The 59,573-nt window shown below is 39.3% G+C and overlaps 2 protein-coding genes and 18 non-coding genes across 20 annotated transcripts; 9 read left to right on the plus strand and 11 right to left on the minus strand.

Moving 5' to 3' along the window:
* The first annotated feature begins 9,985 nt into the window (after positions 1-9,985).
* trnat-ugu (transfer RNA threonine (anticodon UGU)) lies at positions 9,986-10,058 on the plus strand. The gene has a single exon. It is a non-coding gene; the product is annotated as a tRNA-Thr (tRNA).
* Positions 10,059-10,602: 544 nt separating this feature from the next.
* trnat-ugu (transfer RNA threonine (anticodon UGU)) lies at positions 10,603-10,675 on the minus strand. Its single transcript has one exon. It is a non-coding gene; the product is annotated as a tRNA-Thr (tRNA).
* A 725-nt stretch (positions 10,676-11,400) lies between these two features.
* Positions 11,401-11,474, minus strand: trnat-agu (transfer RNA threonine (anticodon AGU)). The gene has a single exon. It is a non-coding gene; the product is annotated as a tRNA-Thr (tRNA).
* A 723-nt stretch (positions 11,475-12,197) lies between these two features.
* LOC116674447 (uncharacterized) lies at positions 12,198-13,384 on the plus strand. The gene is made up of 3 exons (XM_032506920.1): positions 12,198-12,553; positions 12,713-13,070; positions 13,305-13,384. Exons 1-3 carry the CDS (start codon positions 12,344-12,346, stop codon positions 13,382-13,384), a joined length of 648 nt encoding a protein of 215 aa, XP_032362811.1. The 5' UTR covers positions 12,198-12,343.
* Positions 13,385-16,848: 3,464 nt separating this feature from the next.
* LOC116674448 (uncharacterized) lies at positions 16,849-20,442 on the minus strand. The gene is made up of 3 exons (XM_032506921.1): positions 20,382-20,442; positions 17,612-17,892; positions 16,849-17,496 (listed from the first exon to the last, which is right to left on the minus strand). Exons 1-3 carry the CDS (start codon positions 20,440-20,442, stop codon positions 16,849-16,851), a joined length of 990 nt encoding a protein of 329 aa, XP_032362812.1.
* trnal-cag (transfer RNA leucine (anticodon CAG)) lies at positions 19,971-20,053 on the plus strand. Its single transcript has one exon. It is a non-coding gene; the product is annotated as a tRNA-Leu (tRNA).
* A 138-nt stretch (positions 20,443-20,580) lies between the features above and the next one.
* On the plus strand, positions 20,581-20,668 carry trnay-gua (transfer RNA tyrosine (anticodon GUA)). Its single transcript is given in 2 exon segments — positions 20,581-20,617; positions 20,633-20,668. It is a non-coding gene; the product is annotated as a tRNA-Tyr (tRNA).
* Positions 20,669-21,409: 741 nt separating this feature from the next.
* On the plus strand, positions 21,410-21,497 carry trnay-gua (transfer RNA tyrosine (anticodon GUA)). Its single transcript is given in 2 exon segments — positions 21,410-21,446; positions 21,462-21,497. It is a non-coding gene; the product is annotated as a tRNA-Tyr (tRNA).
* A 5,392-nt stretch (positions 21,498-26,889) lies between these two features.
* Positions 26,890-26,962, minus strand: trnaa-agc (transfer RNA alanine (anticodon AGC)). Its single transcript has one exon. It is a non-coding gene; the product is annotated as a tRNA-Ala (tRNA).
* Positions 26,963-28,098: 1,136 nt separating this feature from the next.
* On the minus strand, positions 28,099-28,171 carry trnaa-agc (transfer RNA alanine (anticodon AGC)). Its single transcript has one exon. It is a non-coding gene; the product is annotated as a tRNA-Ala (tRNA).
* A 4,482-nt stretch (positions 28,172-32,653) lies between these two features.
* On the plus strand, positions 32,654-32,727 carry trnat-agu (transfer RNA threonine (anticodon AGU)). Its single transcript has one exon. It is a non-coding gene; the product is annotated as a tRNA-Thr (tRNA).
* A 1,030-nt stretch (positions 32,728-33,757) lies between these two features.
* On the minus strand, positions 33,758-33,840 carry trnal-cag (transfer RNA leucine (anticodon CAG)). Its single transcript has one exon. It is a non-coding gene; the product is annotated as a tRNA-Leu (tRNA).
* Positions 33,841-35,863: 2,023 nt separating this feature from the next.
* Positions 35,864-35,937, plus strand: trnan-guu (transfer RNA asparagine (anticodon GUU)). The gene has a single exon. It is a non-coding gene; the product is annotated as a tRNA-Asn (tRNA).
* Positions 35,938-37,079: 1,142 nt separating this feature from the next.
* Positions 37,080-37,151, minus strand: trnag-ucc (transfer RNA glycine (anticodon UCC)). Its single transcript has one exon. It is a non-coding gene; the product is annotated as a tRNA-Gly (tRNA).
* A 166-nt stretch (positions 37,152-37,317) lies between these two features.
* Positions 37,318-37,405, plus strand: trnay-gua (transfer RNA tyrosine (anticodon GUA)). Its single transcript is given in 2 exon segments — positions 37,318-37,354; positions 37,370-37,405. It is a non-coding gene; the product is annotated as a tRNA-Tyr (tRNA).
* Positions 37,406-40,499: 3,094 nt separating this feature from the next.
* trnay-gua (transfer RNA tyrosine (anticodon GUA)) lies at positions 40,500-40,587 on the plus strand. Its single transcript is given in 2 exon segments — positions 40,500-40,536; positions 40,552-40,587. It is a non-coding gene; the product is annotated as a tRNA-Tyr (tRNA).
* Positions 40,588-41,765: 1,178 nt separating this feature from the next.
* On the minus strand, positions 41,766-41,882 carry LOC116674449 (U5 spliceosomal RNA). Its single transcript, XR_004328105.1, has one exon. It is a non-coding gene; the product is annotated as a U5 spliceosomal RNA (small nuclear RNA).
* A 1,421-nt stretch (positions 41,883-43,303) lies between these two features.
* Positions 43,304-43,375, minus strand: trnaa-ugc (transfer RNA alanine (anticodon UGC)). The gene has a single exon. It is a non-coding gene; the product is annotated as a tRNA-Ala (tRNA).
* Positions 43,376-44,181: 806 nt separating this feature from the next.
* On the minus strand, positions 44,182-44,254 carry trnav-cac (transfer RNA valine (anticodon CAC)). Its single transcript has one exon. It is a non-coding gene; the product is annotated as a tRNA-Val (tRNA).
* A 6,197-nt stretch (positions 44,255-50,451) lies between these two features.
* trnay-gua (transfer RNA tyrosine (anticodon GUA)) lies at positions 50,452-50,539 on the minus strand. The gene is given in 2 exon segments: positions 50,452-50,487; positions 50,503-50,539. It is a non-coding gene; the product is annotated as a tRNA-Tyr (tRNA).
* Between the last annotated feature and the right edge of the window lie 9,034 nt (positions 50,540-59,573).

A 59,573-nucleotide genomic window follows, 5' to 3' on the forward strand; every position in this document is an offset into this window, starting at 1 on the left:
CCTTCTTCTTTCTCTTTTTTATCTTGTCCTATGATGAGGACGAGGAGGAATCAGACATATCAGAGGAAGATTCCACTGGGCTGTCACCCAAAAGATCTGAAGACAAGTTATTTCCTGGATGGAACTTTGTCATCCTTTTAGAGAGCTGTTAAAACAGATACAAATACAAACATAAGGCACAATACATGAACCATGGGAAAGAAATGTTCATAGACCTACTAGAAACCAAAACTAGACTTGCATAAGACTGAACTGTACTACATTTCACCACACTGGTTGTTGGGAGACTTACCTGATGCCAACTGGTCTTTGAGATAGTCTCTCTCCTTAGTCAGCTCAGCAATCTTCTCCTTTTGCCACTCTACCCTCAGCTAAACATCTCAAAATCATTGGATTTTGCTTAAGTCCCAGCTGTGCGGTAGGTGCCATGGCAGAACCTGAAATAAAATAATGTTTCATTAATGAATGAATCAAAATTATTTTAATCTTATTTGCTATTCAAAATGTATTAATAACTGTAGTAATGTATATGTCTGCTATGTAGCAAAGGGAGTTCAAAACTCACCTTCACTCCTAATTGGTATATTTTGACAGTAAACCCTACCTACAAACCCACACTACACGTTGTTGGCAAAGAATAGATACAGTAAAGAAATTTTTACTGGCCCGTTTCCATAACACTTTTACTTAAATAAAAGATATCCATGTGCATTAAACAAACAAATACGTTTTTTATTTTCTAGGCAAAAAGAGAGGAGGAATTGTCACATATGAGGATTGACGTTTAATGTTACAGCGGCGGGGCGGGTTGGTTGCAGAGTGAGTGGTGGGGAAGAGGATTATGGTAGTAATTTTTTCAGATACCATTGACAAAATTGCCCTGCACCATTTGCTCTAAAAGCTGCTCCATGTATCATCAGCTTTAGCACCAGGGGCTGAGTCAGCTATACTCGGAGGCTGGGTCGGTCTTATTCGGGCGGCGTTCACTGAGAGGCTATAGAGCGCGGTTTTGTTGCCTGTTTGCCCGGCTCCCGCTCCCATTCCCTGCTGGTCCACCCCGCCCGGTCTGAAAACCTCTAGTGACAGTGCTTGAATAAAAGTGTAACAAAAAAATACTCACCACTAATGAGGTATCTCCTCCAATGTGTTCATGCCCCGCGTTTCTTTTTGCCCCGGGTCCGCATCCCTTTTTTATTTTTTTCGACGTTGTCCATGCTTCGGCTGTCTAACTTTGGCGGTCGTTTCTTGGGTCGCACGTTGATGACGTATGAACCGCGGGCCCACTGAGGGAACTTTGCAGAGCGGCAAATTGCAGAGCAGACTATTGATTGCAAACCACTACCATTTAAAAGCAAACTTTTGCAAAAAATGACTAGGTCACAAGGCTAAAAAAAGCTTTTAATGATGACCCGAAAAAAGAAACACACTGAAGCTTATAAAGTGGCTTCAAAAGAAGAAACTCCTAAAGACTAAAGTGAAATGCAGAATATGTCGTCACGGCATGAAACTTAAGAAAAGGGCAAACAGTGGAGATCAGTATGCTTGGTAAGTAAACCTATATTTACACACTATGTATTAAGTGTGTGATAGTGGGCAGTGGCAGGGATGGGCAAAAATCAAATAGGCTACATCAAAATTTATTTTGATACAAGATACAAAATACTAAATGTTGTAAAAGTAGCTATCCAAATAAAATACAAAATACAGCAACCAAGACAGTATCAAAATAAACTACAGTATCATGTATTTTTTTTTAAATACAATAATACTGAGCATGATACATATAAATGATGTATAAATGATCAGAAATACTGCCCATACCTAGGTGGTGGGCATATCATTTCAGTTTTACTAGCTTTTGTAGGTAGTTTGTAGTAATAATCATTTCATTGTTCCGGACACCTGTCATAAGGAATATGGGTATAAAAATCATGGTAATTACCCTACAACAAAGCTTTCACTTTGCAAAGGTTATCATATCAGAATATGTCCGGCACATGGATGATTACAAAAAATCATACTAGACTTGGACTAGCTCCTAGTCTAGGCCATGGACATCTTTCTAATAAAAACAGTATTTAATATTACTGTTCTTTTTAAATAGGACCTGTCGACATGTTGGAACGGAAAAACATATCTCTGTCAGGCACAAGTCAATCTTCAGTCGTTCAAAGATCTCCTTCAGTAACTGGATGCAATTCATGTACAGGTAGGCAAGTAATAACAATGATAACAAAACATACCACAGTCTCACTACATTGCCAAGTAAAGCACTGAATGTTTTGTTCATGATTTCAGATATACATAAACATTACTTTTTAAATTTGCCTATGGAGATTTTGTCAGGGTCTACGATTACGAGATTGACATGATGGATGACAGCATTGCGGCCAGCCAGTTCAGCAACTCTCAGTAAAATGGCTAAAAAACTAAGGGAGGTCGGTGTCACGGCGGTTGAAAGGATGGAGGGCGTACAGGCCAGAAGATTGGTGGAAGAAGAGAGTTTGTTGTGATTGATGAGAGCCATTTTCGGCACAAAAGAAAGGGTCTTATAATAGTTAATAAATAATTGTGAAATATAGTCAACTGTGTTGTTCTTAATATAATAATGTATGGTTTGTCTGTGTTTGTTGTTTGTATCTTCATCAGTACGGGAGAGGACGAATGGTGGTGGATGGGAGAAAGAGAAGAAGTGGGTTTTTGGGATGTTAGGTGTCAAGCATCATCAAGGACGAACATCAAGAAAGCCTGTTCTACGTCTTGTGGAGAGAAGATCTCGAGGACATCTAGTCCCTTAATCGCCCATCATGTGAGGCGTGGATCATCAATAATCAGTGATGAGTGGCGTGCCTATCGCATACTCCCTGCACTAGGGTACAACCATCACACAGACAACCACAGCAGGTGGTATGTAGATCCCCATACTGGTGCCCATACCCAACATATTGAGAGGGCCTGGAGATCCTACAAGGAGCAGATCTGGAGGCTTAGGGGAAATCGCACAGATAGTTTGCTTTCTGACCATCTTGCAATAATTGAGTGGAATGAATGGCTTGCAAAGAAACACATAATGGTGTATTTGGCAGACTGATCATGACATTTCCAGAAAGTACAAGTAGTCCCATTCAAACTGTATAAGATAAGATGTACAGAACCAATGTTATATTATCCAGCCAGGGTCTCCTGAAAGAGAATCAATGTTTTATTATGAATGAATGGCTGAGAGACAATAAATGGCAATAAATCCTTATATGTTCATCAATGTGTGTGTCTATTTACTTTTTCTGTTGAAAACTGAGAGAACTGATTTTCAATCTCATTAGTCAGTGATTTGTATGGTGTAGATAGTCTTTAAAAATAGTTAACCACTAACAACTGAATTAATCATAAATTAATATCAATAAATGTTTGTAACATTGTCTTAACACTCAAAATGTCTAAACCATTTGTATAAATGCATGCAAAAATGTACATCTAAATAGTTATTAATCATTCCTTCCTCCTTATAAATGATCTTTCGAACCATAAAGAACTACTTATATAGGTATGTCTTTGAAATATTTCCTTTATAAAAAGTGAACCCACAATTTTTAAAGTCATCATTAAGCCCATTATAAAGGAGCTTATTAATATAGAATTCAACATGTATAACTATGCTTATAAATGATTTACTAATGTGTATAAGAAAAAGAACAATGTTTATGAATGACAAATAAAGAATTTACTAATGCTTAAATAAGTTTAATAATGTGAAGTTAAAACATTATAACTGTGCTTATAAATGACTTACTAATGGGTATTAATGTATGAATAATGCTTTATAAATGATGAATTCCTAATTTACTAATGCTTAACTAATGCTTAATAATGTGAAGTTAAAACATTTATAACTGTGCTTGTAAATGATTTACTAATGAGTATTAATGTGTGAATAATGCTTTATAAATGATAAATTCCTAATTTACTAATGCTTAACTAATGCTTTATAGCATGTAGTTATTATAAAGTGTTACCAATTTTTTTACCAAAACACACACTTGATTTTGTCAGTAAAAAGTGATAGTAAAATCGTGATGAATTTGCGGGGGCAATGACACTCTTTTCCATCACACTCAATAAATAAACCAGATTATTCAATCCATGCTTCCACTATGCAAAGTGGTCTCATCCAGGACCTATCGCACCCTAAGGGAGAATCATACCCATAGACCAAGGGTCGGCAACCGCGGCTCAGGAACCGCATGCGGCTCTTTGATGCTCCTCCTCAGCTTTTGAAAATAATGATGAGTATTTAATTAAAATGTATTTTATTTAGTTTGTTCATGTTCAAAATGTAATTCTAGGAAGATTATGGCGATCTTGTAACTTCTAAAATAGTTAAATTTTAAATATTATTATTTTGTTGTTGTTGTTGTCGCTCTTAATACACGTCACAATGTGCGACACCGCCAGTGAGTGTTTTTTTTTTTAAACTTTTTGACCCCAGGTAGGCCAACTATGGAGAATTCAAAGAAAAGAAAAGAATGTGATGAAAACAGGACGTTCAATGCTACGTGGGCAGATTCATTTCCTTTCACTGCTGACGAGACTGGTTTACCAGTGTGCCTAAAATGTAATGACAAACTAGCTAACAACAAAAAGTCAAATGTCACAAGACATTTCCAGAATAAACACGCAGCCTTTGCTCAGAAATATCCGGTTGGAGATGAGAGAAAAAAGCTGTTTTGGAACTGACACAGAGGACTGATCAGAGCAAAAATCACTTCAAGAAGTGGATGAAGTTCAAGTACATATGCTAGTTTTGTTGCCGCTCAGGAACTAGTGAGGCACGGGAAGCCGTTTACAGATGGAGAATATAGAAAAGAATCTTTCATTAAGATTTCAGAATGTACTGTTCAAGGACTTTAAAAACAAGAGTGAAATTGTGCAGAAAATCAGGGATATGTCCCTCTCTGCAAAGACTGTCAAAGACAGAACCATAAAAATGGCAGAAGACATCACCAGACAGCAAATTAAAGACATCAATTCAGCTGTGGCCTACTCAATTTCAATTCAATTTCAATTCAATCAATTGCTTGTGATGAATCTAAAGACGAAGGTGATATAGCGCTGTTCTGCCGGTATGTAAACTTGATACCACTAAAAGGCCAACACGGGGGGGAAGGACGTTTGTGAGGCTGTCTTGAATGTTTAAGATCAAAAGGAATCAATACCACCTACCTGGTGTCAGGGTACAGACGGAGCACAGAGTATGACTGGAGCGCATGACGGCTTTGTGGCTTTCCTGCAGAGGTCGCTGGACAGAAAGTTGCTGACTTTTCATTGCCTCCTGCACCAAGAAGCACTGTGTGCTCAAACATTTCTTCCGGATGCACAGAAGTCATGAATGTTGTCATTCAGATTGTGAGCAAAATAATGGCGAAAGGTGTAAATCCCCGTCAGTTCCGTTCGTTACTGGACGAGCTGGAAAGCACGTATTCTGATCTCCTGCTGCACAACAAAGTCCGGTGGCTGCCCACAGGCGAGGCGCTGAAACGCTTTGTGGCATGTCTGGAGAAGTGAAAACCTTCCTGGGCAGCAAAGGGCTCCATTTCCTGAGCTAGAACAGCCAGTGTGGCTCGAAAAGCTCACTTCTTGGTAGACATGACATCGCACCTGAACACAGCTCTTCAGGGTAAAGGACGCACAGCCCGGCACATGTTGGAGGAGGTTTGGCATTCGAGCGCAAGTTGACGGTGCTTGCCAGAGATATACAGAAAGGCACACTGTCACACTTCCCCAGTTTGAGAGAGTTCAGAGAAGCTCACATGATCAATTAGAATTTTACATTCTGCAGTCATCGCAATGCAAACATCGTTCGGGAAACGATTCAGTGAGTTCAGAGAGGAAAAACCCACATTATCCTTCCCTGTCACTCCCCTAAGCCTCGATCCATCCCTGTTGAATATGACAGCATTCCAGGGGTGAGTCCACCTGATCTTGAGATGGAACTGGCAGACATAGCCGACAAAGAAATGTGGGTGTCTAAGTTCAAGCGCTTGACAGCGGACCTTGAAGATGTTTCACGTCAGAAGGCTGTTCTTGCTCAGAATCACAAATGGCGTGATATTGAAAACCTCCCCAAACCAGACCAACTTGTGTTTGAAACCTGGAATGCAATCCCCGACATTTATGTCAACATGAAAAGTATGCACTTGGAGTCCTGTCGATCTTTGGATCCACATATGTATGCGAGCAGGTGTTCTCCAACATGAACTTTATTAAAAACAAACACCGCCCACGCCTCACAGATGACAGCTTAGAGTCCTGTGTGAAGATGAAGGTGACCGCGTACAGCCCCGATGTGCAGACGCTGTGCGCTGAGGTTCAGGAGGAGAAATCACATTGACCAAGTATGATCAGTATTTTAATTGCCTATATTTTGCAAATATTCACATTTTTTCATTGTTCAGTGAAATAGACATTTTATTATTCAGGTTGACGGCTGACTGCACGGCGCCGGTAAAAGGATGACGGCATGCAGAGAGAGGACGGCATTTTGTTTACTGCCAGTGGATAATTTAAGTTCGGTGTTTTGTTTCATTACTACAAGGACTCAAATAGACATTGAGTGTTTTATTTAACGTTCAACACAACGTCTTTTTTTTGTAGTTAAAAATGTTTTGTTGTATGCAGAAATTTATTTTCCCTGCAGTTGTTCATTGATTTCATAATTGTAACACAGTATAGTTTGTTTATACATAGCACAAAGGCAAAAAAAGTTATATACAGTGTTATTTAATTTAAAATTTCAAAAGGGTTTTGTGGCTCCCAGTGCTTTCTTTTCTGTGTGAAACGTGTCCAAATGGCTCTTTGAGTGGTAAAGGTTGCTGACCCCTGCCCTAGACCAACGAGCCACGTAAAACCACTTTCAGCAATTAGCAATTACAATTTTCCATCAAGTACGTGTGACCAGTCAGTGACTAGAAAGGCAATTGTTAAGTATTGTTTGGCATGTAGTGTTTTTATGGCTCCACTGCCAGATTGAGCTTTCTGATTACATTGGACGAAAGACTACTTTTGAAGCAAAACATTTTACCAACATTGGAACTTGAATTTTGGGAAAAAGGAAATGCAGCTTGGATTTGTCACTGACTTGAAAGACTATGGTCAGGTAGATTGTCATGGGGTCTTTTCACGGCTCCAGTGAATGAGTCAGTTTCCTGATCTCATTTGATACAAAATATTTTTACCAAAACACAGACTTGATTTTGTCAGTAAAAAGTGATAGTAAAATCGTGATGAATTTGCCACGCCGATGACACTCTTTTCCATCACACTCAATAAATAAACCGGATTATTTAATCCATGCAAAGTGGTCTCATCAGCAACCTATAGGACCCAACGCGCGAATCATACCCACAGACCAACGAGCCATGAAACACAGACTGCTAGCAATTTTCCATCAACGAAATCCAGCTACAATCTGTCAGGGTCTTAAGCATTTACTTGTATTACATCAAGGGACCTGCATCAGCAGAGGATGGTTTTGATCCATCAACCTCTGGGTTATGAGCCAAACACGCTTCTGCTGCGCCACTCTGCTCTGCTGTCTATAATCAGGGGAAGGAAAATTCTGGGATTTACATTTTGAGGGACAGTGGCAACCAAGGTTCCACCAGCTTTTGGGTTGCAAAGTTAAACATTTGGTAGACCTTGCAACTATCATTTATGTGAGCTTCCTGCTTACCTCAAAGAATCTTGAAGCAGTCTACTGAAGCAATAATGGGCCAATACCTTGTTAAAATTTTTTATCAACACCCTTCACTCTTTGCAATTTTTCTCTGACATTGTTTATTTTAGAAAATTGTAACCAGCATTAAGTGAGGAGTTTTAGGTCTGTGTGAATGTGGGCCGAGTATTTACCTCGGCTGAACTTGTGAACATCTCTTTGGCATATTCTGGGTCTGATCAAGTCCAGGTGCTGGAAAATCTGTGATTCAGGTTTTGAGGGAATGGGATCTGCATGTGCTTTCTTACCAGAAAGTTTCTGGAGGTCCAAATGGCATCTTTGATGGCGGCCAGGGTGAGCCACTGATTTGCAAAGTTACATGCTAGTATCTGTTTCTTTGGCCTGACGGATGGACAGACGACCCAAAAGCATAATACTTCTTGCCAAGACATAACAAGAAACAAAAAAAGAGGCGGGGGAGACAGAGTTAAGCCCTGACAGAATAGAGAACTACAGACAAAAGTTATGAAATAGTACCAAGTGTGACCAGAAGAGTTGGAAAAAAACTAGAACGTCCACAAGTACAAACCTTTCTTCAAGAACTCTCTATTGTGGTCACATTGGCCCTCATTTATGAAACGTGCATACGACCTAAAACTGGCGTGGGACGGGCGTACGCCGATTCCTACGCAAAGTTTGGCAAAGTATGTGGAGTACATAAGTCTCCACATACATTGTTTTTATTAAAATTGAAGACCAAATTTTACGAAATTTTCCCAACCATCGAGACTGCTTTCGTAGCCTCGTTGGCGCAGCAGGCAGTGCGTCAGTCTCATAATCTGAAGGTTGTTAGTTCAACCCTCACACGGGGTAGAAATTTTAAAAACAAAAAAACACAACTGATACTGGAAATACAGCGACTTTCAGGTGGTTGAATACTGGCACAAGCACATGAATGGAAGTTGTGATTCTGTGGTTATTTCTGAGATTGAGACAAGGAAAGGCATTCTTTAAGACGGTGGGGGGGGGCGTCTGCCTCAACTGGTTGGGGGTGAGAGAAAGAGACAGACAGAGAGAGAAGAGACTAGAGTATTGTAGCAGAGGGTGTCGAGCAGGGACATGGAGGCAGCAGGTGACTCTAACCACCGATCTAAACTCCTTAACAGTAGGAGTAGGGCAGGTCACCACTACATCGTAGTGATTTGTGATTATGCAACACGTTACCCAGAGGCTTTCCCCCTCAGAAACACCAAGGCTAGACAAGTGGCCAATAGTTTACTTCAACATTTTTCCCGGGTAGGGGTCCCCATAGAAATCTTAACCGATCAGAAAACTAACTCAACATTGAAGGAGATATACCCCCTGTTAGGGATCCGGGGCATTAAAACAACACCCTACATAGTTTGTGGCTTCATAAACAATATTGTATTATCTCATAGGTACTGGAAGCAACCCGTCTCCACCAGTGCATTTCTCAATGCCCAGATGTGTTACAAGATTTGCAGTGAGTGTTGTATTGTCCAGCAGAAGGGCAACAGATGTGTTTACTTTCGACTAGATTTACACCATAGCAGTGCAAGCATTTTGCCAAGGCTCACTTTCCAGCCACCGCCATGTTTTGAAACCATATACAACATACTGTACAACATTAACATTATATGTTTTACCCAGTTTCTTCTTTTATTCTGTAGTATTTCAATTCTTTGCGGTAAGTCATCCCAAAAGGATTAATAAGATAAGTCTGAGTCTGTCTCAGAAAAAAGTCAACAAATCTGAAAATCTTCAGGGTATGTAGCTCAGTGGTAGAGCTCCTGCTTTACATGTTACATGTTACCCTAAGTGCAAACAGCAGAGCAGAATAGCACAGCGGAAGCGTGCTGGGCCATAACCCAGAGGCCAATGGATCAAAACTATTCTCTACTAAATCCTATAGCAGAGGATGGTTCCTTGAACTTTCCCTGCAGTATAGCGACCCCTGCCGACCTATTACCTAAAACTACGCATCTCTTCCCCATTGACTCCTCCAAAATGACGCGTCTGCTTCTGAAGCATGAGTTTCTTGAATAAAGTAAAGATTGAGTATCCTGAGATCGAGTATGGTCACGTGACTGCACAACGACGTTTGATTGGTGAAACACAGTCATGTGGTAGAGCCTTCAGCGGAAGACTCTCTCTCTATAGCTCTCTCTGGAGCTGCTTGACAAAGATGGATGGATGGTTGGAACCCTGGTCACTAGCTCATTGTAATCTTGCATGACACATAAACCTGTAGGAGGCGCTGTAGCTTAGTGGTTAAAGCACCTGTCTTGTAAACAGGAGATCCTGGGTCCAAATCCCAGCAGTGCCTCATTATCAGTTAATGTTTATGTTATCTGCACTACAAAGAGTGTATATATTTGTTATTTGTTTTTGCTATAGTGCTTAACAAGCATTATATAATTTGCCCAATTGTGGCGTTGTTGAGGGGCAATAAATATCTAAAGTGAAATGGATTGGACCCATTTTTTAATGCTTTTAAACCTTGTTGTTGGGCTGAACGTGGCCCAGGTGTACACCAGGACCCTGTGACATCACTGTTGGGTGGGGTTTCAGGTGCATGTGATGCTGACTGAGGTCAGAGGTGAAATGAACATGAACTTTACAGGCCAAGGCACTTTGGGCGCTGACTGTGTGATTTTAACATCTTCGATGCTGCTGTAATAAAAATTAATACATTTATTATTTGATATTAGTTGACTATATTGGGATATGCAACTACATGGACACATGTAATGTTAGGGTACAATACAACATCACATGTCACTTTAGTGATCTAAAAAAATCAGGCAATAACTGGGTTGCACACGTTAAGTATCGGCAACCATGTGGTAACACTTCATACCGTGACGACCAGGCACTGCTGGGATTTGGACCCAGGATCTCCTGTTTACAAGACAGGCGCTTTAACCACTAAGCTACAGCGCCTCCTGCAACTAAGCCCGTCTTGCAAGAATACACTGAGCTAGTGAAAAGGGTTCCCTCCATCCATCCATCTTTGTCCAGCAGCTCCAGCAGGGGACCCCAAACTGCCCTTTGCCGAGCCACATAAACCAGCTCCAACTGGGGGATCCCGAGGCGTTCCCAGGCCAGGTTGGAGATGTACTTTCTCCACCTAGTCCTGGGTCTTCCCCGAGGCCTCCTCCCAGCTGGACGTGCCTGGACCAGCTCTCTACGGAGGCCCTCCTTACCAGATGACCCAACCACCTCAGTTGTTTAAACCGAGTACCTCCATAATGGCCATGCATCCGTGTTCATCCCCAGAGGTGCTGTGGCTTAGTTGGTTGAAGTGCCTGTCTAGTCAGCAGAAGTGCCTGGGTTCAAATCCCAGCAGCACCTTGTTGTTGCAGAGATTACCTGTACTTGTTTTTAAGTTGCCTGCTAATCAGATGTTGTTGTGGGCGGGGCATTAAGTCTGACTCAGTGGTGAGTGAAATGGAGCAGTTGACTGACACAGAACTGTAATGGAGCCAAAGTAGCGCATTTATTAATTAATTTCATTAGCTATCAGGCAAATAGAACACCTTGAGGGCATGTTATTAGTGTTTCTGTGTAAATGTAACATGCCATTTTCATTTGCTACCAGGGTACTTTAACAGGGATTGGGTTGACATGATGATGATATGCCAAATGAGGTAATCTCTCTAACAACAAGGTGCTGCTGGGATTTGAACCCAGGATCTCCTGTTTACTAGACAGGCACTTTAACCAACTAAGCCACAGCACCTCCACGAGCAGCTACCCTGTTAAGTCTTAATTTGTCTTTTACCTTGTATAAGCTAAACATACAGTATACTGACTGGCAGATTTGGGAGTAAAGTGTTACAAAAGTAACGCAAATAAAGTGATGTATTCTTTTTTGCTTTAACACAGTAATATAACGCATTGCTAATTACATTTCAGTAATATTATACTTGTTAACGCTCTTGGCCCTGAGGCCATTTTTACAGTTTAATTTCCGTCTGGATTTATTTTATATAAAAGCTCGTAAAACATTAACCCTGTTGTCTACAGTCAAGATATGAACATCATTTTTTTTAGGACAAACTGGGTTATTGGAATATTTGGGTTTCAGTGAGGTCACTTGCATGTTAAAAATGGTTGTAGGGCCTTAAAGATGAATAAATAAATAAATAATAAATGAATCTTCCAGATATGTATTGATATCACAGACATATAAGTAAAACCTAAGCCATTTTTCATTCTAAAACACTTCTCATATGTCTTGGGAGTCACACTGTGAAGAAATAACCATTATAACTTATACAGTTGACAAAATACATGCATTTTTTCCAAAAAAGTCAAGACGTTTTGCTCTCATGACATTTACTTATGCCACTAATAACATAATAATGTCATATTTATTGATATTACACCCACAGCAATGTTACACAAGCAAATATGTGTCTAAATAGTGCATTATTTGGCCTTCCCTAAAAATATATATTTTATGTATTTTACATATTTGGTTACATTGCATTAGGTCTGTCTGTACAATTCTAACAAGATGTTTTATTTGCTAGAATTGAAAGACTGCCACATGCCGGTGGAAGGAGAGGTATATTCTCACAAGAGCAGGAGACCATTATTGTCAATATGGTCCTTCAAAATAATCTCATTTGTCTGCGAGAAATACAACAGCGAGTTGAGGAAGACAACGAGAACTTTGAAGGAATCAACAGTGTGAGTCTCTCCACAATTGACCGTGTCCTGAAACGCAACCTGATAAGTCTCAAACAAGTCTACAGAGTACCATTTGAGAGAAATTCTGAGAGGGTAAAAGAGCTACGATATCAATATGTACAAGTAAGTAATACGTAATGTCCAGAGATTATAAAGCACTATTGAGTTACTGTACATCTTTACTGTGTTGAATGTAATGCAGCACATGTATACAGAGTCATGAAGCCTGGAATGCTATGTCATTTACGTTATATCAAAAATGAACTTTTTCTCATTCTATAGAGAATGTTTCAACTGGATTCCATGGAGAGGCCTCATGAGTGCATCTTCTTGGATGAAGCTGGCTTCAATCTCACCAAGAGGAGAAGGAGAGGCCGCAATATTATTGGTCAACGAGCCATTGTAGAGTTGCCAGGGCAGCGTGGTGGCAACGTGACCATATGTGCTGCCATCAGCAGCTACGGGGTTATTCACCGCCATGTGACTTTAGGACCTTACAACACTGCCCATCTTATAACCTTTCTGTATGCTCTACAGGAAGCATTACTGAGACGTGAAGAGAGAGGTGATGAGCAGGCAGAGCATCCCATGTACGTGGTAATCTGGGACAATGTGAACTTTCACTGTGGTCCTAGAATCCGTGAGTGGTTTGAAAATAACCCACGTTTTATAAATGTGTGCCTCCCACCATACTCGCCCTTCCTTAATCCCCTTGAAGAATTTTTTTCTGCATGGAGGTGGAAGGTCTATGACAGAACTCCTTATGCACAGGAAAATCTCCTTCAGTCAATGGATGCAGCATGTGACAACATTGGAGTGGAATCGATTCAAGGTTGGATTCGTCATGCTAAAGGATTCTTTCCCCGTTGTTTAGCAAGGGACAGGATTGCCTGTGATGTTGATGAGGTCCTGTGGCCTGACCATGCCCAGAGGCATGATGCTGAGGCAGAATGATTCCAAGACATTGCTATCTATCTGCTGCATATTTTGTTTGTGACTATTTGTGTGCAGGATTGTGCAAGCACTTCATAATATATCAAATTTTTCCCCTGCTCTGCTTTGAGTGCAGTGTTTTGCATTTATCTCTGTAGTGTGTAATGACTGCTGTGTAGTGTTTATGCATTAGCTGGATGTGTGTGATATCTGAAAACAGTGTTTGGTTTTGGGTAAAGATAACATAGTTCTGAAGCAATTGTTTGATATAGCAAGACAAGTCAAAGGTTTTGACAGTGTAGCTTAAGTTGGTGATTTGTGTTAAGGTTTTGGGAAAGCGAGAGAAATGTTCAAAAAATGTGTTTAGCAACTCAGAAATACTGTAATATCAAAGAATGTTGATGACATATGAAGTGATGATATAATAACAAGAAAGTAATCTGTATATGCATAATCTATAAAAAAAGTTGATGTCATATTGAATAGTGATGATGACATAATGAATGTGTATATGCATTTATTAAAAGAAATTTGATGTGTATATGAATAAATCTAAAAGAAGTTGATGTGTATATGCATAAATCTAAAAAAAGTTGATGTATTTATGCATAATTCAAAAAGAAAGTTGATGTGTATATGCATTAATCTAAAAGAAAGTTGATGTGTATATGCAGTAATATCAAGAATGTTGATGCGTATATGTGTTAATCTAAAAGAAGTTGATATGTTTATGCATTAATAAAAATTAAGTTAATGAGTATTTGCATTAATCTAAAAGAAAGTTGATGTGTGTATGCATTTATCAAAACGAAAGTTGATGTGTATTGCATTATCTATAAAAAAAGTTGATGTCATAATGAATAGTGATGATGACATAATGAATAGTGATGATGACAATGAATGTGTATATGCATTAATCAAAAATAGATTTTATGTATATGTGCAGTTATGTGTAGCCGCCTTACTGAAGGAAGCGTTGGGTCTGGAAAAAGAGCCTCTTTTGGACAGGTCCCACCGGACCCTCCAACCCAAACCCAAGCCTGGTGATGGTCCACGAGCCATTGTGTGCAGATTTCATTGTTACAGAATGTTTCAAAGATCACCGTAGGTTACATTGCCCTGGGTGGCTCAAGTTTTCCACTCAAATTTTAATTCAAAAGCTAGAGGAGTCGCCATTTTAGTTAGCAGAAAGTTCAGTTCTCATCCACTGATGTTGTTGCTGATAGGAATGGCAGATACCTCATGGTTGCTGGTACTTTTTCACAAAAGAGGGTTTGTTTGTAAATGTAAATGCCCCAAACTTCGATGATGTTGAATTCGCTAACAGATTGCTGAGTAATTCCCTTCTTGAATACACACCTGCTGATCTTCGGTGGGGATCTTATTTGTGTTTTTGACCCAATCTTGGATTGTTCTAATCCTCGAAATCTGACTCAATCTGCTATGTCTATAACATTCTCTGATTTTAGGAGACGGAATGGTCTTGTTGGTCCATGGAGATCTCGTAACCCCACCATTAAAAAATTATCTTTCTTTTCCCAGGTGCATCATTCATATTCTAGGATTGATTACTTTTTTATTGACAGTACGCCTAATGCAGGTGTAATTTCCTCTGACTATTTAGGTATTGTAATATCTGACCATTCACCTTTATTATTAGATATTCAACTTTCTACCTATAAACGTAGCCCACCTCTTTGGAGATTTAACTCTCTTCTATTGGCAGACAAAGAATTTTGCGAACTTATTTCAAATTCTATTGATGAGTTCTTGTCTTTCAATCAAAATGTATATATGCAGTTATTTAAAAAAAAGTTGATGTGTTTATGCATAAATCTAAAAGAAAGTTGATGTGTATATGCATTTATTAAAAAGAAAGTTGATGTGTATGTGCATTAATCAAAAAGAAAATTGATGTGTATATGCATTAATATAAAAGAAAGTTGATGTCATAATGAATTGTGATGATGACATAATGAATAGTGATGATAAATCAAAAATTAACTTAATTAGTATATGCATTAATCTAAAAGAAAGTTGATGACATAATGAATAGTGATGATGACATAATGAACTGCAGCTGGCAGTTAAAAAAAAAAAAATCTCCGATGGCAGAGACACAACGGGAGTTTCCTTTAAACCAAGCAGCGTGTCTGAAACCCACGTTCACCAGAAATCTACTGGTTACTATGTAAGGACTACAAACCCCACGTTCACCAGAAATCTACTGGTTACTATGTAAGGACTACAAACCCCACGTTCACCTGAAATCTACTGGTTACTAGTAAGGACTACAAACCCCACGTTCACAGAAATCTACTGGTTACTATGTAAGGACTACAAACCCAACCCACGTTCACCAGAAATCTACTGGTTACTAGTAAGGACTACAAACCCACGTTCACCAGAAATCTACTGGTTACTATGTAAGGACTACAAAACCCCACCCACGTTCACCAGAAATCTACTGGTTACTATGTAAGGACTACAAACCCCACGTTCACCAGAAATCTACTGGTTACTATGTAAGGACTACAAACCCCACGTTCACCAGAAATCTACTGGTTACTATGTAAGGACTACAAACCGAAGTTAAAAAACAAACCTGAAGCTGAAGAAACCCTAAACGTTAACGGAACAGATCCAGACCAGAGCAGAGAGAGAGAGAGAGAGAGAGAGAGAGAGAGAGAGAGAGAGAGAGAGGAGAGAGAGAGAGAGAGAGAGAGAGAGAGGGAGAGGAGAGAGGAGAGAGAGAGAGAGAGAGAGAGAGAGAGAGAGAGAGAGAGCGCATTTCTCCATGTTCTGTGTGTGTGTGATTGATCCGAGCGGGTTTGTAGGCGGGGGGGGCGCTGTGATTATCACAGAACGCTGCGCGGCCAGTTGAGGAGTTTTATTCAATCCGAGCACGGATATTGACTCATATTACTCGAATAATACTTGTACTCCGCAAAAGTGCTCTATCCGTACCGGATACTCGTTTCAGCCGGGTACTCGGATCACCCCTAATAAACACATCAACTTTCTTTTTCATTACAGTTTTTTTGGATTGCTTAAGCACGATTTTCAAAACAGGGCCCGTGTTTTCAAAACACTACACTCAATTAGCACAACACTACAGATCCTTTGCATAATTAAACACTCTTGTAAAAACTATACACTTATGTCTAAAAACCACACTTTGTTACCATATGAAACACACACGTTTCACATTACTATACTCTGTTTGCACGAGTTCCACTCTGCTGTGATAAACCTAAAACACTTTTAGCACTTCTACTTCCCTATGATTAGAGCTGGCTACCATCAACAAAGTACAAATATAATGTAAATTCACCAAACACTACACAAGACCAATGTTGCAGACTGAAGAAACTCATTTATTTCTCAACACGCCCAAAATGTTGACATGGAGATTCATAATACGGTAACAAAATGTCACTTTACGTATTGTACTGTAAGTTTACTGTAAAAACAAAAAAACAAAACTAGACATTGTCTCTTCGCCTAGCTGGATCTGGCCAGAGAATTTCATCAACATCGCAGGCAATGTTGTCATTAGCAAGACACCTTGGAAAGAAACGTCTTGAATGACGAATCCATCCTTGTATTGCTGCTACCTCCATCTGGTCACAGGCCTCCTCCATGGCTTGGATGAGGGGTACCTCAGCCTGGAGACGGAGATCATATACCTTCCACCGCCATGCCGAGAAAAACTCTTCTATAGGGTTGAGAAATGGAGAGTATGGTGGAAGATATTGTACGGTGAAATGTGGATGTTGCTGAAACCAGTTCTGAACCAGAGCAGAGCGGTGAAAAGAGACATTGTCCCAGACAACAATGTATTGCATATGATCGATTTGATCTGCTGCTGTTATGTTGTGCAATTGGTCCAAGAATGTAAGTATGAGTGCTGTGTTGTAAGGGCCCATATGGGCATGGCGGTGGAGGACCCCATTCTGTGTAATGGCTGCACAGAGTGTTCTATTACCCCCACGTTGCCCTGGGACATTGACTATAGCCCTGTGGCCAATGATGTTTCTTCCCCTCCTTCGTGTTCTCGTCAGGTTGAACCCAGCCTCATCTACGTAAATGAACTCATGCTGGATCTCCTCTCCATCCATTTGTAAAACTCTCTGAAGAACAGTGTCAGGCAAAATTGTGTTCAGTGTAGATCTAGTATACATATTACAGTACAGTAAAAGATTATGAGACAGTATGCAAGATCACAATGCTTAGGTGAATACATACCTCTGCATAATCATGCCGCAGTCGTTTCACCCTTTCGGAATTGCGCTCGAAAGGCACTCGATAAATTTGCTTCATTTGAATATGGTTTTTTATTAGGATGCGTGCCAGTGTTGATGTTGAGACCTGATGGATATTGTTGAAACCGACGTGGTTATTGACAATGTTAGCTTGGAGCTGATTGAGGGTTATAGCATTGTTGGCCAAAACCATGTTTACTATGTCCCTCTCGCTGTTCTGTGAACATAGGAGGCCTTCCCCCTCGTCGTCCCTGACCCTCAATCCTATGTAGAGAAAAAAACAGTAAACAATAGTACAGTCATTTCACAGGAAAAGGTAACAGAAGTGCTGATAGTGCATAGAATACAGTACTGTAAGCAGTTGCTGAAACCGTGCAGATGTTTTTGATGTGATGATATTTTTACAATACCTATTTTCCAGTCGAAATGTTCTTATCACACTTGCCACTGTGTATCGGCTTAGATTTGGCTGTACTCGCAGTCCAGCCTCCCTCAGCGTCAGGCCGTGGTTGACAACGTGGTCAACCAGTGTTGCACGGATCTCATTTGTCAGATTCGGTCCTCTTTGAGCACCTTCTCGTCTTCCTCTTCCTCTTCCTCTTCCTCTACCTCCAGCATGGCCTCCATCTCTTCTTCTTCCGTTGATTCCTCCTCTGTTGATTCCTCTTCCTCCCCTTCCTCCTCTTCCTCCTTGTCCTTCTCCTCCTCCTTGTCGACCTCGACCTCGACCTCGACCTCGACCTCGACCTCGACCTCGACCTCGACCTTACTATTTCTCTGACTCTTTCAATTGTGCTTGAAGACCGATGAACTCACCTGCTGCTTTTTATAGTGCTTACACACCTGATTGGTGTGTCTCCAATTAAGCAAACAAGTGTTTGCACACCTGATGACTGTGTTGAATCAATTGGTTGGAAGGTGCGGTAATTTGACAGTCAGTGCTTTGGTATTGCAAGGAAGTGACTTCATAATAGATTTTTGTGTGTAATGTATGTTAAGTGTGTTTAGTGTTTTGCAAATCACTGTGTGTAGAGTTTTGCAACAAGTGTGAGGTTGACAATGTGCTTATAGTTGTGCAAATATGGGCTGATCTTTTGCTTCTTGAGTGTAAGGTTTTGCTAATAGTGTACTACTTTTAACTTTAGTGTGTAAGCAATCCAAAAAAACTGTAATATCACACATGTGGATATTATGAAAGAAACTGCCTAGCAAACCCTTGTAACACTTTTAAAGGTTCAATGGTATAATGGGTAGCACTCTGCACTGTGAATTCAGCGATCTAAGTTCAAATCTCAGTGGAACCTGTTTTCAAGCCACAGTATAGGTGAAAAAGATCAACTTTTCACATCTAGTTTAAAGTAAGCTAACAGGTCCTTGCCATTTAGACTGTAAACAGTACGTTGGTGGGGGCATGTTGAGGAGTCACCTGGTCGTTAATGTAATCGGAAGGAGCTCCAAATTTGACAGTATTGACTGGAAGTGATAGGCTTTGAGAAACATGGGGGATACACACTTTGCATTCAGTCTCGTAATCACCATAAAAATTAGGTATCACTGAAATTTGAACTTGTGTTGCTGCAGTCAGAGTATACAGTGCTCATCCTGAATGGGTCAGTATAGTTCATCAGAATTGCTTGTTGAATGGTCTATTAGCTTTGGAACCCCACTTTCCCCACAGCTTTCAATTGTCAGATATGGGTGGGGGAGTGGGCACTGTGTCCAACCCTTTCTGTGTAAAAACAACAACAAAAGAAGTCTCTTGTATAAGGGACAAAAAATCTGCAGAGAACATTTTACCAAGTCCAGTTGCCCTCGGCCTAGTTGTGAACTTTGGGGTAATAGCATAGATCAAGAACCAAAAGGGACACATCTGGACTCAATGTGGGCATTGTACGGCAATATTTGACACATTTAGACCATAAAGACAGTTATCAGTTTATTTCCCATCTGGAAGGTATATCTGTGGACTCAGTTGGACATTTTGAAGATAATTGCACAATGTTGACCCAATTGTCAGTCTATTTCCCATCTGGCAGGGACATTTCTGGATTCAGGTGGACATTGTAGACAGAAACATTGGTAGATCTTGATTCCCACCATAGGATTTGGCCTGTATTGCACATTGTCTTCACATCCCGTGCAATGTATTGCCATTGTCAAACACATTGCCACCCTGGTGACTTTCTTCCATGTCTCCATGAACGCCCATATATTTGGGCTGACAGTTGAGAAACCTTCCCTTGTTAACTATGACATGGATGACTGAGAAACTATATCATGACATGTTTAATTTACTAAATCATAATCTTTTAAACAGGTCTTATTGGAAATTTGTTGAATCAGTCAGGATGGCCGAGCGGTCTAAGGCGCTGCGTTCAGGTCGCGGCCTCCTCTGGAGGCGTGGGTTCAAATCCCACTTCTGACAACAATTGTTTTCATTTGGAACTAATGTCCGAGAGTTGATATTGGGAATAAAGAACTTAGCAGTTCTTTGTATTTAAGAGGACATGAATGTGCGCGAGAAACGCGATTGCAAGTAAAGCGTTTTGTGAGCATCTTTAAACCGATGGATATGATTAAAACCTGTATACAGCCCAACCACTTACCAATCACATCACTGGAAAGACAGCATGACTTGAGGGTAGTGGATGTCGATTTGTCAAAATAAACTGCCAGAACATGATTTTCCTCAAGAACATTACTTTTCACGGTGCTGTCAACAATTACAGCAGTTAGATTATGATTTATCTCACCATGGAAATCAGGTTGAGGGCCATAATTTCTTGTTGCATCACCCTTCTGATTGTCTACCATTGTGTCACCAGCAAAGGAGATTAGCAGAGGATGGTTTTCTCATCATTGATTTATGAGTTCTTGTGAATGTTTTTGCAAAATTTGGTCCTGTGTCATCACATTCACAAGAATAGGAAGTGCTTTCATACATGTTGGTGCCCTTCGATAGCTCAGTTGGTAGAGCGGAGGACTGTAGTGGTATGAAGTTGAAATCCTTAGGTCGCTGGTTCAAATCCGGCTCGAAGGAACCCTCTTTTCCCTTCATGGATAAATAAAGTATTTCTGATTCTGATGTAGAGATGGACAGACGACCCACAAGCATAATAACTTCTTGCCAAGACATAACAAGAAAAAAGAAGAAGATTTTGGGTAGACAGAGTTAAGCCCTGACAGAATAGAGAACTTCAGACAAAAGTTGTGAAATAGTGCCAAGTGTGACCAGAAGAATTGAAAAAAAAATACCTTCTCTTTTCTCCTGTTTTGTACACAACCCAAAGTTTTACAAAACAAAAGATAACTTTCACCGAATCCCTCAGTTAAATCACAGTCAATATTTGTCTCACAAACCGTCTCAATGTCCAATTTAAATAATTTATCCAACAGAATTGAAACTTTAACTTACCCCGCTGTTTGAAATTGCTTCCTTGTCGTTTGGATTTCAGAGTGGAATCAGGGGAGCTTTCTGACCCTCTCTCTCTCAAAGATGTTTGGCGAGGTTTAGAGGCAGGTGATCATCAGATCCCTGGATGCACGCCCTCATCAGTCACCGGTGGAGTCCCTTTCTGATTCCTCCTTGAAATCCTGTTTGTGACGCCAAACTGTAGTAGAAGTTTCTTGTTACAGCAAGGGAGGAATTTGGCTGGAATTAAGACTCTGTATATAGAATAAAGACTGAAGGCTGCAAACTGAATCAAAGTTTAGTCTCCGGTGAAAGTTTAATTGTTTTCTGTAGAGAAAAATCAAGAAATGCTTAGGCATTCGTTATCTCCCTTCGATAGCTCAGTTGGTAGAGCGGAGGACTGTAGAGGCATAAAATTGAAATCCTTAGGTCGCTGGTTCAAATCTGGCTCGAAGGAGCATTTTTTTCCAGATTTTATGTTTGGGGATCAATAAAGAATTTCTGATTCGGATGTAGAGATGGACGGATGACCCAAAAGCATATTGCTTCTTGCCAAGACATAACAAGAATAAAAAAAGAGGTGGGGGAGATAGAGTTAAGCCCTGACAGAATAGAGAACTACAGACAAAAGATGTGAAATAGTGCAACCAGAGAGAGTAAGTGTGACCAGAAGAATTGGAAAAAAACTAGAACTATAAAAGACAAACCTTTCTTCAAGAAATCTTTATTGTGTTGACATGGGCCTTCATTTATGAAATGTGCTAAAACAGGTGTAGGACGGGCGTACGCCGATTCCCACCCAAAGTTCGGCATTTATCAATTTGAACGTGAGCGTAGGCTGCAAAAATTCTCACGTCTGGTCTGACCTTGTGTACTTAAGTTTACGCAGACACCCTCATCACATTTAAGAGTAAACATAACACAATATAAAACTAGAGGAAGGCGGTGCAGTACAGCTCAATCCAGCAGGGGAGAGTTCTAGCCCAACCAGGCTCCTCTCTTTACCCTGTCTTTCTTAATTACACTGTGATAGTTTTAGACTGCCGGGGGACTTCCTTTGACACACTGAGCTCCTCTCTCCTTTATCTTTCCATTTGTGTGCATTCATGTCCCAGAATAGCTTCAGTCTGTGTTACCACGTTTGCAGTGAACGTTGTATTGTCCAGCAGAAAGGCAACAGGTGTGTTACTTTTTGACTATGATTTTTACCATAGCAGTGCAATCATTTTGCCCAAGTTTGATTTCCAGCCACCACAGTTGCATTTACAGGTTTTGAAGCCATTTACAACATTAACATTACATGTTTTACCCAGATTTCTTCTTTTATTCAGTGATATTTCAATTTCCTTGCGGGAGTCATCCCAAAAGGATTAATAAAGATAAGTCTGAGTCTATCTCAGAAAAAAATTTAGCTCAGTGGTAGAACTCATGCTTTACATGTATGAGGACATGACATCTCCAGCAGGTGTTATGGTAGAGTCTTAAAAAGAGCTGCAACAGATATTACCTCCTGTGGTAATCTGACTAGTAGCATTATAGAACGTAGTGGTAGACTAGATAACAATTAGCAGAGGATGGTTTCGATCCATCAACCTCTGGGTTATGGGCCCAGCACGCTTCTCTGCTCTGCTTTACATGTCCAGGGACTGGAATATCTTCAATTCACATTTTGAAGGAAGGACCAAGGTTCCAACAGTTTACGGGTTGTAAAGTTAAACATTTAGTAGACCTTGCAACTATCTTTTATGTGAGCTTCCTGATTAATCACACAATGATTATTCACATGTAACACTTGTGATTGGCTGTTGTTAAAAAATAGGGCATTGTGAGTACAGATTTAAACATCAGTAAGGAGTCTACCAAGTTGCCTCTTATCCTTTTAGTTTGGACACCCAGTGAGGCTTACCGCGATGGTTTGGACTGGTAATTTCTTGTTGCATCACCCTTTCTGATTGTCAGATGGGAAATAGACTGACAATTGGGTCAATATTGTGCAATTATCTTCAAAATGTCCAACTGTGTCCACAATTACACCTGCCAGATGGGAAATAAACTGATAACTGTCGTTATGGTCTAAATGTGTCAAATATTGTCGTACAATGCCCACATTGAGTCCAGATGTGTTGGTTCCTGATCCAAACCCCAAAAGATCAGAACTATGCCAAGGGCACCTGGATTTGGTAAAAGGTTCTCCGCAGAGGTTATGTCTTTAATCCAAGAGACGTCTTTAGTGTTTTTTTTTACACAGAAAAGGTTGGACACAGTGCCCACTCCCCCACCCATATCTGATAATTGAAAGCTGTGGGGAAAGGGGGGTTCCAAAGCTAAAAGACCATCAACAAGCAGTTCTGATGAACTATACTGGCCCATTCAGGATGAACACTGTATACTCTGACTGCAACAAGACAAGTTCAAATTTCAGTGATCCCTAATTTTTATGGTGATTACGAGACTGAATGCAAAGTGTGTATCCCCCATGTAACTCAAAGCCTATCACTTCCAGTCAATACTGTCAAATTTGGAGCTCCTTCAATTACATTAACAAGCAGGTGACTCCTCAACATGCCCCCATGTAAACGTACTGTTTACAGTCTAAATGGCCAAGGACATTAAACCTGTTAGCTTACTTTAAACTAGATGTGGAAAGTTGAAAGGTTGATCTTTTTCACCGGTGCTGTGGCTTAAAAACCAGGTTCCACTGATACTTGAACTCATATTGCTGGATTCAGAGTCCAGAGTGCTAACCATTACACCACAGAACCTTTACACTTCCTAAAAAAGTTTTCTATGCAGTTTATTTCATAATATCCACATGTGTGACATTAAAGGCACACAAAAATAACAACAAAGATGAAAAAGCAACAATCACTGGCCAACTTAAGTCTATTTCCAGTCTGTTGATGTCTAACAAAGTGTCAGTTGCTGCAAGTGTCTGACGTGAAATGTCTCCACCTGCTGTAGAGTAAACTTAATGGCATGTCAAGTTTATTTCGTCCATAAAAATGGAAACTACAGTGCTCATACCCGCCGTAACACCCATAAAAACCAGAGTATAATACAACAAATATACTACAGTGCAAGTACATAAATACGGTAAAATAGAAACTGTAAAAAATGTACATTTAAAGTGCTTGTTTTGCTGTCTGATAGTCTGAGGTATAAAAGACAGAGCTGACCGCTTAGTTTGTGTCACAGGAGGTCTTAGTCTACCACTACGTCCTATAACCCTACCAGTCAGATTACCACAGGAGGTAATATCTGTTGCAGCTCTTTTAAAGACTCTACTATAATACCTGCTGGAGATGCCAGGTCCTCATACATGTAAAGCATGCGCTCTACCACTGAGCTACATCTCCTGAAGATTTTCAGATTTGTACTACTTTTTTCGAGATAGACATAGACTTATCTTTATTAATCCTTTTGGGATGACTCCCGCAAGGAAATTGAAATATCACTGAATAAAAGAAGAAACCTGGGTAAAACATGTAATGTCAATGTTGTCTATGGCTTCAAAACCTGTAAATGCAACTGTGGTGGCTGGAAATCTCACCTGGGCAAAATGCTTGCACTGCTACGATATAAATCATAGTCAAAAAGTAACACACCTGTTGCTGTTCTGCTGGACAATACAACGTTCACTGCAAATCTTGTAACTCAGACTGAAAATAAATGCTAAGAAATACATTAATGTAGACAGGTGGCTTCCTGTAATGAGTCATTGGTTTGCTAGCACCCTTAAAGAATGCCTTTCGTTGTCTCAATCTCAGAAATAACCACAGAATCACAACTTCCATTCATGTGCATGTGCCAGTATTCAAACACCTGAAAGTCACTGTATTTCCAGCATCAGTTTTGTTTGTTAGTTTTTAAAACACCTAACCCCGCGTGAGGATTGAACTCACAACCTTCAGATTATGAGACTGACGCGCTGCCTACTGTGCCAACGAGGCTACGCACGCACTCTCAGTGGTTGGGAAAATCTCATAAAAACTAACAATTTGGTCTTCAATCTTAATAAAAGCAATGTATGTGGAGACCTATGTACTCCACATACATTGCTGAACTTTACGTAGGAATCGGCGTACCCCCGTCCTACGCCGGTTTTAGGTCGTATGCACGTTTTAGAAATGAGGTTCAATGTGAGCACAATAAAGATTTCTTAAAGAAAGGTTTGTACTTTAAAGTTCTAGTTTTTTTCCAACTCTTCTGGTCACACTTGGCACTATTTCACATCTTTTGTCTGTAGTTCTCTATTCTTTCAGGGCTTAACTCTGTCTCCCCCGCCTCTTTTTTTGTTTCTTGTTATGTCTTGGCAAGAAGTATTATGCTTTTGGGTCGTCTGTCCATCCGTCAGGCCAAAGAAACAGATACCAGCATGTAACTTTGCAAATCAGTGGCTCACCCTGGCCGCCATCAAAGATGCCATTTGGACCTCCAGAAACTTTCTGGTAAGAAAGCACATGGAGATCCCATTCCCTCAAAACGTGAATCACAGATTTTCCAGCACCTGGACTTGATCAGACTGGGAATATGCCAAAGAGATGTTCACAAGTTCAGCCGAGGTAAATGCTCGGCCCACATTCACACAGACCTAAAACTACTCGCTTAATGCTGGTTACAATTTTCTAAAATAAACAATGTCAGAGCAAAATTGCAAAGAGTGAAGGGTGTTGATAAAAAATTTAATAAGGTATTGGCTCATTATTGCCAACCTGATATCATGAAGACAGAGACAGATCCTTTTATTCCTCCTTATTTCTTGTTGGAGAACAGAAGAACTCAGTTTTGTTTTTATTTTTATTTTTGCATCAGTTTTCAAACCCGAGCACCTTATTTAGGTTTTGTTGCATGCATGTTTTACTTTGAAAGAGTGTAAAACAACTTCCTAATAAAACAGGTTGAACTATCTGAGGTTTATTCATAAAGTGTGTGTGCGTGTGTGTGTGCGTGTGTGTGTGCTTGTTGTGTGCGTGTGCTTGTGTGTGTGTGTGTCAAAAAAAACAATGATTCAGTTTGAAATATATTTTCATCCACAAATTAATTAAATTCAAAGCCTCGTAGTAACTTATAGTATAGTACGTCAAAATATTCATAAAAAGTCATAGTATAGTATGTCGAAAATTCATAAAAGTCATAGTTTAGTATGTCACAAAATTCATAAAAGTCATAGTATAATATGACAAATCTTCAAAAAAAGTCATAGTATAACATGTAAAAAATTCATATAAGTCCTAGTATAGTGTGACAAAATATTCATAAAATGTAATAAAAAGTCAGAGTATAGTATGTAAAAAATTCATAAAAAGTCGTAGTATAACATGTAGAAAATTCATAAACGTCATAGTTTAGTATGACAAAAATTCATAAAATGTAATAAAAAGTCAGAGTATAGTATGTAAAAAATTCATAAAAAGTCGTAGTATAACATGTAGAAAACTCATAAACGTCATAGTTTGGTATGACAAAAATTCATAAAATGTCATTAAAAGTCAGTTTAGTATAACAAAAAAATCATAAAAAGTCATACTATAGTATGTCGAAATATTTATAAAAAGTCATAGTAGAGTATGACAAAAAAATCATGAGTCATAGTTTAGTATGACAAAAAATCATAAAAGTCATATTATAACGTGTCGAAAATTCATAAGTCATAGTTTAGTATGTCAAATATTCAAAAAAAGTTGTAGTATAACATGTCAAAAATTCATAAAAGTCATAGTTTAGTATCTCAAAAAAGTCATAAAAGTCATAGGATAGTATGTCGACAAAAACATAAAAAGTCTTAGTGTAGTATGTCATAACAAGTCCAAATTTAATTTGTTGTAAAACAAGAAGAATCTAAAGACCCCTGGAGAATGCGGGCATTGATCCCGCTACCTCTCGCATGCTAAGCAAGCGCTCTACCATTTGAGCTAATTCCCCTTTTCAAAAAAAGTCATAGTATGTTGAAAAAATTCATAAAAGTCATAGTATAGTATGACAAAAATTCATTAAATGTCATAAAAAGTCATAGTATAGTGTGTCGAAATATTCATAAAAAGTCATACTATAGTATGTCAAAAAAATCATGAAAGTCATAGTTTAGTATGACAAAAAAAATCATAAAAGTATTAGTATAATATGTCAAAATATTCATAAAATGTCATAAAAAGTCATAGTATAGTATGTATAAATATTCCTTAAAAGTCGTAGTGTAGTATGTCGTAAAGTAAAGTATGCTAAAGTATGTCAAAAAAACATAAAAAGTCATACTGTTGTATGTACAAATATTTATAAAAATTCATAGTATAGTTGTCAAAAAATTCATAAAAAGTCACAAAAAGTCATAGTATAATATGTCGAAATATTCCTAAAAAGTTGTAGTATAGTATGTCGTAACAAGTCCAGATTTATGGTTCTTGTTGCAAAACTAGAAGAATCTGAAGTCCTCTGGAGAATGCGGGCATTGATCCCGCTACCTCTCACATGCTAAGCAAGCACTCTACCATTTGAGCTAATTCCCCTTTCCAAAAAGAGTCATAGTATGTTGAAAAAAATTATAAAAGTCATAGTGTAGTATGTCAAAAAATTCATAAAAGTCATAGTATAGTATGACAAAAATTCATTAAATGTCATTAAAAAGTCATAGTATAGTATGTCGAAATATTTATAAAAAGTCATAGTATAGTATGACAAAAAAATCATGAGAGTCATATTATAACGTGTCGAAAATTCATAAAAGTCATAGTTTAGTATGTCAAATATTCAAAAAAAGTCATAGTATATTATGACAAATATTCAAAAAAAGTCAGAGTATAGTATGTCAAAAATTCATAAAAAGTTGTGGTATAACATGTCAAAAATTCATAAAAGTCATAGTTTAGTATGACAAAAATTCATAAAATGTCATAGTATAGTATGACGGAAAAATCATGAAAGTCATAGTTTAGTATCTCAAAAAAGTCATAAAAGTCATAGGATAGTATGTCGACAAAAACATAAAAAGTCGTGGTATAGTATGTCGTAACAAGTCCAGATTTATAGTTCTTGTTGTAAAACAAGAAGAATCTAAAGTCCTCTGGAGAATGCGGGCATTGATCCCGCTACCTCTCGCATGCTAAGCAAGCGCTCTACCATTTGAGCTAATTCCCCCTTTTCAAAAAGAGTCATATTATGTTGAAAAAAATCATAAAAGTCATAGTATAGTATGACAAAAATTCATTAAATGTCATAAAAAGTCATAGTATAGTATGTCGAAAAATTCATAAAAAGTCATACTATAGTATGTCAAAAAAATCATGAAAGTCATAGTTTAGTATGACAAAAAAAATCATAAAAGTCTTAGTATAATATGTCAAAATATTCCTAAAATGTCATAAAAAGTCATAGTATAGTATGTATAAATATTCCTAAAAAGTCGTAGTGTAGTATGTCGTAAAGTAAATGTAAATGTGCTGTATTTATATAGCGCTTTTCCAGTTTTAACAACTGCTCAAAGCGCTTTTACATCTACAGGATACATTCACCATTCACACACATTCATACACTGTGGCCGGGGCTGCCGTACAAGGTGCCACCTGCTCATCAGATAAACATTCATACACATTCACACTCCGATGCGCAGCACCGGGGGCAACTCGGGGTTCAGTGTCTTGCCCAAGGACACTTCGACAATGACTGCAGGGGCGGGGATCGAACCACCTTCCGATTGGCAGGCAACCGCTCTACCACCGAGCGACAGCCGCCCCTGTAAGTAAAGTATGCTAAAGTATGTCAAAAAAACATAAAAACTCATACTGTTGTATGTACAAATATTTATAAAAATTCATAGTATAGTTGTCAAAAAATTCATAAAAAGTCACAAAAAGTCATAGTATAATATGTCGAAATATTCCTAAAAAGTTGTAGTATAGTATGTCGTAACAAGTCCAGATTTATGGTTCTTGTTGTAAAACAAGAAGAATCTAAAGTCCTCTGAACAATGCGAGCATTGATCCCACTACCTCTCGCATGCTAAGCAAGCACTCTACCATTTGAGCTAATTCCACTTTTAAAGAAAAAATTATAATATAGTATGTCAAAAATTCATAAAAAGTCGTAGTTAAGTATGACAAAAAAATCATGAAAGTCATACTATAGTATGTCAAAAAAATCATAAAAATCATAGTATAATATGTCAAAAATTCATAAAAAGTCATAGTATAGTATGTCAAAAATTCATAAAAAGTCATAGTATAGTATGTTAAAAATTCATAAAAAGTCATAGTATAATATGTCAAAAATTCATAAAAAGTCATAATATAGTATGTCAAAAATTCATAAAAAGTCATGGTATAGTATGTCAAAAATTCATAAAACGTCATAGTTTAGTATGTCGAAAAATTTCATAAAAAGTCATAGGATAGTATGTCGACAAAAACATAAAAAGTCATATTCACTTCCTTAAAAGTATGTTGAAATATTCCTAAAAAGTTGTAAAGCAAGAAAAATAAATGTCGGTTATGCCGAAATAATGTTGGTTGTCTCTTAAACAATGCCTTTCGTTGACAGCAGGACTCAAACCTGCGTCCATCGCCTTAACCACTCGGCCACGACAACCTGAAAAGCAGCATTTTACCTCTTTGCACAAATGTTCATAAACTTTTCAATTGGTTAGTAGTAGTTACCAGACACGGGCAAAGTGCAAATCGTAGTGCACTCCCTGTGTCTGTGGATCCTCGTGGAGGCAGCTTGATTGATTGACATGCTCTCTTAATTGTACCATAACAGATATCCATTGTTTTATCAAATCGGGTTTGGCAAGTAAGCTTTCTGGTTACTTCTTGACAAATAAAGCAAGTAACCACACAATGAAAACTACTGCAACGGCAGGGAATCGGACCCAGGTCAACTGCTTGGAAGACAGCTATGTTCACCACTATACCACCATCACTGGACAATGCAGCTTGTGTCCATTTTTACAGTTCATTGTCCGTCTGGATTTATTTGATAAAAAAAGCTTGTAAAACATCAACCCTGTGGTCTACAGTCAAGATATGAACATCATTTTTTTAGGACAAACTGGGTTATTAGAAGATTTGGGTTGCAGTGAGGTCACCTGCATGTTAAAAATGGTTGTAGGACCTTAAAGACAAATAAATAAAACGGAACATGAATCTCACAGACATGTATTGATATCACAGACAGAACAGTAAAACCTAAGCCATTTTCCTCTCTAAAACACTTCTCATATGTCTTGGGAGTCACACGATGAAGAAATAATCATTATAACTTATACAGTTGACAAAATACATACATTTTTTCAAAGAAAGTCCAGATGCTTTTGCCCTCATGACATTTACTTATGCCATTTACTTATAACAATGACATATGTATTGATATTACACACACAGCAATGCTACACAAACATTTGTGTGTCTAAAACAGTTCTTCTATATGCAAAAATAAACATAATAAACAATATAACTCATATAAAGCACATACTATTTACAATTCTTCCAATAAGGCCCAAATATATCACAAATCTCAAACCAGTGGGGCCATGTTCCTCTATAAAACGGTAGGTATCTATTTTGTTCCGCTATAGCATCTTATATCGCATACTAGACTAGTGTGACCATAGTGTGACTAGGAAGATTGACCTCTTTAGGACTCCATACTCTTTGTGTGACGTTGTCTCCCATATATGGGCATATTACTTCCTTCTCTTCCGTAAACAGAGGGCAGACACGGAGCCCGGAGCTAGTGGCATAAATAAGCAAAAACGCGATGAATTATAGACATAAAGTGGATAAATCGTGGATGTGACGATATGGATTTAATGCTCAATGACCCCGAAAAAGGCACAGGTTCCAGGCTGGATAAAAATCACCTGTAGAGGCTAGAAAGACCCAGAAGAGACCTCCGTAAACGCTAACTTGTTAGCTTTTAGCTGCAATTTTTGGTAAGTCTATCATTTATGGTTATTAAATGCTTAAACTATGAATCAGAGGTGCTGTTTTTGCTCGTGCACAAGTCTCTTGGGTTCAGAGGGTTAAGAATACTAACTGACTATGTGACAGATGTGTAATCTGTCATGTCCTGCCTTCTGAAGCTCTAGCCAGGCACCATTCCTTGCCTAAAACAATATGAGTCATTCCAGTAAGTGAAAAGGAAACTCACATCTACTAAGATAAATTTGATAGATGTGGCTCCCTGATGGTCTAGTGGCTAGGATTTGGTGCTCTCACTGCTGCGGTCCGTGTTCAATTCCCGGTCAGGGAATGGTCAGGACTTGACAGATTCAAGTGTGATATTTGAAAGAGAAAGTTCCTGGATTGGTTTTTGGTTGATTTACATTTATCAAATTCTTCCTCATTAGTTTAACGCTAATGTAATGTTATTTTGGATTTAAGTCCAAATTTTGACATTTTAGTGCAATGCAAAGGTGCATAACAGATTTTTTTTCTACATACCTGGAGCGATGCAAAGCAGGGGTGGCCGACTAGTCAAGGAATAGCAAGAGACTTGGTATTTAAATGTACATGTTTTACAGTCTCTATTTTACTGTATTTATTTATTTGTATTGTAGTATATTTATTTTATTATGCTCCAGTTTTATGGGTGTTACGGCGGGTATGGGCCATGTAGTTTCCATTTTTATAGATGAAATTAACTTGACATGAAATTAAGTTTACTCTTCAGCAGGTGGAGACATTTCACTTCAGACACTTGCAGCAACTGATGCTTTGTTAAACATCAACAGACTGGAAATAGACTTAATGCTGATACAAAGCATAGAAACTAGCAGAGGATGGTTTCGATCCATCAACCCCTGGGTTATGGGCTACTAATACTCAGGGGCTGAGTGTCGAACTTCACAGGGAAACTCCTTATAGTGAAACATCAGCCATGCCCGTTGAGTGATCGAACTGTCGTTATTCACATATGACAAGGTAAAATCGTTTTGGCATTCTATCACCCCTTTAAGATCACTTTCCAAAAGATGATTTTTTTTAATTCCTCTTTTTAGTCAACTTCAGCAAGACAGGTGCTTTAACCACTAAGCTACAGTGCCTCCTAGAGGTTTGCCTGTCATGCAAGAATACAATGAGCTAGTGACCAGAGTTCCAACCATCCATCCATCTTTGTCAAGCAGCTCCAGCAGGGGACCCCAAACATCCCTTTTCCGATTAACTGGGGGATCCTGAGGCGTTCCCAGGCCAGGTTAGAGATATAATCCCTCCACCTAGTCCTGGGTCTTCCCCGAGACCTACTCCCAGCTGGACGTGCCTGGACCACCTCCCTAGGGAGGCCCCCAGGAGGCATCTTGACCTGGACACCAGCTCATTTTTGTTTTGCAGCACATCCAGCTGCTAGAGCTTCTCAACAAGCTGGAAGAGCTCCATGTTGGAGGGAACAGTGGACGTCAGAAGGCATTGTTGTGGTCGTAGTTGTTGCTCCACAATTCATGCTAGGCCCTGAAGCGTCCACCCCAGTCTGGTTCAAACGGTGTTAAAGCAAAAAGCAATACATTACTTTATTTGCGTTACTTTTGTAACAAGTTACTCCCAATACTAACAGTCAGTATACTTTATGTTTATCTTATTTAAGGTAAAAGAGAAATTAAGACTTAACATTACACCTACTAATGGAGGTGCTGTGGCTTAGTGGGTGAAAGTGCCTGTTTAGTAAACAGGAGATCCTGGGTTCAAATCCCAGCAGCACCTTGTTGTTGCAGAGATTACCTATGTTTGCATCCCATCATCATGTCCACCCAATGCCTCTGCTACCCGTTAAAAGGATCACTTTGCATTCAGTCTTGTAATCACCATAAGAATTAGGGATCACTGAAATTTGAACATGTGCATTAGAACTGCTTGTTGAATGGTCTATCATGGCGGTTTTCCTGCAGAAAACCTGCAGACTGCTGGTTGGTCGGATCACCGCGTTTTTAGCAAACAAGAGTGCAGAGTGTGTGTCCAGAACAAACAGGACATTTAAAAAAAAAAATCTAGCCAGACACCGACAGATTACCTACTCTCTGCACTATTCTCACTTTTCAACTGTTCACTATTAGGGGCTTTTAGGGGCTTTATGTCGTTTCCAATATTGTACACCGTTACTTTAAAAAAAAAAAGAAAATAAATCAAAGAATTTTTTTTATTTTATTCTCTCTGTATCTCTTACTTACTCACTCACAGACACACAGACACACACGCTCACACATACCTGGTGTGAAAAAAAAAAAAAAAAAAAAAAAAAAAATTATCACACTGATCATAGAAAAATTTAAAGTTAAAAAAAGAAAGTTATAATGAGTATGAAAACTCTTTTTCATTACATTTTACTTAAAAATTGCAACCGCATCGTTGTATTTATTGTTGCAGAACTTTTTCTGTATATAGTTCGTTTGTTACCATGACAACACCACTGATCTGAAGCTCAATGCTGATGATCAATAAATTGCATGCTTAAAATAACATAATGGTTTAAGCCCCGCCCATTTCAAGACAACCCGTCCCACTTCTGGGTTAAATTTGCCCACTTCCGGGTTTGGCCCCGCCCAGTCCGAGTACAGATACGGATACAGATAATTCATGTGGTAAACCGATACAGATACAGATAATGCTGTACTCGCTTATCCCTAGTTGACAATAATGATGCTCACAAAACACTGTAGTTGCAATTGCGTTTCATGTCCTCTTAAATACAAAGAACTGCTAAGTTCAGACATTAGTTCCAAATGAAAACAATTGTTGTCAGAAGTGGGATTTGAACCCACGCCTCCAGCGGAGACTGCAACCTGGATGCAGCGCCTTGGACCGCTCGGCCATCCTGACTGATCCAACAAGTACCCAGCAGGGCCTGTCTCAAAAATTATAATTTAATATAGTAAATTAAACATGTCATGATATAGTAGGTTCTCAGTCATCCATGTCATAGTTAATAAGGGAAGGTTTCTCAACTGTCAGTCCAAATATATGGGCGTTCATGGAGACATGGAAGAAAGTCACCAGGGTGGCAATGTGCTTGACAATGGCAATACATTGCACGGGATGTGAAGGGAATGTGCAATACAGGCCAAATCCTATGGTGGGAATCAAGATCCACCAATGTTTCTGTCCACAATGTCCACCTGAATCCAGAAATGTCCCTGCCAGATGGGAAATAGACTGACAATGGGGTCAACATTGTGCAATTATCTTCAAAATGTCCAACTGAGTCCACAGATATTCCTGTCAGATGGGAAATAAACTGATAACTGTCTTTATGGTCTAAATATGTCAAATATTGCCATGCTATTACCCCAAAAGATCCCAACTAGGCCAAGGGCAACTGGACTTGGTAAAAGGTTCTCCGCAGAAGTTTTGTCTCTTATCCAAGAGACTTCTTTAGTTATTTTTTTACACAGAAAGGGTTGGACACAGTGCCCACTCCCCCACCCATATCTGACAATTGAAAGCTGTGGGGAAAGGGGGGTTCCAAAGCTAATAGAACATTCAATAAGCAGTTCTGATGCACTATACTGGCCCATTCAGGATGAGCACTGTAAACTATGACTGCAGCAACACAAGTTCAAATTTCAGTGATACCTAATTTTTTATGGTGATGTGTATCCCCCATGTAACTCAAAGCCTACCACTTCCAGTCAATACTGTCAAATGTGGAGCTCCTTCAAGTTACATTAACAACCAGGTGACTGGTGGTCTGGTCTCTCCCTCTTCCCTAGATAACATTCTCTCTGAGTTCCATTCCACATGCACTGAAATCCTAGACTCTATTGCCCCTTATCAGATTAAAGCTGTTAAACCTAAGGCGGACCCATGGCTAAATGACACCACAAGGGCCCTTAGGCAACACTGCAGACAAGCTGAACAAAGATGGAAAGACAATCTACATGTGACACTGGGTGTATTAAGGGACAGTCTATCACATACCAGAATGCTGTGAAGGTGGTGAAGATGCCACATCTCTCTTCTGTCATAGCTAGCAATTGCCACAAACCTAGATTGTTATTTAATACTATTAACTCCGTCATAAATCCATGCACCTCTGCTCCAACAGATGTGTCAATTAGTACATGTGAGAAATGTCTTAATTATTTTATTGACAAAGTAGCATCTATCTGGGAAATTACCAGTGCTAATTTTCAGGTATTGTATCTGCTTCTCCTACACACTCAGCTGTGTTTGAGGAATTTAAGCCTGTGTTGAGGTTGTACAACACATGAAACCTGCCAACTGTCCCTTAGACGTTGTCCCAGCCAGAATGGTGAAGGAGGTTTTTAATAGCACCATTGGGGCGAGTCTTCTTACTGTTTTTAAGTTAATTGCTAAGCCTGTACTTTGTTACTTTTACTTGAGTAAAGAAGTTAAATCAGTACTTCTACTTTTACCAGAGTATTTGTTAACACAATTATATGTACTTCTACTTGAGTACGGGCAGTGAGTACTTTTGCCATCTCTGATGGTGGTTGGTATGCAGGTCACTTGATGTAATACAAGCAAATACATAAGGCCCCACCCAACAGTTTTGTGATATGTGGCGTGCAACTGTATGTCAATGATCAAGCTTGTTGCTGTGACCAAGAAACCACCAGCAAAATGACTGATACATCATCAGTTCCGGAATTTTCTTGGATGCCAAATATTTGAAATCAAAGTCAGAATCCAATTGACATGTAAGAACAGTACAATGCACGTCCAGCTTCTACATTTCCGCATGAGTCAGCTTCCCCAATTTCTGAGTAACAGGAAAATAGCCTGATAAGCATACATGTGCAGCTCAACCTCAAAAAGCCATAAAGCAAATGTTTGTGGCTTAAAGATCGAGCTCCCGCTCATAAAATGTCCAACAAGCGCAGTCTCTGTGGCGCAATAGGTCAGCGCAGTCGGCTGTTAACCGAAAGGATGGTGGTTCAAATCCACCCAGGGACGTTTGTAGCTAACAAAGAAGCCGAAGGAGAAAAGAGGGAAAGGAGTGCCGGACCTGTTATTGTTTTTAGGGAGCAGATTTACAGCTATACACTTTGTGGCTCACACAGTGGCTAACCTTTGTTAACATCAAAGATGCTATTTGGACCTCCAGAAACCTGCTGGTAAGAAAGCACATGCAGACCCCCCCATGGATGTGATCAGGATGGCTGCAGTATCTAAGTAGTATGTGTTTTATGATTGTACTTTTGTTTTTGAATGGTACATGAACATATTTTAAAGAGTGGTTTTATATGCTGCGAATTTTGGCAAACTGTTTTGATCACTTGAGGTATTTCCGTGTAGTCTTTGGTCTTGGACAGTTACCTTGCAATCTAAAACTGTATATCCTATTGTCTCTAGAACAATAGTTGGCAGTTGGAGGAGTAATGGCTCTTTACAGTGAATATGCAAAAGAAGATGTTCACAAATTCAGTCCAGGTAAATGCTCAGCCCATATTCACACAGACCTAAACCTACTCACTTAATGCTGGTTACAATATTCTAATAATCAACAATGCCAGCGAAAAATGAAAAAGTGTGATAATTTTTTAAAATAAAGTATTAATAGTTTTTGATAAAGTATTGGCTTTTTACTTGCAAAGTTTTTTTTTCCATAACATTAACAAGCATACCGTTAGTTATGGTCCCTGTGTCTATCAAGAAGTGCAGGTAGTGTGGCCGAGTGGTCTAAGGCGCTGGATTAAGTCTCCACTCTCTGGAGGCCTGGGTTCAAATCCCATCTCTTCCATTTGCATATATTACATAGCTGGAAGGCAACCAATGTGGTCTCTTACAGCTGTGTCATTTGGCCTGAACTGGGTGAAGTAACTAGAATCATCCGTCAATCACCTTGCTGGGATTGTTCCTTGTTAACCTGAGGTTCAATGATTGGTGAAACCTTCCTTTCCAGCACTTTGGAGTAGAAAATCAACAAATGATTGTGGTAATTAATCGTGATCTCCATATTGATCAAAGTAATTGTCGTTATCATTTTGGCCATAATAATGCAGCTCAAAGAGATTTTATCAAACCAGGTTGGGCAAGTAACCTTTCTGTTGACTTCTTGTAAAAAAAAGCAATTAACACAACTCAAATAAAGCTACTGCGATGGCTGGGAATCGAACCCAGGTCAACTGCTTGGAAGGCAGCTATGCTCACCACTATACCACCATCGCTGGGCAATGCATTGTTCACTTCAAATCTTGTAATACATCTGGGCATTGAGACTGAAAGTGTGCTCTATCACTGAGCTACAGCCCCTGATGAGTCAGAAATTCCCTCCAGGGGGTCCTGTGTTTCCACATTCACAAGAATGGGAAGTGCATGAGCATGTGATAACTCCCTTCGATAGCTCAGTTGGTAGAGTGGAGGACTGTAGAGGCATAAAGCTGAAATCCTTAGGTCGCTGGTTCAAATCCGGCTCGAAGGATCTGCTTTAAACAAAAAAAAGAGTTGCGGTAGACAGAGTTAAGCCCTGACAAAATAGAGAACTACAGACAAAAGTTGTGGAATAGTGCCAAGTGTGACCAGAACAATTGAAAAGTACAACCGTTTACTTTAAGGTTTGTACTATAAAGTACAAAAGTGGATGTGGCCTAAATGCTGGAATAGCGCCACCTATCGAATGATGTCCCAAATTTTAAACTTGGCCATTCCTCGTTAGTATAATGGACAGTATCTCCGCCTGTCACAATACTACAAGGACTCAAGGAAGTCCCGGAGAACGCGTTGGACTACTCATGAGGGGAAAGTGGCCCTTGGCTCAGCCTGTGTTCAGCGTGGGAGAAGAACTCTTGATCCTAAAAGGGAATATTGTCAAGCGATGGAAAGAGTACAACTCCTGGACATGAACAACACGTCTCAAGGCGCAGCAGTGTGTCAAGTCTGGGCACCTTAGAATTCCTTTTATGGTCTTTGCAGATAATTTGGTTCTGTTGGCCTTTTCAGGCAGTGATCTACAGCGCCCACTGGGGTGACTCATGAGGGGAAAGCGGGCCTTGGCTCAGGCTGTGTTCAGCATGGGAGGAGAACACCTGACCCTAAATGGGAAGGCTAAGACCCTAAATCAGGCTTCCAGTAGAAGGCACAACTGAGATTTTTTATAATGTGATGTGTCATTGGTTTGCTACCAACGCTAAGGTTGCCTTTCATTGTCGGCAGGATTTGGACCTTCGTGGGGAGACCCCAATGGATTTCTAGTCCAGTGCCTTAAACACTCGACCACGACGACTCAAAAAGTGGTGATAAACCAACTGCTTGGAAGGTAGCTATGCTCACTACTACACCTAGACAATGTGATATTCACTGCAAATCTTGCAACCCATCTGGGCATTGAGACTGATTTTTGCATTAATTAACATAAATGCAAGGAGGTCACGACATCCCACAACACTGTGCTATACAAATTTGCCAGTTAATTTAACCAGTTAATTTAAAGCATTTATTGTTAGAAAGACATTCTTTAATATAGCAAATAATGTATTCAACATCTCTCTTTGGCCTCTGTCTCCCTGCTGGTCGTTGGCTTTGCCGTCCTTGGTGACCGCCTCCGTTAGTCCCTGTTAAAAGAACGTTAACACAACAAAAATATTTACATTATGAATGATATAACATGACGTTATTACATGGGAAACTACTCAGACACGTTAGCCTTCGTTAAACGTTGCTAGTGAAGTTAACTCGGTGCAGTGTTACCTCCCGTCTACAGATACAACCAGTGATAAACACACCAACTTTCTAAATCTCTGCTAACGTTACGCATATGCGGTAACGACATATAAAAAGAGATGAACATGCCACCGTACATTCAACTTTACAAAGACAGCAACCTAGCTAGCTAACAGCCTTATGTTAAATAATAGGTTCAGTTAGCTAACGTTAGCTTGGGGTGTATCTACCTAATTATTATAGGAATTTGTACAAGCATTAAAGCGTTAAGCTTTACATTGATGTAAAATATTAGCGGTGATAACAAATGTACGGCACACACTAAAGATACTTACATTTAAATTATTATTTCACCGTCAGCGATGCCGCTCGAACTCCCGCTTAGGTCCGCTATTATTATTTTCAACGAGACGGCAAAGGCCCGCGATACACATATGCATCCTTCTCTGTCAATGGGAAATTTTCTGAATGAAGGACTCCGTCCTTGGAGGAATTCGGAGGATCCTCGAAATTGGAACGGTCCTTCGACGGACATCGATGACATAGCGTCCTCCTCCTGGCTTTGGAGGATCCTTCCGTGACATTAAGAAACGGCTGCTAATTCATCTGCTCCATCCCAACAAAACAGCGCAGTTTACTCTTCCACAAACATTTCATCCAGTGTTTTGAAATGCCACAAAAAAATTCAATGACACAAGCCCGCAATGACGTGCACTTGATAGCCTGTTCCATTGTACATTTTCTCCAAATGCCATGGAGGACACTGACCTACTCCTGAAGGATCCTTCCTTGGAAGGACTAGTCCTACCAAGGAAGGATCCTTGACATTGAGAAACGGGGACAGATACAGATAATGCTGTACTCGCTCATCCCTACCAGGTAGTTTAAGATCAAAGGGTAAGATCTGTAAATGTCTCTGATAAATTGCAATTCTATTCTCATACACAGTATTATATTTTTTATGTTAACAATACATTGCAGTTCTAGTGTTATTTGTGGTCGGTTCTGCTGTTATTTTGCGCCATTTTCTTCTTCTTGTATTTTGTTTTGACGCCCGGTCATACTCTCTTCACAATGTGTTGCTCACGCATCGTCAGAGCGGTAAAAACTTGTAAGTTATTAATCCTTCATCCATTTGAATTTTGTAAAGAAAAGGTTTGCATTGTGATTTACTTTATTATTCTTGTTGTTCGCACATGGTATTTCTAAGAGCTCCAACTGTGAGAATGTGTCAAGCTAGAGAGCATGCAAGTTAATGGAGGGAAACTCGTTGATTAGCGCCCTCGGAGAGCGGAATAAGGTAAGATTAATATGTGAATATGATTAATATTTCAATTGTTTGTAAATCTACATTGAAACATTTTTTACTTGTGTTTTCTGTAGTTTTCACGGTGTTCATGATACAAATCGTGCCTGGTGCTCCTTAAGAAGAAGAATTAAAGTGACACCCGTTTGAAACTCTCTGCGTCTGAGTCCATAAATCCGAGGGGCCGCTACAAGATCTTCAATCTTCTGAGGTATGATCCCATCCGTAACCGTGCCATAACTGCAGTCTTAGGATTTCTGGATGGGGCCGTGGCTGCTGTTATGTGTATAGCTGTAAATCTGCTCCCCTTTCCCTCCTTTCTCCTTTGGCTTCTTTGTCACTCTTCTTTGCACTTGGTCCCACTTGGACCCCCACAGGAAATTAAAAATGGCTCGTTCCAGGTGAAAAAAATCCCTTTTCTGGGTGGGATTCTCGTCAGTTGATCTGCGAGTTTATGTGAATGTTTTGCAAAATCTAAAGAAATACCCTCCAGGGGGTCCTGTGTAATCATATAAATAAAAATGAAAAGTGCGTACATATGTATTAGGTCCCTTCGATAGCTCAGTTGGTAGAGCGGAGGACTGTAGAAGTATAAAGCTGAAATCCTTAGGTCGCTAGTTCAAATCTGGCTCGAAGGAGCCCTCTTTTCCAGAGTTTCTCTTTCCCCCACAAGTAAAATGAAAAAACACTGCAAAAACCTTTCCACCGTGTGTTCATTTAAATATGGGTACACCTACATGTAGGGCTACGAGATTGCAATATAAGCCTATATATTAATATTAGGATTATAAATAAGTTAAGGATGCATAAAATAAATAAACTTCAACTGGGATTTTTTTTTTTTAAATGGATTTTTTTTTTTTCTAGCTCTGGAGGGAACTACTAGAATTGTTGGGCCCTTGTAAATTACAGAGTGTGGTATAGACCTACTCCAACTGTGAAGGGTCTCGAGATAACTCTTGATACTATATTGATACTATAAATTAAATTTAATTTAATTGAGTCAGTATGGACTTGGGGTGCAGCACGTAACAGGAGAAGGAGAAGTCATCAGTTGGGCCTGTGCCTCGAGGAATGGGGGTATTAATATGACTAGGAGGGGTGGATTCATTTAGACTAACATATTCTCCATCACCCAGCCAGGTTTCAGTAAAACAAAATAAATCAATATCATAATCTGATATTAATTCATTCATCATCTTGCTCAAGGTGACGGATTAAAGACCCAGTTACTTTAACATCAGAGGGTAAGGTCTTCAATCTTCTGAGGTATGATCCCATCCAGAACCGTGCCATAGCTGCAGTCTTAGGATTTCTGGATGGGGCCGTGGCTGCTGTTATGTGTATAGCTGTAAATCTGCTCCCTAAAAACAATAACAGGTCCGGCACTCCTTTCCCTCCTTTCTCCTTTGCCTTCTTAATCACTCTTCTTTGCACTTGTTCCCACTTGAACCTTTACAGGAAATAAAAGATGGCTTGTTCCAGGTCTAAAATCATTTTCTGGGTGGGATAAAAACAGAGCTGATGAGTAAAAGCAAAGGTAAAATCACTGCCTTGATGATTAAAACCATTGCTTCTAGTGTTAGTCCTCTAAGTCTCCAGTATCCTACTCTCTGACTAACTTTCCTTACTGTGTCTGGCCAATTTGTTTCCCACACCCTTCCCAATGAAATTTTTTGATCGGTCCTGGTCACAGTCAGGGGGAGTCCTGCCGTCTCAGTCGCTGTCCACGGCCCATGAAAATCGTCTTGCTTCTATTATTTAGCTGCTGTTAAGACTCTGAGTCTTGTTAAGGATAGTTCAAAGAAGTACAAAAGGCTTGGCCAAACAGCAAAGCTCACCAAAAATAGTTTCAACTCATCGGCGTTCCCCTCCAAGGAAGTCTTTAGTAAAAGGCGAAAGACTTGTGCATTATGAGGAGAAACCAGAGTGAGTCTGATCGAGAGCAGCCGAAAACCCTAGTGGACCCAGTCCAAACCATCACGGTAAGCCTCACTGGGTGTCCAAACTAAAATGATAAGAGGCAACTTGGTAGACTCCTTACTGATGTTTATACCTGTACTCACAATGCCCTTTTTTAAAACACCAGCCAATCACAAGTGTCACATGTGAATAATCAAGGTGTGAGTAATCAGGAAGCTCACATAAGAGATAGTTGTAAGATCTACCAAATGTTTAACTTTACAACCCGTGAGCTGTTGGTACCGTGGTTGCTGCGGGTTCCCAAACCTTGCCTCAAAATGTGAGTCACACATCTTCCCGCCCCTGAGTATTAATGGTAGAGCAGAGTGGTGCAGCGGAAGTGTGCTGGGCCCATAACCCAGAGGTCGATGGATCAAAACCATCCTCTGCTAATTGAATCAGCATTACTTCTATTTCCTGTGTGTTAATGTTTAACGAAGCATCTGTTGCTGCATCTATCTGAAGTGAAATGTCTCCACCTGCTGAAAAATAAACATCGCATGTTAATTATATTTCATCCACAAATATGCAAACTACAGTGCTCATACCTGCTGTAACACCCATAAAAACTGGAGCGTAATACAATAAATAAACTACGTTTAAAGTGCTTGTAGTGCTGTCTGACACCGCTTAGTTTGTGTCAAATGAGCTCTACCACTGAACAACATCCCCTGAAGATTTTCAGATCTTTTTTACTTTTTTCCAAGATAGACTAAGACTTATCTTTATTAATCCTTTTGGGATGACTCACCACGAAGAAATTGAAATATTACGGATTAAAAGAAGAAACCTGGGTAAAACATGTAATGTTAACGTTGCATAAGGCTTCAAAACCTGTAAATGCAACGGCTGTGGCTGGAAATCTAACCTGGGCAAAATACTTGCACTGCTACGGTATAAATCATAGTTGAAAAGTAACACACCTGTTGCCTTTCTGCTGCTTTCTGCTCTGTTGATAAACTTTTCAATTGGTTAGTAGAAGTTACCAGACACGGGCAAAGTGCAAACCGTAGTGCGCTCCCTGTGTCTGTGGATCCTCGTGGAGGCAGCTTGATTGATTGATAAAGTCCCTTATTTGTACCATAAAAGAGATCTAATATTTTATCAAATCAGAGGGGCAAGTAACCTTTCTGGCTAATCTTGACAAATAAAGCAAGTAACCACACAATGAAAACAAGTGCGATGGCTGGGAATCAAACCAAGGTTAACTACTTGAAAGGCAGCTTTGCTCACCACTATACCATCACTAGACAATGCACTGCTCACTGCAAATCTTGGTCATTGAGACTGATTTTTGCATTAATTACCATGAACACAAGGAGATTGCCTTTTAATACTTTTCTCTTTCAGAATAAGAGCTTTTTGCAGCTCTTTGACAGACTGGAGACCTGTTGGAGATGCCGGGGATTGAACCCGGGGCCTCATACATGCAAAGCATGCGCTCTACCACTGAGCTACATCCCCTGAATGTTTTTGGCTTTTTTTTTACTTTTTGTGAGATCATTGAAGAAGAGAAGACACCTGGGTGAAATATGTAATATTTATGTTGTATATGGTTTCAAAACATGGCGGTGGCTGAAAAGTGAGCCTTGGGAAAATGCTTGCACTGCTATGGTGTAAATCTAGTCGAAAAGCAACACATCTGTTGCCTTTCTGCTGGACAACACAACACTCACTGCAAATCTTGTAACACATCTGGGCATTGAGAAATGCACTGGTGGAGACGGGTGGCTTCCAGTAGCTATGAGATAACACAATATTGTTCATGAAGCCACAAACTATGTAGGGTGTTGTTTTAATGCCCCGGATCCCTAACAGGGAGTCTACCTCCTTCAATGTTCAGTTAGTTTTCTGATCGGTTAAGATTTCTGTTGGGACCCCTACCCGGGAAAAATGTTGAAGTAAACTATTGGCCACTTGTCTAGCCTTGGTGTTTCTGAGGGAGAAAGCCTCTGGGTAACATGTTGCATAATCACAAATCACTACGATGTAGTGGTGACCTGCCCTACTCCTACTGTTAAGGAGTTTAGATCGGTGGTTGGAGTCACCTGCTAGACACCCTCTGCTACAATTCTCCATGTCTCTTCTCTCTCTGTCTGTCTGTCACCCCAACCAGTTGAGGCAGACGCCCCCCCACCCTCTTAAAGAATGCCTTTCCTTGTCTCAGAAATAACCACAGAATCACAACTTCCATGCTTGTGCCAGTATTCAACCACCTGAAAGGCGCTGTATTTCCAGTATCAGTTGTGTTTTTTTGTTTTTAAAACACCTGCCCCGTGTGAGGGTTGAACTCACAACCTTCAGATTGTGAGACTGACGCGCTGCCTACTGCGCCAACGAGGCACTCTCAATGGTTGGGAAAATTTCGTAAAATTTGGTCTTCAATCTTAATAAAAACAATGTATGTGGAGACTTATGTACTCCACATACTTTGCCAAACTTTGCGTAGGAATCGGCGTACGCCCGTCCTACGCCGGTTTTAGGTCGTATGCACGTTACATAAATGAGGGCCAATGTGAGCACAATAAAAAGTTCTTGAAGAAAGGTTTGTACTTGTGGACGTTCTAGTTTTTTTCCCAATTCTTCTGGTCACACTTGGCACTATTTCACATCTTTTGTCTGTAGTTCTCTATTCTTTCAGGGCTTAACTCTGTCTCCCCCGCCTCTTTTTTTTGTTTCTTGTTATGTCTTGGCAAGAAGTATTATGCTTTTGTGTCGTCTGTCCATCCGTCAGGCCAAAGAAACAGATACCAGCATGTAACTTTGCAAATCAGTGGCTCACCCTGGCCGCCATCAAAGATGCCATTTGGACTTCCAGAAACTTTCTGGTAAGAAAGCACATGCAGATCCCATTCCCTCAAAACGTGAATCACAGATTTTCCAGCACCTGGACTTGATCAGACTGGGAATATGCCAAAGAGATGTTCACAAGTTCAGCCGAGGTAAATACTCGGCCCACATTCACACAGACCTAAAACTACTCACTTAATGCTGGTTACAATTTTCTAAAATAAACAATGTCAGAGAAAAATTGCAAAGAGTGAAGGGTGTTGATAACATTTTTTAACAAGGTATTGGCTCATTATTGCTTCAGTAGACTGCTTCAAGATTCTTCGAGGTAAGCAGGAAGCTCACATAAATGATAGTTGCAAGGTCTACCAAATGTTTAACTTTGCAACCCAAAAGCTGTTGGAACCTTGGTTGCCACTGTCCCTCAAAATGTAAATCCCAGAATTTTCCTTCCCCTGAGTGTAGACAGCAGAGCAAAGTGGCGTGCTTGGGTCGTAACCCAGAGGTTGATGGATCAAAACCATCCTCTGCTGATGCAGCTCCCTGGATGTTATACAGGCTAATACTTAAGACCTTGACAGATTGTAGCTGAATTTCCTTGATGGAAAATTGCTAAAACTCTGTGTTTCATGGCTTGTTGGTCTGTGGGTATGATTCTCGCGTTGGGTCCAGTAGGTCGCTGATGAGACCACTTTGCATGAATTAAATAATCTGGTTTATTTATTGAGTGTGATGGAAAAGAGTGTCATCGGCGTGGCAAATTCATCACGATTTTACTATCACTTTTTACTGACAAAATCAAGTCTGTGTTTTGGTAAAAATATTTTGTATCAAATGAGATCAGGAAACTGACTCATTCAGTGGAGCCGTGAAAAGACCCCATGACAATCTACCTGACCATAGTCTTTCAAGTCAGTGACAAATCCAAGCTGCATTTCCTTTTTCCCAAAATTCAAGTTCCAATGTTGGTAAAATGTTTTGCTTCAAAAGTAGTCTTTCGTCCAATGTAATCAGAAAGCTCAATCTGGCAGTGGAGCCATAAAAACACCACATGCCAAACAAACTACTTAACAATTGCCTTTCTAGTCACTGACTGATCACATGTACTTGATGGAAAATTGGTAATTGCTAATTGCTGAAAGTGGTTTTACGTGGCTCGTTGGTCTAGGGCAGGGGTCGGCAACCTTTACCACTCAAAGAGCCATTTGGACACGTTTCACACAGAAAAGAAAGCACTGGGAGCCACAAAACCCTTTTGAAATTTTAAATTAAATAACACTGTATATAACTTTTTTTTGCCTTTGTGCTATGTATAAACAAACTATACTGTGTTACAATTATGAAATCAATGAACAACTGCAGGGAAAATGAATTTCTGCATACAACAAAACATTTTTAACTCCAAAAAAAAGACGTTGTGTTGAACGTTAAATAAAACACTCAATGTCTATTTGAGTCCTTGTAGTAATGAAACAAAACACCAAACTTAAATTATCCACTGGCAGTAAACAAAAATGCCGTCCTCTCTCTGCGTGCCGTCATCCTTTTACCGGCGCCGTGCAGTCAGCCGTCAACCTGAATAATAAAATGTCTATTTCACTGAACAATGAAAAAATGTGAATATTTGCAAAATAATAGGCAATTAAAATACTGATCATACTTGGTCAATGTGATTTCTGCTCCTGAACGTCAGCGCACAGCGTCTGCACATCGGGGCTGTACGCGGTCACCTTCATCTTCACACAGGACTGTAAGCTGTCATCTGTGAGGCGTGGGCGGTGTTTGTTTTTAATAAAGTTCATGTTGGAGAACACCTGCTCGCATACATATGTGGATCCAAAGATCGACAGGACTCCAAGAGCTGCGTGAAGCTGACACCCCACCCACGTCAAAAAATTCAGCAAATAGTCTGAATGGTTAGTGCTCCGTTTGTGCAGGTTTGTGCTGTTAAAATTTTCGTTTGTGCAGTTTTGGTTTCTGAGATATTAAAAATTATTTTTTAGCTCCATCTAGAGTTCACCATCCCCCCATATTGCTCCAAAACAAACCAAAGTGGGCTAGTTCGTTAGTGCTCCGTTTGTGCAGGTTTGTGCCGTTGAAATTTTCGTTTGTGCAGCTTTCGTCTTTGAGATATTAAAAGTTATAATTTTGGCCGATGACGTCACCATTCCCCCATATCGCTCCAAAACAAACCAAAGTGGGCTAGTTCGTTTAACTGCACAAACCTGCACAAACGGAGCACTAACGAACTAGCCCACTTTGGTTTGTTTTGGAGCGATATGGGGGGATGGTGACGTCATCGGCCAAAATTATAATTTTGAATATCTCGAAAACAAAAGCTGCACAAACGACAGGTTTAACTGCACAAACCTGCACAAACGGAGCACTAACGAACTAGCCCACTTTGGTTTGTTTTGGAGCGATATGGGGGGATGGTGAACTCTAGATGGAGCTAAAAAATAATTTTTAATATCTCAGAAACCAAAACTGCACAAACGAAAATTTTAACGGCACAAACCTGCACAAACGTAGCACTAACCATTCAAACTATTTGCTGAATTTTTTGACGTGGGTGGGGTGTCAGCTTCACGCAGCTGACTCCAAGTGCATACTTTTTCATGTTGACATAAATGTCGGGGATTGCATTCCAGGTTTCAAACACAAGTTGGTCTGGTTTGGGGAGGTTTTCAATATCACGCCATTTGTGATTCTGAGCAAGAACAGCCTTCTGACGTGAAACATCTTCAAGGTCCGCTGTCAAGCGCTTGAACTTAGACACCCACATTTCTTTGTCGGCTATGTCTGCCAGTTCCATCTCAAGATCAGGTGGACTCACCCCTGGAAATGCTGTCATATTCAACAGGGATGGATCGAGGCTTAGGGGAGTGACAGGGAAGGATAATGTGGGTTTTTCCTCTCTGAACTCACTGAATCGTTTCCCGAACGATGTTTGCATTGCGATGACTGCAGAATGTAAAAATTCTAAATTGATCATGTGAGCTTCTCTGAACTCTCTCAAACTGGGGAAGTGTGACAGTGTGCCTTTCTGTATATCTCTGGCAAGCACCGTCAACTTGCGCTCGAATGCCAAAACCTCCTCCAACATGTGCAGGGCTGTGCAATGTCATGTCTACCAAGAAGTGAAGCTTTTCGAGCCACTCTGGCTGTTCTAGCTCAGGAAATGTGAGCCCTTTGCTGCCCAGGAAGGTTTTCACTTCCTCCAGACATGCCACAAAGCGTTTCAGCGCCTCGCCTGTGGGCAGCCACCGGACTTTGTTGTGCAGCAGGAGATCAGAATACGTGCTTTCCAGCTCGTCCAGTAACGAACGGAACTGACGGGGATTTACACCTTTTGCCATTATTTTGCTCACAATCTGAATGACAACATTCATGACTTCTGTGCATTCCGGAAGAAATGTTTGAGCACACAGTGCTTCTTGGTGCAGGAGGCAATGAAAAGTCAGCAACTTTCTGTCCAGCGACCTCTGCAGGAAAGCCACAAAGCTGTCATGCGCTCCAGTCATACTCTGTGCTCCGTCTGCACCACTGACACCAGGTGGGTGGTATTGATTCCTTCTGATCTTAAACAATTCAAGACAGCCTCACAAACGTCCTTCCCCCCGTGTTTGGCCTTTTAGTGGTATCAAGTTTACATACCGGCAGAACAGCGCTATATCACCTTCGTCTTTAGATTCATCACAAGCAATTGATTGAATTGAAATTGAATTGAAATTGAGTAGGCCACAGCTGAATTGATGTCTTTAATTGCTGTCTGGTGATGTCTTCTGCCATTTTTATGGTTCTGTCTTTGACAGTCTTTGCAGAGAGGGACATATCCCTGATTTTCTGCACAATTTCACTCTTGTTTTTAAAGTCCTTGAACAGTACATTCTGAAATCTTAATGAAAGATTCTTTTTCTATATTCTCCATCTGTAAACGGCTTCCGTGCCTCACTAGTTCCTGAGCGGCAACAAAACTAGCATATGTACTTGAACTTCATCCACTTCTTGAAGTGATTTTTGCTCTGATCAGTCCTCTGTGTCAGTTCCAAAACAGCTTTTTTTCTCTCATCTCCAACCGGATATTTCTGAGCAAAGGCTGCGTGTTTATTCTGGAAATGTCTTGTGACATTTGACTTTTTGTTGTTAGCTAGTTTGTCATTACATTTTAGGCACACTGGTAAACCAGTCTTGTCAGCAGTGAAAGCAAATGAACCTGCCCACGTAGCATTGAACGTCCTGTTTTCATCACATTCTTTTCTTTTCTTTGAATTCTCCATAGTTGGCCTACCTGGGGTCAAAAAGTTTAAAAAAAAAACACTCACTGGCGGGTGTCGCACATTGTGACGTGTATTAAGAGCGACAACAACAAAAAAATAATAATATTAAAATATTAAAATATTTTAGAAGTTACAAGATCGCCATAATCTTCCTAGAATTACATTTTGAACATGAACAAACTAAAATAACATACATTTTAATTAAATACTCATTAATTATTTTCAAAAGCTGAGGAGGAGCATCAAAGAGCCGCATGCGGTTCCTGAGCCGCGGGTTGCCGACCCTTGGTCTATGGGTATGATTCTCCCTTAGGGTGCGATAGGTCCTGGATGAGACCACTTTGCATAGAAGTGGAAGCATGGATTGAATAATCTGGTTTATTTATTGAGTGTGATGGAAAAGAGTGTCATTGCCCCCGCAAATTCATCACGATTTTACTATCACTTTTTACTGACAAAATCAAGTCTGTGTTTTGGTAAAAAAAATTGTATCAAATGTTTCCTGTTGTCAAATGATATTGGAAAGCTGAATCGGGCAGTGGAGCCATGAAAAGACCCCATGCCAATCTACCTGACCATAGTCTAAAGACAAATCCAAGCTGCATTTCCTTTTTCAAGCTGCATTTCCTTTTTACCAATATTCAATTTCCAATTATGGCAAAAGTAGTCTGTCGTCCAATAGATGGTGGAAACTAGGCTTTTCTGCTGTCACTTCTGACCGAAAAATTCAAGTTCTAATGTTGGTAAAATGTTTTGCTTCAAAAGTAGTCTTTCGTCCAATATAATCAGAAAGCTCAATCTGGCAGTGGAGCCATAAAAACACCACATGCCAAACGAACTACTTAACAATTGCCTTTCGAGTCACTGACTGGTCACATTTACTTGATGGAAAATTGCTAATGAATTATTTTTACGTGGCTCGTTGGTCTAGGGATATGATTCTCGCTTCGGGTGAGAGAGGTCCCGGGTTCAACTCCCTGATGAGCCCTGAAGAAAGGTACTGTTTCAACCCTTATCTGTACTTTAAAATCCAATTTATTAAATTAACCCAGATTAGGACCCAGTACAATTGTAGGTCCTGGATGAGACTATTTGCATATAAGTAGAGGAATGGATTTAATAATCTGGTTCGTTTATTGAATATGATGGAAAAGAGTGTCATACGCGAGGCAAATTCATCACAATACTACTATCACTTCTTAGTGGCAAAATAAAGTCGCTTTCCAGCTGCTGCATTTATCAATGTCCGATCATTCTTACGCTCTGATTGGTGTGATATGAACGTTTCATGATTATCACGTAAAGCCTGTCGTAAAAGGATTTCTGCGCTCATATATACCCTAACTCTTTTTTTTGTTTCATGTAATGTCTCGGCAAGAAGTATTATGCTTTTGGGTCGTCTGTCCATCTCTACATCAGAATCAGAAATTCTTGATTGATCCCTGAAGTTAAACTCTGGAAAAAACCTTCTCCTTCAAGCCGGATTTGAACCAGCGACCTAAGGATTTCAACATTATGCCTCTACAGTCCTCCGCTCTACCAAATGAGCTATTGAAGGGAGCTACCGCTGACACACTCACTTCCCATTCTTTTGATAATTAGAGCGCACTTCCAGTCTCAATGCCCAGATGTATTACAAGATTTGAAGTGAACATTGCATTGCCCACTGATGGTGGTATAGTGGTGAGCATAGCTGCTTTCCAAGTAGTTGTCCTGGGTTCGATTCCCAGCCATTGCATTAGCTTTCTTTCAGTTGTGTTACTTTTTTTACAAGAAGTCAGCAGAAAGGTTACTTGCCCAACCTGGTTTGATAAAATCTCTTTTAGTAGCATGATTAATGGCCAAAATGATAACAACAAATACTTTGATCAATATGGAGAATACAATTACTTATTGATTTTCTTCTCCAAAGTGCTGGAAAAGAAGGTTTCACCAATTGTTGAACCTCAGGTTAACAAGGCAAGGCAAGGCAAGGCAGCTTTATTTGTATAGCACATTTCAGCAACAAGGCAATTCAAAGTGCTTTACACAAAATCAGTTAAACAGATAAACACAAGTAAAAACAGTTAAAAATCACAAGCATTAAAAACCGGTAAACACATGAATAGACAGTTAAAACAAGAGAAACATAAAAACCACAAGAATAAAATTTACAGTGCAGCATAAGAAATTTAAAGAAATGATTAGTCATTTAAAGAAAGGCAGCATCAAATAGAAAGGTCTTCAGCCTTGATTTAAAAGAACTGAGAGTAGCAGCGGATCTACAGGTTTCTGGGAGTTTATTCCAGATATGAGGAGCATAGAAACTGAAAGCTGCTTCACCCTGTTTAGTTCTGACTCTGGGGACAGAAAGCAGACCTGTCCCAGATGACCTGAGAGGTCTGGGTGGTTCATAGTGTAGTAGCAGATCAGCAATATATTTTGGACCTAAACCGTTAAGTGATTTATAAACTAGCAAGAGTACTTTGAAATCAATTCTTTGAGACACAGGAAGCCAGTGTAAAGACTTCAGAACTGGAGTGATGTGATCCAGTCTCTTGGTCTTAGTGAGGACTCGAGCAGCAGCGTTCTGAATCAGCTGCAGCTGTCTGATTGATTTTTTAGGGAGACCTGTAAAGACCCCGTTACAGTAGTCAAGTCTACTGAAGATAAAGGCATGGACAAGTTTTTCCAAATCCTGTTGACACATAAGTCCTTTAACCCTTGATATATTCTTAAGGTGATAGTAGGCTGACTTTGTAATTGTCTTAATGTGGCTGTTAAAGTTCAGGTCTGAGTCCATGACTACACCAAGATTTCTGGCTTTGTCTGTTGTTTTTAACATTGTTGTTTGAAGCTGAGCGCAGACTTTTAATCGTTCCTCTCTTGCTCCAAAAACAACCACCTCAGTTTTTCCTTCATTTAATTTCAGAAAGTTCTGGCACATCCAGCCGTTAATTTGTTCGATGCACTTAGTCAGTTTTGTATTGGACTATAGTCCCCTGGCGATAAGGTTATGTAAATTTGTGTGTCGTCCGCATAACTATGGTAACTTATTTTGTTTTTCTCCATAATCTGAGCCAGTGGAAGCATGTAGATGTTAAACAGAAGAGGCCCCAGAATGGAGCCTTGCGGAACTCCGCACGTCATATTTGTACGCTCAAATGCATAATTACCTATAGACACAAAGTAATCCCTATTCTTTAGGTAGGATTCAAACCAGTTTAGTACTGAGCCAGAAAGGCCAACGCAGTTTTCCAATCGGTCTAGTAGTATATCGTGGTCGACCGTGTCAAATGCAGCACTGAGATCAAGTAATACTAAGATTGAAATTTTGCCATTATCTGTGTTAAGGTGGATGTCATTAAGACTTTGACAAGAGCCGTTTCAGTGCTGTGGTGTGGTCGGAAACCCGACTGAAAGGTATCAAAACTGTTGCTTAGTGACAAGAAATGGTTGAGTTTGTTGAAAGACTACTTTTTCAATGATTTTACTTAAAAACGGAAGGTTTGATATTGGCCTATAGTTGCTCATTAGTGACTTGTCTAGGTTGTTCTTTTTTAAGAGTGGCTTGATTACTGCAGTTTTCAGGGCCTGTGGAAAGATACCTGAAAGAAGAGATGTGTTCACAATCTGTAGAAGATCAGAAGTCAAACAATTGGAACATTTTTTGAAAAGTCCCGTTGGTAGAACATCAAGGCAACAGGTCGAGGTTTTCAGATGTTGAATAATGTCCTCCAGGTTTGTATGGTTGATCGTGTGAAATTCTGTCATATTGGAACTATTTTTGCTTGAACACTGTGACAACACATATCCTGGACTTGATATGGAGGCACTGACTGTTTGTCTAATCTTTTGAATTTTGTCTTTGAAGAAGGAGGCAAAGTCATTGCAGGCCTTGGTAGATAAAAGTTCAGATGCTACTGGTACTGGAGGGTTTGTTAACCTATCACAGTAGCAAACAAAGCACGGGAATTATTATTGTTTCTAGAGATAATATCAGAGAAAAAGGACCTTCTTGCATTCCTCAGTTCCAAATTATAAATGCGAAGTCTCTCTTTATAGGAGTTATAATGGACCAGGAGATTTGTTTTTCGCCACCTTCGTTCAGCTTTCCTACACTCTCTTTTTTCTGTTCTCACCAGTAGGACATTTCTCCATGGAGATCTTTTCTTACCAGATACAACTTTGACCTTAGTGGGAGCAATGGCATCAATAACATTTGTGATTTTACAGTTGAAATTATCTACAAGCTCACTGACTGATAGCCCAGAGAGGGCTGGTGTGGAGGAGAAAAGCTGTATAATGTGTCACTGGTTTTTTCAGTGATATACCGTTTTCTGATTATCTTTGTTTGGACACTTTTGGGCACAGAGATAGTGCCGTTAAAGAAAACACAGGAATGATCTGAGAGAGCAACGTCAGTCACCACAACCTTGGAAATGTTCAGACCTTTGGAGACAATCAAGTCCAGAGTGTGCCCCTTATGTGGGTGGGCTCCGTCACATGCTGAGTCAGTCCATAGTTCTCAAAAACACAACACAGCTCTTTTGTCCCCCTGTCCTGGGGGCTGTCAACATGAATGTTAAAATCACCCGCAATGATTACACAATCAAAGTTAATGCAGATAATAGACAGCAGTTCAGTGAAGTCATCAATGAAGGTTGCACAATATTAGGAGGCCTGTAGATATTTAGAAACATCGCTTGAGGGGAAGATCTTAATTGAAGAGCAACATATTCAAAAGAAAACAAAATTTCCATAACATATTTGCGTACAGTGGAATGAGTCATTAAACAAAATGGCGACTCCACCTCCTTTCTTATTCACTCTATTCTCACTCATAAAACTGAAGTTAGGGAGCTGACTCGATGAGACAGCAGCGCTGTTATTATGGTCTAACCAGGTTTCAGTTAAAAACTAAAATCTAGATTGTGCTTAGTAATAAAATCATTGATTAAAAATGATTTTCCTGCCAAAGACCTGACGTTTAGTAAGGTAGTGTTAGTGTGTTTTCATTTTTTGGGACAGGCTGTAGCTGACGAGGAATGGATGCTAAATTTGCTAAGTTTGCAGTTAAGTGCTTATTCACCATTCTTTTCCTATTACCTATCACAACAGAAATTGAGGAAGAATTGAATCCACACAGGGCCCGGGCTTGTGTCTTGAAAAGAGTCATTAGTATCACTAGTCCTGCAGCCAAGGCCCGCACATATCAGATAGTGCTTGCCAGATTTTGCACACAAGCGTCCTTATCAGTCTGGGGGAAGGAGTTTTCTGACATCCTGGTAGTGGTGCTTGGCGTTTTACTTTTGCCCGGGGTGAGCCATGGGGGTAGGAAGGGTGCATAATTGATGGGGGGAATAAGGGAAAGGTGTGTTGGAGACATCAGTAGAGACAGCGATGAATCCTCAGGAGGTTCGGGTTTGGGAAGGTTTGAGGGGTGCTGGACGGGTGAAGAGGGGAGTGGAGGTTTCGTGTCTCTGCTCTCTGGTCTCCCATGGTCAAATCTTTGCACAGGCGGGGGCTGTGCTGGATCACTGCCGCACTTTGTTGTGTCTTCCTTTTGTTTTGGTGACCTTGGCAGAGGAGCAGAGGGTGTAGCGCAGAAAGTAAAGCAGATTAGAGGTGAACAGCTTTACTCCTGGCTTGTTAAGGAAAGTCTATCTGCTTTAAAAGATGTCTGCGCTCCCAGAAAATGTTTAAAATTGTCAATGAACTTCAGAGAGTGGACGGTACATCAGTTGAAAGCCCATTGTTTAGTCCCAACAGTCGGCTGAATCTCTCATCTCCTCTTCTGACTGACGGTATAGGACCACTGATAAACACATTTGCGCTTAGGGGGGGGTGACTGTGTCAAGCAGTTCCCTAAAGTCCAGTTTCAGCAATTCAGACTGTTGCTTTACAACATCATTGACCTATATGCAGAAAAATGTTCTTCACGTTGGGTGTGCTGCCACGATATCTGGGATTTTTTGGGGTCAAGTCCAGACACCATGTCTTTGGGGGAAAATTGTATTATTTTTGGTGTTTTTACTGTTTTTTAAATCTTTTACAGCAGAGTCACCCACCAATCAGGGTTTGAGGGCCCAGTTGTTAGCTTTTTAACTTTTTGAATTGCTCTCAGTCCTTACCCGGCTGTGTGTGATGAGACGCAGTCCCGTCATCAGATGACTGTCCAGCGTCTGCAGCCAGAGGAGCAAATCTGTTATCCAGTTGCACAACAGTTTGTTGGGGGGCATTTGTGTGCATTTTGCTTATTTTCCCTTTTGCAGCTGTCCACGGCTGTGTCCTACTAGGTACAGGGTTGAAGAGGCGCTCTGCCCAGATGATAATGCAGGCCAGCCGGTCAATATCATAAATCTCAGGGCGCTGTGCCCGGCCCGTTAGTCGTCCTCCCACCATTTCCCAGGAAAATGATTACTCTTAGGCTTCGCACCAGACAAGTTCCAGGGAGGACCGCCACTTGTTGATTTATTACCAGTTCCACCCTCCTGTTTCTTTGTATTCTTGTTGGTGCTAATTAGCCGTGTTGTAGCATACTTCTGTCCATTGTTATGGGTCCATGGTAAGTGGTGTCATTCCACAAGATCGTTAACTTCCACGTTCACTTCTAAAGGTGAAACCTTGGTTTCCAGAAGTGCAATCTTCTGAGAGGAGTTTGTAGTAGTCTTCTACGGAGAAGGAGGCATCTTGCTGCTAATTAGCTTTAGCTACAATCACTGTAGGACAGGCTTGAGCTATTGGTAGGCCACGCTCACGCAGAAAAATTTTAAAATATGGCAATAGCCTACTATGTCTCAAAAAATGTTAGTCCAGTGTTTTTGAAGTGTCCAAGAGCCGCTGCTCATAGTTTCTCAGAGGAAAAGCACGATTATCAGCAAAAATATGCAAGCAGAAGCAAGGAGCAAGCACAAAGCGTCTGCACTGTAAGAAGCAGCAGGAAGCAAATCCCACAAACAAGGAAACAATCCCAGCAAAGTTATTGATGGATGATTCTAGTTACTTCACCAAGTTCAGGCCAAATGCAACAGCTGTAAGAACCACATTGGTTGGCTTCCAGCTAGTGCTTCCAGCGAGTGGAGACTTAATTCAGCGCCTTAGACCACTCGACCCACACTACTCGCAAGAAGAATCAGCTCTCCCATCGTGACAGACACAGGGACCGTAACTAACGGTATGCTTGTAAATGTTATTGGAAAAACAACCTTCGCAAGGAAAAAGCCAATACTTTATTAAAAACTGCCAATACTTTATTAAAAATGTTATCACACTTTGACATTTTTCACTGGCATTGATTATTAGAAAATTGGTAATAGCATTAAGTGAGTACGTTTCGGTGTTTTTGAATATGGGCTGAGCATTTACCATTTACCTGGTCTAAACTTGTGAACATCTTCTTTTGCATATTCACTGTAAAGAGCCATTACCGGTAATAGTTAAAGCAAATAAAAACCTAAAGAACACTCAAAAGCTTCAAGATAAAACTTACTTAAATTACAGATCAGGGTATTACTTTTATGAATTTTTTGTCATACTATACTATGACTTTTATAAATTTTTTTACACACTATACTATGACTTTTTTCAACATACTACGACTTTCCTTGGAAAGGGGAATTAGCTCAAATGGTAGAGCGCATGCGAGAGGAAGCGGGATCAATGCCCGTATTCTCCAGAGGACTTTAGATTCTTCTTGTTTTACAACAAGTACTATAAATGTTGACTTTTTACAACATACTACACTACGACTTTTTAGGAATTTTTCAACATACTATACTATGACTTTTTATGACATTTTATGAATATTTTGTCATACTATACTATGACTTCTATGAATTTTCGACATATTATACTATGACTTTTTATGAATATTTCGACATCCTATACTATGATTTTTTCAACATACTATGCTATGAATTTTTTTGACATACTATACTATGACTTTTTCTGAATTTTTCTGAATTTTTGACATAATATACTATGACTTTTTATGATTTTTTTTTACGAATTTTCGACATACTATACTATAACTTTTTATGAATTTTTATGAATTTTTGACATACTATACTGTGACTTTGTCTGAAAAGGGGAATTAGCTCAAATGGTAGATCGCTTGCTTAGCATGCGAGAGGTAGCGGGATCAATGCCCGCATTTTTCAGAGTACTTTAGATTCTTCTTGTTTTACAACAAGTACTATAAATTTTGACTTTTTACGACATACTACGCTACGACTTTTTAGGAATTTTTCAACATACTATACTATGACTTTTTATGACATTTTATGAATATTTTGTCATACTATACTATGACTTCTATGAATTTTCGACATATTATACTATGACCTTTTATGAATATTTCGACATCCTATACTATGAATTTTTTCAACATACTATGCTATGTATTTTTTTGACATACTATACTATGACTTTTTCTGAATTTTTCTGAATTTTTGATATAATATACTATGACTTTTTAGATTCTTTTTACGAATTTTCGACATACTATACTATAACTTTTTATGAATTTGTATGAATTTTTGACATTATAGACTATGACTCTTTTTGAAAAGGGAATTAGAATTTTTGACAACTATACTTTACATTTAAAAAAATATTTTGACATACTACATATGACATTTATTTTTTTTTTTCGACATACTAACATGACTTTATGAATATTTCAACATACTATGACTTTTTACAACTTTTAAGAATTCTTTGACATAGTATGACTTTTTATGAATTTTTGACAAAGTATACTATGACTTTAATGGATTTTTTGACATATTATACTATGACTTTTTAGACCTTTCATGAATTTTGTCATACTATACTATGCTTTTATGAATTTGACATACCATACTAAGAATTTTTTTTGACATGCTATACCATGACTTTTCAAGAATTTTTGACATACTAACCATGACTTTCTCTGAAGGGGAATTAGCTCAAATGTACAGCGCTTGCTTAGCATGCAGAGGTGCGGATCAATGCCCGCATTCTCCAGAGGACTTTAGATTCTTCTTGTTTACACAAGAACTATAAATCTGGACTTGTTACGACATACTATACTACGACTTTTTAGGAATATTTCGACATACTATGCTATGACTTTTTATGACTTTTTATGACTTTTTATAACTTTTTATGAATTTTTATAAATATTTTGACATACTACAGTATGACTTTTTATGACATTTTATGAATATTTTGTCATACTATACTATGACTTCTATTAATTTTCGACATATTATACTATGACTTTTTATGAATATTTCGACATCCTATACTATGATTTTTTCAACATACTATGCTATGAATTTTTTTGACATACTATACTATGACTTTTTCTGAATTTTTCTGAATTTTTGACATAATATACTATGACTTTTTATGTTTTTTTTTACGAATTTTCGACATACTATACTATAACTTTTTATGAATTTTTATGAATTTTTGACATACTATACTATGACTCTTTTTGAAAAGGGGAATTAGCTCAAATGGTAGAGCGCTTGCTTAGCATGCGAGAGGTAGCGGGATCAATGCCCGTATTCTCCAGAGGACTTCAGATTCTTCTTGTTTTACAACAAGTACTATAAATTTTGACTTTTTACGACATACTACGCTACGACTTTTTAGGAATTTTTCAACATACTATACTATGACTTTTATGACATTTTATGAATATTTTGTCATACTATACTATGACTTCTATGAATTTTCGACATATACTATGACTTTTTATGAATATTTCGACATCCTATACTATGAATTTTTTCAACATAATATGCTATGAATTTTTTTGACATACTATACTATGACTTTTTCTGAATTTTTCTGAATTTTTGACATAATATACTATGACTTTTTATGGTTTTTTTACGATTTTCGACATACTAGACTATAACTTTTTATGAATGTTTATGAAGTTTTGACATACTATCTATGACTCTTTTTGAAAAGGGAATGATCTCAAATGGTAGAGCGCTTGCTTAGCATGCGAGAGGTAGCGATCAATGCCCGTATTCTCCAGGGACTTCAGATTCTTCTTGTTTTACAACAAGTACTATAAATTTTGACTTTTTACGACATACTACGCTACGACTTTTTAGGAATTTTTCAACATGCTATACTATGACTTTTATGACATTTTATGAATATTTTGTCATACTATACTATGACTTCTATGAATTTTCGACATATACTATGACTTTTTATGAATATTTCGACATCCTATACTATGAATTTTTTCAACATAATATGCTATGAATTTTTTTGACATACTATACTATGACTTTTTCTGAATTTTTCTGATTTTTTTGATAAATATACTATGACTTTTATGTTTTTTTTTTACGAATTTTCGACATACTATACTATAATAACTTTTTATGAATTTTTATGAATTTTGACATACTATACTATGACTCTTTTGAAAAGGGGATTAGCTCAAATGGTAGAGCGCTTGCTTAGCATGCGAGAGGGAGCGGGATCAATGCCCGTATTCTCCAGAGGACTTCAGATTATCTTGTTTACCAAGTACTATAATTTTGACTTTTTAACGACAGACTACGCTACGACTTTTAGGAATTTTTCAACATACTATA

This window comes from Etheostoma spectabile, unplaced genomic scaffold (genome assembly GCF_008692095.1).
Source record: "Etheostoma spectabile isolate EspeVRDwgs_2016 unplaced genomic scaffold, UIUC_Espe_1.0 scaffold00000296, whole genome shotgun sequence".
In the NCBI taxonomy this organism is placed as follows: domain Eukaryota; kingdom Metazoa; phylum Chordata; class Actinopteri; order Perciformes; family Percidae; genus Etheostoma; species Etheostoma spectabile.

Coding starts and splice junctions, on each gene's coding strand:
- LOC116674447 (XM_032506920.1), top strand. CDS start 12,344: ATGGTCCTTCAAAATAATCTCATTTGTCTGCGAGAAATACAACAGCGA. Junction 12,554..12,712: donor TACGATATCAATATGTACAA/GTAAGTAATACG, acceptor CTCATTCTATAG/AGAATGTTTCAACTGGATTC. Junction 13,071..13,304: donor TCACTGTGGTCCTAGAATCC/GTGAGTGGTTTG, acceptor CCCGTTGTTTAG/CAAGGGACAGGATTGCCTGT.
- LOC116674448 (XM_032506921.1), bottom strand. CDS start 20,442: ATGGTAGACAATCAGAAGGGTGATGCAACAAGAAATTATGGCCCTCAA. Junction 17,893..20,381: donor CCCTCAACCTGATTTCCATG/GTGAGATAAATC, acceptor TTCTCTACATAG/GATTGAGGGTCAGGGACGAC. Junction 17,497..17,611: donor TGCGGCATGATTATGCAGAG/GTATGTATTCAC, acceptor ACTGTTCTTCAG/AGAGTTTTACAAATGGATGG.